This window comes from Tenrec ecaudatus, chromosome 15 (genome assembly GCF_050624435.1).
Source record: "Tenrec ecaudatus isolate mTenEca1 chromosome 15, mTenEca1.hap1, whole genome shotgun sequence".
NCBI classification, from domain to species: domain Eukaryota; kingdom Metazoa; phylum Chordata; class Mammalia; order Afrosoricida; family Tenrecidae; genus Tenrec; species Tenrec ecaudatus.
Window position 1 is genome coordinate 97974353 of NC_134544.1, and position 72089 is coordinate 98046441.

The 72089-nt window shown below is 40.2% G+C and overlaps 1 protein-coding gene and 1 pseudogene across 1 annotated transcript; one reads left to right on the forward strand and one right to left on the reverse strand.

The window, feature by feature from the left end:
* Nucleotides 1-16754: 16754 nt before the first annotated feature.
* LOC142427627 (uncharacterized) lies at nucleotides 16755-17657 on the reverse strand. Its single transcript, XM_075532811.1, has one exon. It carries the CDS (start codon nucleotides 17655-17657, stop codon nucleotides 16755-16757), a length of 903 nt encoding a protein of 300 aa, XP_075388926.1.
* Nucleotides 17658-35757: 18100 nt separating this feature from the next.
* Nucleotides 35758-37895, forward strand: LOC142427628 (small ribosomal subunit protein RACK1-like; annotated as a pseudogene).
* The last annotated feature ends 34194 nt before the right edge of the window (nucleotides 37896-72089 follow it).

Consider the following 72089-nt stretch of genomic DNA (forward strand, 5'->3'; position numbering starts at 1 on the left):
TTATTCTGGATTTATTGTGGCCACTCCTATGACTGGTGAAAAAACGTCTTTAGTTATTCAACACATGTTACGTTGTTTTGCTATAATTTGTGTACCTAAATGCTTAAAGACAGATAATGGATCTGCTTATATTAGTAAAGCATTTACTCAATTTTGTGTCACTTTTTGAATTAAACACATAACTGGAATCTCTTCTAATCCTCAAGGAACCTGCTAATGGGACTATTAAGCGACATTTAAAAAAAATGAAAAAGGGGGAGATATGCCCTTCCACTCCTTGCAATTTAATTAATCATACTTTATTTATTTAAAAATTTTTAAATTTGGATATACACAGTCAGTCTGCTGCTGACTGCCTTTGGAAAAAGATTCCTAAACATAAAGACAAAGCATATGTAAAATGGAAAGATCTACTTAATGGAAAATAGCAAAAGCCAGCTCCCTCCTGATTTGGGGGCGAGGGCATGTTTGTGTTTTTCCCACAGGATGCTGATGGAGCAAGGTGACTGCCAGAGAATTTGGTGCAGTTTGGAAACCATGCAGATGGTAATTTGCCTCCAAGTACTTTGAGGACTTCACACAGTGAGCAGTATTCCGCTTAAGTTCCTGATCCACCACTCTTACATCCTGCTATCTGGGAGGTCTGGAAATCATAGTGTGGATTAATGACTCCCTCCCTCCCTGTACAAGGTGAAGGAAATGTAATCTCATCCACTCCGCAGTCTTTTTCTTCTTGTGGACTAGAGACTCAAAAGAATAATAAAACCATATTGTGGAGATCGTGTCCTCATGGACAAGCCCATACCATATAACATCACAAAAGAGAGATATATCATCGATTGGTCCAGCAAACAGGACAATACTCAAAAAAATACTGACGAATGGAAAATAGAGACTACTTTGGAAATGTGAAGCTTATGGACACTTCCTTCAGACTGTAAGGAAATGTTAATCATCACGATCTATAGTAATATTCCCTGCCAAAAGTTTATTAAAAAGGGGGGAGGGGAGAAAGATGTTGAAGGTCATTAAGACTCAGCCTTAAAACGGATGAAAATTCTCATGACTTGTGTCAGTATTTGCTGATTTCTTCTGTAATTTAAAGTTTTGAACAGATTGTCAAGAACAAGAAAGTATGCAAGGTCTGGAAAAAGAGGTGTTTTAATTTTCTCAAGGATGTCTAACTTGGCAGAAGACAGAGTTGCTATGTGTATCAAATGTGCTTGCTTAACAATAAGATAATTAACCCTGGGTTGTTTCTGCATGAATATAAGGAATATGTTATTATTATTATTAATTTTTGGAAGTTTTTTGCATTTTACTACCTTGTCTGCAATATCTTCAAATAATGCTAGCATGAGTTACAGCATAAGTTCATCTGAACAGCCTTGAGTTGAATCGAGTTCATGGAGTTACCCCCCTCCGCAAAGTCTGAAGGACTGGAAGTACAGACGCAGTCCTGCTTTGCTCATTTTTAATAATATAGAAGGGAGATATGTAGGAAGCATTTGGCTGATCAAGGTGTTTACTAATGGGTGACTATTTAGTTCCCTGCATCTCTGCAGACAAAAGCATTGTGAAATGACTGTTATTTGTGACTTTGCTGCTAAAAGCATTGAGGGATAACTCAGTTATTTACGATCTCTTTGAGACTCTCTTGAATCTTGCATATCTGTGTGATTGTCTTTGAACCTAGTGCTTTTATTCTAAGGTTAAGAAACTGTGACTAGTTAAGTAACATTTGCATAGATAAGAGTTTAGGAATGTTTAAGTTCTTTGATGTTTGTTTTGTAACCAATTCCCTTGTGTAAGAAGAGTATAAAAACCAAGCTTCAAATATACACGAGACTCCATTCCATCAGAGTGGAGTTCTCCTGATCCCATACTTTGTATATATCTCTTTCTTTTCCTTTCATCCGCACGCCTCATTTCGGACCCAGCTTTATGCGGGATAGCTGGTCTAATCCCCACACTCCTTGAGCCTGTCTTACATATTTACTGGCTGAGAGTACCTGTCTTAAGATAGGTCCCCCTGCCCAGGTTCCAGGGTCTCTTACCTTTAGGACACAGAAAACATCCAAGCATGGATGATCCACTGTCTTTCCACACAGCACAGCCTGATCTGAGATCGATATACCCCAATTTCAGCACCTTGAATTATCTGCCTCACCTGGGTCCTGAGAGCTGGGAAATAAAGCAGTTAAATCACAGTTACCTGTAACTCCTTCAGCATGATTAGTAAATCAACATAATGTAGCCATCCTTGGTTTAGTCCACCTGGAAGCAGATTAGACTCTAAGTCGATTGCTCTAAGTTGCTGCAGGGAGACATTGTTAGCTAAGGCTTGGGAGCCCCAGCAGCATCTTTACACACACACACACACACACACACACACACACACACACACACACACACAGATTTTTCCCACTTGAATTCTGACATATTTCCCACATGAAAAATGAGAGACATTCTCTAAAGGTATCATGACATGTGTATCCCACACATCTCCTGACAATTGTTTATCCATGTCTCCAGACAAATGTTTCCCACATGTCTCCTGAGTGATATTTACCACATATTTTCTGACAGATATTTCATACATAGATGCTGACAGGTGTTTTTCCCAGATAAATTCTGAGATACATTTCTCATGTGAAGCATGACAGATGCTTTCTAAATAAATCACCACATGTATATCCCATATATATTCTGACAGGTGTTTTCCACATATCCCCAGACAGATCTTTCCCACATTTATACTGTGAGATGTTTTCCACATGTATTATGACACCATTTCCCCACATATCTCCTTCCATGTTTCCTACATGTATTCTGACAGATGTTTCCCATGTGTATTCTGACAGAATAGTCTCACATATCTTCCAAGAGATGTTTTGCACATGTCTCCTGACTGATATTTACTGCGTGTTTCCTGACAGATGTTTCCCAGATTAATTCCGAGAGATATTTCCCACATGAATCGTGGCAGATGATTTCTGTCGGTTTTGCCACATGTGTGTGCCTCATATATCCTGGCATTTGTTTTCCACATATCTGCTCAAAGGTGTTTTCCACATATTTCCTGACATATTTTTCACATGTATCCTGACAGATGCTCCCCACGCTTCTTCACAGAGATTTCCTAAATATTTCCAGACATATGTTTCCCACATATCTCCTGACTGATATATACCACACATATCCTGAGAGATATTTCCTCCATGTATACTGACTCATTTCCCACATAAATTTTGACATATTTGACATATATTTCCCACATCAATGATAACTGTTTCCCACATATCTCCTGTCATATGTTTCCCACAGGTCTCCTGACTGATGTGTATATGTTTTCTGCATCTGTACTGAGACAGTATTCCAACATGAATTTGGAGAGATACTTTCCACATGAAACATGACAGATGCTTTGTAAAGGTATGGTGACATGTGTATTCCACATATCTCCTGACAGGGGTTTCCCACATATCTTCTGGCAAATGTTTCCCACATTGATCCTAAAAGATGTTTCCCACATGTATCCTGGCAGGATCTTCTCACATGTCTCCCGCTAGATATGTCCCACATCTCCTGACTAACATTTTACCCCATGATTCGACGGATGTTTCTCATATGTCTACTGACTGATATTTACCACGTGTCCTGACTGGTTTCCTTCTTGCATACTAACTGATGTTTCCCATATAAATTCTGGCGGATTTTTCCCACATAAAAAATGAAGGATGTTTCTAAAGGTATTACACATGCATGTCTCACATATCTCCTGACAGATGTGCTCCCAAGTCTCCTGAACCGATATTTCCCACATTTCTCCTGGCTGATATTTACCCTTTTTTCCTGACAGATGTTTCCTGTATGTATCCTAACAGATGTTTCCCACAGGAATTCCAATAGATATATCCCACAGGAAACATGGCAGATGCTTTCTAAAATATTACATGTGTCCCACACATCCTTCGACAGGCATTTCCCACATATTTCCTGACAGACATTTCCCACATTTTTTCCTAACACGTTTCCCACACATTCCTGAGAGTTGTGGTATGTGTGGGAAATGTGTCCTGAAATATGTATTATCCTATGCATCCTGATACACATTTCCTACTTTTCTCCACAGATTTTTCTCCCTACATTTCCTAGCTGGTCTCAGCAGTCTCAAGGGCAGAGTGTGACTTGGAGTGAGGTAAGGCATATACAGAGAGAGGTTCAGGCTGTTTAGAGGTGCAGTTTATGGTCCTATATATGGGGATCTGGTTGGTTTGCAGAAAAGAGACAAACAGTTGTGCCTCTAGTTCTGTGCTACAGTTGGACTTTCTTTGCAGAATTTGTCACTGTGATCCTACTTTGGATACAGAGATTGACTATAGGGGTGTCTTTAGGCACACACTGTTCAAGAAATACAGATTGACATGGAATCAGCTATACCTTGCAGGTCGGTGAGCCTGCACTGTCTGTCGTGGTCATGATCCAGCTACCTCTGAGGCCGCAAAGACTTTCAGGGTGGACCGTTGTGCTGTTCCCAGTCCGCACAGTCCCTGAGGGTTGTGGCGCTAACCCCTTTTGTTGACTGTACTGCCAGGACCTGATGCAGAGTTGGAGGAATTTGTGGTGCCCACCACTCATGCATGTCCTCAAAGAGCTTGTCACAGTTCCTCTGAATGGATACCATCTTCATAAATATGCATGCAATCTAGTGGTAGAAATTAAGTAAACAACTAAAAGTCATTGAGGAAATAGGGAGGCATGTACAAACTCAAGCTTTTATTAAAAGATACTCATGCTAGTCCAGACATTCGACCTAGACTGGCAAGACTTGCAAGACATGGTGTCAGCTTCTGCCAGGTGTACATTTACACATTTCTGACTTGAGTTTTATAGATGATGAATTGTTTGCTTCTCTGTTATGGAGATGAAGTATTTGCATCATTAGAAATGAATAAAAAGTCAAGTATAACTCAATAATCCCTTTTCTGTCAACATCCATTATGAGCCTAGAAAAATCAATACAGCAAATTGTCATGGGTGTCTGATTCTGCGGCCCAGGCCTGGATCTGTAAATCATTCTGGGGCCATGTTCAGTGACAATGGATGATTTATTTACTATCTCTGTGCTTTAATGTGCCCTGTGATCAGGGAAAAATGCTAATACTTAGGTTGTCTTGAATATAAATCAACTACCATATGAACTATTCTAGTTACTGATGCTAAGAATAACCATGCTTTTTCTCTCATGTACTGGGATTAAGTCTATCTCTATAGAAGTTGTTCAGCTGGGTTGTAAGTCCCTACATTTACACAAGACAGATGCTCTTCGAGTGTATGTTCTTGTCCTCAAGAGCTGCTCGAGTTGCAGAAGATAGACAAATATGCAGGGCGTTCTGGTTCTGGGCTGTTATCATTTTTTCTTGCTTTTGATGGATGTTTCCCACACCCTCCAGTCGGTGGGCCACCTTCCAGGTTTCAGGGCCCATCTTCCACCCTGTGTGGAACCTTGAAGAGTGGTTCCTGGCACTTCCCCTAATCATGCTGCACTGACATGCTGCTCCTCTTTGCTCCTCTGATATCCATGGCTGCTCCACATAAAGGTTCACTCTCTCAGAGGTACGAATCAGCATCAGAAGAATGCTAGCTGTTAGAGTTGCCAATTTCTGTGAACACCCGCAAACAGCTTTCAGTTCCTGGTAAGTAATGGCTCTGCTCAGCCCAACCCCACACCCCATCCACACACACACTGCCTTGTTCTGGAAGAGCCTAGGGTTCCTGTCCACCACCTACAGCCTTCAGGGCTGTTCTGACTCTGTCCCACCAACACTGCTCTCTTCTCTGGAATTAGTTTTATTTGGTTGTGTTTTTTTAATTCTTTTTTGAAACAATATATACAAGCAGAAAAGTGCACATATATGAGTGTATTGCTCAATGTATTATCACTAACTGTACATAGAACCCATTCAGGTCCCCAACCATTCCTGACTCTGAACAGCATAAATTTGCTTTTTTGTTCTCTTTCTGTACTTTGTAGAAATAGAATTTTAAAATAGATTAAGTAAACTTCATGTAGCTTTTACCAGATATGTAAAATAGGCACAGATTTTGAAAGATACAAAGATCATTGCTTACATGTATCACACTCAGCTCTAAAAAAGGAAAAACAAAAAGGTTGTGATCGAGTATGAAAATAGGGTTGCATTGCAGATTGTCCTTTGTGTTGATTCAGTGGGGCTGGCCATTGCCCAAGTGCCCTGTCCGTCCTGGCTTTTGAATCTGCTCCTGGAGACCACCTGGGTCCCTGAAGCTTAGAAGTCCGACGGGCTTGGCTTTCTTCTAGAAGGCCTCAGACTGTGTGCTTGGCAGCAGCCCTCCTAAGGTTTTCCTTTCATGGTGAAGCCCAGACGGAGTCCCTCACACTCTTTAATGACCCAGGGGCCAGTCCTCACAGAGACTGGGTGGGTTCTGCATGTTTGTGAGACCAAGGGAGAAGCCCCAGCTCTACTCAAGCTTCAGAGCCTGAGCCTGAGCCCATCTGCCAGCCAGCATGACCCATAAACTTCTCCTGACCTATGAACTATTGGGGCAGGGTGAGCACAGCTGCAAAGTGCCCACCTCCAATGATTAGTGTCCTTCCATGGCTGGTCCCAGTCAGTGACCTGCTGTGCCTAAGGCACCATTGAAGATAGACAACAAGGTGGAGGAGCAAGTCCATTCTATCAGAGGCAACTCTTCTGCAAACCCTATGAACTCAGGTAGACTGTACTGCTCCTACTTTAGAACATGTAATTACCATCTTGCCCCAGAATGACTTGCCTTAGCACCTGAGTTCATGTCCCTCATGGTCAGAGGGGGCATGCATAGTTGCAGTGGTCATGGAACCAGTGACTCCATGAGAGTTTCTCAGAGGGGATCCATCTTCGCAAGCTGGTAGAGGCCTCCCAAGATGACTGAGGTTTTGTCACAGGTAAGCTCTGTCTCAGTTCTCCACAGGGTCTACACAGCCTACACGTGTGAGCAAGTGGTCCCCAAACAACATAGTGTGAGTTGTCACTACTCTGACTTCACAGAGTAGACAAGTCATTGCTTTGTGGTCTTGTCAACCCACAGGGCACATCGGTTGTTCCTTGCCTGGTATATGGTGATTTCAGAGCAAGGTCTAGTGAAGTTCTGTGCCTGGGAGGGGCTGGGAAGGGACTCAGTGATAACAGAGCAGGCTGGTACCCACAAGTGAGAAAGCAGGCTTCCTTTTCCCCCTAGATCGCAGGAAATCAGGTATCATGAGGGAAATGGATGCGATGAAGAGCAAGAAGAGTCAGTTTTTGTAACATATATTTTCTGTTATCTCGTTGTTTAACTTCTCGGTTTCTTTTGTGTGTGAGGTGCTTAGAATCTCAATTTCTACCTTTGTTTTCAAGATTTACCCCCAAATCTCTTATATGATCCTAAACATCATTCTTCTGTATTCGCTTTGGGGTAATTCAGTGGGTGATTTTTTTGTGTGAATTCCATTGGTTGGGGTAATCTTCAGTTGATGGCTTTTGGTTATCTTGATTTTTTTTTAATTAAAAGATTATTTTATTGGGGGCTGTTACAGCTCTTATAATAATCTAACATCAATTGCATCAAGCATATTTGTACATGTTGCCAACATTATTTTCTAAGCATTTACTTTCTAGTTGAGCCCTTGCTATCAGCCCCTTTTTCCCTCCCTCCCCCTACCATATGACCCCTTGATAAATTATAAATTATTTTCTTATCTTACACTGGCCTCTGTCTCTCTTCTTCCATGGTTTCTGTTGTTTGTCCCCTTGGTATGTGGATTTGTGTGGTTATGTGTCAATCATTGCAATCGGTTTCCCTTTCCTCCCCTTTTCCCCAACTTCCCCCCTGTCCTCCTGGGATCGCTACTTACATTTCTGTTCCTGGAATTTGTGTCCTAAGCTCTTACCTGTAACTTTGCACATCCTCTGGTCTAGCCCACAGTGCAAGGAAGGACTGGGGTAATGATAGTGGGGAGGAAGTCACACGGAACCCGAGAACTAGTATATTTCATGGGTGCTAAACTGCACCCTGCCTGCCTCATCCCTTTCTTGTGACCCTTCTGTGAAGGGATGTCCCACTGTCTGCACGCGGGTTTGGGGTCTCTGCTCTGACCCCCCTCATTCAACAATGTTTGTTTGTGATCTAAGCTTGAAGTTATCTTGATTTTTTTTAATGATTAATGCTTTTGGTTGTTGCTTGTTTGGCATAGTGCTCCAGTAGTGGATGATGTGCAGTGTTCTGGGTTGTGTAGAGGGAAATGGGTTGACTCTTTGGGTTAGAGGAGAAAGATCAGGTAATAGTTGAAAATTATATTGTGTGGAGATGATGAAGAACTGATAGGTTTGGGTGGATGGCAAGAATAGATTTGAAATGTTCAAATAGAGTACTTGAGCTATACAAAAAGTAAGGTTTATATGACAGTATTAATCACAAGTGGTTTTCTGGTTAGGAATGATTTTTGATAAATTGGAAAAGGGAATTTTAAGAGGTGTGCTAGTACTTGTTCGTCTGTGTTAAAGTGTCTGACTGAGAATGGGGAGCGAGTCTTGAGGTAGTGGTGTATGGAGGATATGAAAAGTATATCTTGTAATCTACCAGAATGATTTATCGACTCACTATATCATATATAGAGAGCCAAGCAGATCCATGTTACTGGGTTTACAACAAAGACTTCTTGTTTTGTTGACAATCTGGTTCCCTGCTTTAAAGGACTATCATATGGAAAATAGTAAATATGAGAATTCTGTGCCCTGCCATGCTTTTCCTCCTTAATCAGGGGTCCCAGGGAGGAAATAGGCCATAGGAATGGAAGTGTGATTGTTGGGGGCCATGGGGGGTTAATCAGGGGGAGGTCATGAGGTAAATCAACTAAGCTGACGACTGGAAACCACTGAGGTTGATTGCTATACTGCATTTCATGTTCTCTGGGGTCTGGGAGGCTTTTATAAAAATGATTTTTAAGTCAAAATAGTATTGAAGCACCCAGAGTTCATTTCAAGCATCTGATTTCCCAAGGCTCAGTTCCACCTACCTGTTAAATTCTGCTTGAAATTGGTCGAGTTCACTAGGAGTTTCTATATACAAGCCGTGTTTTCCCCTGAGTTGTAAGTATTAGAGAGCCATGTTGAGTGGAGAATTTCTTTAATAAAATAAGAATTCATATTTATTTTACACACGTCTCTTAACTAAGACACATGAACTTCTTAACCTGATACATTTTTAATGAGAAAAAAATGATCATATGTCAGTAACCCACACACATACATATCAAAAAGTATACCAAGTGTTTGTTCACTAGTGTCAGGGGAAGTCAGCCCCTAACACATCATTACGGGTCCGGTAGGTGCAATTGTACAGAGATAATAAGTAAAGATCATAGTAAAGTTATAGAGAGCATGAGAGATAGAAGTGAAGTATTGAAGTAAATGGAGTCAATTATTCATGGTAGCATGCTCATCTCAGCTCCTCTCGATGGTCCTCGTGGAGGGAGATAGTCCTTTTTTAATGCTAGCCCAGGCTTCTTATATTCTCTGGGGACATGCAAGCCCCCTAATTTCAGATGAGTACATAAATCGCAGGGAGGGGTTATGCCATAGGTAATGAGAAGGGGTGGTCTAGGGTCATACATGCAATACATGTCACAGAGTCAGTTTGGCCTGTTCACTGACTCAGTTGATAGATATCATTATTGGTAGGGTGAGAACGCTTGGTCACAGGCCTCAAGGAGGAATAGTTTATTGTCCCCAGTAGCAGGGAGTCAGGCCTGCCATATAGTCTGGTTGATTAACTGCCCTAGAGACCTACCCTGTAGTCTGGTGACTAACTGCCCTGGGGAGGATATCTGTAAGTGTTTGACCTCTCCTCACACACTAGAACAGTAAAAAGACAAAGACAATTGCAATGTTGGGAATCTCCCTTACAAGAAAGATAGGTGATTTGTCTGTCAGGAGAAAGGATCCAAATATTTTACAGGTTTAGGATGGAGAAATTCCAATAGATGATGTGGTACCTCTCTCTTTTACGAATATAATGCATGTATCCAAGAACTAAGTAGAAGTGATGATAAAAAAAATTGGGGACAAGTTGAGACCTAAGAAATTCAAAATAAAATAAAGCCAGGATCTTGAATGGAGCATCAAGACTCTCCTGATTGGATCAGAAACTTTGAGCCCCATTATACACTAAGGGACAATTACCACTGAAACATGGCCATATATAGATTACCCTAGTGCCAAGAACGTAAAACTTACTTCAGATATGTTAGGATACTGAAATATACATGGCTGATTATCTCTGACTCAGGTAAGCATGCCCAACTCTTATTCCCTAACAGCAGTAGTGTGTTAGACATGATATCGGGAACTGTGCTTTATAGTAGGATTTACATCCATTGTATAGTGCATGAGAATAATTACTTCCTGAGGAAAAAAAAACAAGACAGAAAAGTTCTTATGTGCCTGATTTCAGACCAGGCTGGCAGTGGTATCCTTGATGGACCACAGCACATTGAACTTTGTTCTATGTAAGCTGGCTATAGACAACTTTACCACCTCAATATGTATGAAGTTCCCTGTGCAGTGATTTACTAACTGAATTCCCTCTCCTGTATCACATAAAATGCAAGTGGTTTGTGTTTTTCTAGAAAGAAGCCTCTGCTATTTTAGAAGGAACTACATTGAAATATCACTGATGGGAGCACAGATTGCCACAGGCCCTTAAACGCAAGCTGACACATCGTTATGTAATAAATACATGTACCACATGGCAGCCATATACCTCTTAAGGATTAATGCATGAAAAAGATTGTATGTTCAGAAAATAAGTGATATTGACTTTCTAATAACATCTTTATTGAAAATGTTAGAAAATAATGGATCAATCATTTCAAAATTCCAATATATTGATGAGATACAAAAATAAAATGCCTATATAATTAAAAAGAAAATAAGTCAGAAAATTTATGTTGTTGTATTCTTGATGTTCAGTTAACCTTTATATAAAACTCTTATACATGAGTTTCTGTGGATCTGTTTATCTCAAGTACCCAGACTAACACATTATGGTACCTTAGGAGTGAGGTACCAGAGAAACAAATCGAGAGTAAATGTTTGTTCAAATGTTTGCTTACTCACATCTAACCAATCAAAGCCATCTTATAACGTGGATGGCTCCAATTCGCAGAAGCACCCGTAATGATTCACTTATGCCAGCAGCTGAACTGGTAAGGATGTGTCTGTGGCTGCCCTCCATCTCTCCCCTCTGGTCTCTGTGTTAATTCACATCCTGCAACCACCACCCACACGGACTCCGCACCCCTCCTCCTCCTCCTGGCTAACACGTCACGGAGGGGGGTTGCATTACCATGAAAGTTCTTTGTCAAAGTCTTGTTTTTTAATCCTATTAGAAATGGATACTCTTGAACCAAAACACTGGTCATATGAGGTTGGTTTCAAAATGAAGGTTGTGTCAAGAGCAGAAGAGAGCAATAACAGTAGGGAATTCTGTGTTGACGAAAAGCAAGTGAGGGAGTGGCGGAAAATGAAGGCTGACTTGGAACAGATTCCAAAAGCTAAAAAAGCTCGTAGTGGATTAATGTCTTTTTAAGGGGCTTTAGAGAGTGAATTGCATAAATGGGTTATGGAGTGTCGTTAAAATGGTTACTGTGTAACACGCATGTTAATCCGCATACGTGCTTCACAAATGGCTAAGGATGACAAACATGAAGCACCAGGCATTGAAAAATTTACTGCATCAGCAGGATAGTGTACCCACTTCCTGAATAGGTTTGGCCTAAGTTTGAGACAAAGCACAAAGATTTACCAGAAATTGCCACAAGACGCTGAAGAAAAAATTACTGTATGTCATTCCAGTCATTGATTATAAAACAAAGAAGGATTTATAATTATGACCTGGCAGATATTGAGAATATGGATGAAACTGCCATGACTTTTGATCTTCCAATCAACAGAACTATGGCAAGTTAAGGAGAAAAAAACATTTTTCTCAAAACCGCAGGAAATGAAAAAAACAAAAAAAACCACTTTACCCTTGTTCTATCACGTTTGGCTAATAGAACTAAGCTGCATCCTGTCATTATTTTTAAAAGACCTTGCCTAAAAAGATCAATTTCCCACCAAAAATTTCTGTGCATGCACATGTTAAAGGCTGGATGGATGAAGATGGGAAAAAAATGGCTGGAAGAAATTTGGAACCAATGATCAGGAGCAGACTTAAAGAAAAAGCCATCGTCACTTGTCTGGGATATTTTCAGAGCCCTCCTACCGGATGACATAAAAAAAATTGGCAAAATCTAGTAAAGTTACTTTAGCCGTGATTCCAGGTGGGCTTACATCTGTACTGCAGCCTCTGGATGTATCTTTGAATAAGCCTTTTAAAGACCATGTGTGAAGGATGTGGCATGAATGGGTGTCATTTGGTCAAGCCCAATTAACAAAAGGAGGAAATCCAATGAATCCTAACAGAGTTAACAACAAAGTGGGTTCGAGATGCATGGGAAGACATTCCAGAAGACATGGTGCAACGTGCCTTCCAGAAATGTAGTAATAGTAATGCTTTGAATGGCAGTGAAGACTGTGCTTTGTATGAAAATGACAGCAGTAGTGATGATGGCGATCTCAGTGAGGACAGCATCTATGATGACCTCACACCAGCTGAAGCTCTGCATTGGGATACAGATGATGATGAGGAATCCAGTTTTGAAGGATTTTAACTCTACATTTTAGCTTGGTTGCTGATTGAGCTAAGGGAATAGTACTCATTGTTGATACCTTATTGTTTTTGTTGAACCTGTTTTCCACTTATTGTGCTGGTTTACTAATGTTAAATGACTTTTCCTTTTGTTTTTTTTATTTAAAGTAAATATTTAAATACATTACCCCCGATGTCTCCATTTTTAGTAATTTTATTTTCATTTGTTTTGATTATTGAAACTCACCAAGTTTCTGCATTTTCTTCTTCTTTTTTAAGCCTTTTATTAGGGACTCATACAACTCTTAAACCAATCCATACATATACATACATCAATTGTATAAAGCATATCTGTACATTCTTTGTCCTATTCATTTTCAAAGCATTTGCTCTCCACTTAAGCCCTTTGCATCAGGTCCTTTTATTCCCCCTCCCTCCCTGCTCCCCCCTTCCTCATGAGCCCTTGATAATTTATAAATTGTTATTTTGTCATATCTTGCCCTATCTGGCATCTCCCTTCACCCCCTTTTCTGTTGTCCATTCCCCAGTGAGGTCACGTGTAGATCTTTGTAATCTATTCCCCCTTTCCAACCCACTCACCCTCTACCCTCCCAGTATCGCCCCTCACCCATGGTCCCGAAGGTATTATCCATCCTGGATTCACTGTGCCTCCAGCCCCTATCTGCTCCAGTGTACAACCTCTGCTCTATCCAGACTTGCAAGGTAGAATTCAGATGATAGTGGGGGCGGGAGAGGAGTGCAGGGGAGGAAGGAAGCATTTAGGCACTGGAGGAAAGCTGTATTCTTCATCAGTGCTACGCTGCACCCTGACTGACTCATCTCGTCCTCTAGACATCTCTGTGGGAGGATCTCCAGTGGCCGACAAATTGGCTTTGGGTCTCCACTCTGCACTTCCCCCTTCATTTGCTATGGTAAGATGTTATTTTTTTTTCTGATGATGCCTTATACCAGATCCCTTCGACACCTTGTGATTGCACAGGCTGGTGTGCTTCTTCCATGTAGGCTTTGTTGCTTCTGAGCTAGATGGCCACTTGTTCACCTTCAAGTCTTTAAGACCCCAGACACTATCTCTTTCGATAGCCGGGCACCATCTGCTTTCTTTGCCACATTTGCTTATGCACCCGTTTGTCCTCAGCGATCGTATCATGGAAGTGTGCACCCAATGATATGAATTGTTTGTTCTTTGATGCCTGATAACCGATCCCTTCGGAACCATGTGCTCACACAGGCTGATGTGTTCTTCCATGTGGGCTTTGTTGCTTCTGAACTAGATGGCCGCTTGTTTATCATCAAGCCTTTAAGATCCCAGACACTATCTCTTTTGATAGCCAGGCACCATCAGCTTTCTTCACCACATTTGCTTGTTCACCCGCTTTGGCTTCAGTGGTTGTCAGGAGGATGAGCATCATAGAATACCAATTTAATAGAAAAAAGTATTCATGCATCGAGGGAGTGCTTGAGTAGAGGCCCAAGGTCCTTCCGCCACCTTAATACTAAACCTATAAATATAGGCACATAGATCTATTTCCCCATCCTCCTATATATTTGCATGTACATGTCTTTGTCTAGACCTCTATAAATGCCCTTTCCCCCCTAGCTCTTTCCTCTATTTCCCTTGACTGTCCTCCTACTCCACTATCATGCTCCTTCCCCACCTGGGTTACAGATATACCTCTTCGTTACCTTACCCTTGATCATTCCCTACCAGGCCTGCCACTCCCACCTCACCAGCAATTTAGATACCATGTTGTTCCCTTGTTGCTGGGTTTGTTATCACCACTTCCTTATCCCCCACCTCCCCCTATCCCAAGTCCCCCCGGAACTGTCGGTCCCATTATTTTTCCCCCAGATAGTTCATCCAGCCTGTCTTATTTAGACAGATCTGTGGAGATAATAACATGCACAAAAACAAGACAGAGGAAAACAAAGCAATAGTATACAACAAAACAACAACAAACTACTGACAAAGAACAAAACACATCAAGAAAGAAGAGCTTGTAGTTAGTTCAAGGATCATTTGTTGGCTTTAGGAGTGTTTTCCAGTCCAGTCTGTTGAGGCAGCATGCCCTGGCCCCAAAGTCCACTTTCAGCATTCCCTGGGGACCTTGCTGCTCCATTCCCTTGCTGTTCCGCTGCACTCCCCCAGTGCTTTGCCTCAGTGTGGTGGGATCAGATCGGACGCAATTCCCACGCTGTGTCTCCAGTGCTGTCCCCTGTAGCGCCATGGGTCAGTGAGGGGCATCGTGTCTCATAGTGGGGCCAGCCTTGTTGTCCTCTCTGTGGACTGGCTGCTCCAATCAGGAACATCTTCCTCACAGTCTGGTGGGCCAGGCTATTCTCCAGTCTCTCCTCCTCCCCGTTCATCTGCTGCCATGTGCTCTGATGAGATATGTCCCTCTCTGGGTGCTGCAGAATCAATGTCATCCTTTGAAACAAATTCTTCTGGGGGAAGGGGCATTTTCTTTCTTCTTGAGCCCTTGGTATCAGCTCTTTGCTTTTCTCCCCTCCCTCTTCCATGCTCCCTCCCTCAGGAACCCTTGATAACTTATAGAGGCTATCAACAACTTGTGATCACACAGACTGATGTGCTTCTTCCATGTGAACTTTGTTGCTTATCAGCCAGATGCTTTATCATTTGATAGCCTGGCAACAACATCTTTGCTCATATTTGCTTATGCACCCACTTTGTCCTCAGCAATTGTGTTGGGAAAGTGAACATTGTGGAATGCCTGGTTAATAGAATAAAGTGTTCTTACATTGAGGGAGTTCTTGAGTACAGGCCCAATGTCCATCTGCTTCCTTAACACTAAACCTATACATATATGCACCTAGAGCAATTTCCCCATCATTCTATATACATTTACACATATACATATCTGTTTTTAGATCTCTACAATTGCCCTTTGCCTTCTAGTTTTTCCCCTATTTCCTTTTATCCCACTATCATGTTCAGCCTTCATTTGGGTTTCAGTAATTCCTCCCAGTTACATTGGCCTTGATCAAGCCCTACCAGGCCTCTTATACCCTCCTTGCCATTGAATTTGGATCAATTGTTATTCCCTTGTCCCTGGGATTTTAACACCCACTTCCTTTACCCTGCCTCCCCTTCTCCCATGTTCCCTAGAACAATCAGTCCCATTGTTTTCTCCTCCCCATTGTTTATACCACCTACCTTATTTAGATAGGCCTGCAGAGATAATATGCACAAAAAACAAGACAGTGAAAACAAAGCAACAAAAGAAAACAAAATCATAAAAACAGAGAAAAGCCTGTAAATAATTCAAAGTCCATTTGTTGATCTTTAGGAATTTTTTCTGGTGGAGTCTCATGGGGTGTCAAACCCTGGCCCCAAAGGCACTTTTCGTATTCCCTGGTCACTTTGTTGTTCTGTTCCCCTTGCTGTTCTGTTGTAGGCCCTTAGTGTTCCATCTCAGTGTGGTGGGGTCAGATCAGATGTAATTCCCACATGGTCTCCAGTGTTGTCCCCTGAAGCTGTATGGGTCAGTGAGGGGAGTCAGTCAGGGATGTCATATCTTGTAGTGGTGCTGGCCCTATAGTTCTCTCTGTGCTTTGGCTTCTCTGAAGAGCAATATTGTCCTCAGGACACTGTGAATTCTTATATTTTGTGTGAGGCTAGCAGACTGAGTCCGTTTTCTCACATTCCTTACATTGATAAGGCCATTTTCCACTGTGAATTCTCATATGTTCAGTGAGGATACAGTAAAAGTTCCCTCATTTTCCTTATATTCATAAGGTCTCTCTCCACTTAAGTCTCATATATTCACTGAGGCAAGTAGAGAGAGTAAAAGTTTTCTTAGATTCCTAAAGCCTCTCTCCACTGAGCATTCCACTATGTTGACTGAAGCTAAACAGAATGCTGGAAAGGTTTCTTACATTCCTTACATTGATAAGGCCCCTCTCCACAGTGAAGTTTCATGATTTTTGAGGGTAGTAGATTGAGAAGAGTCTCTTTTGCATTACTTACATTGATAAGGCCTCTCTCCACTGTGAATTCTCATATGTTTACTGAGGGAGGCTGATTGAGAAAAAGTTCTTTTACATTCCTTACATTCATACGGCTTCTCTCCACTGTGAGTTCTTACATGTTGATTGAGGCTAGTCATTTGAGTAAAGGTTTTCTTACATTCCTTACATTCATAAGGTCTCTGTCCATTGTGAATTCGCATATGTACATTGAGGTCAGTAGATTGAGTAAAAGCTTTGTTACATTGCTTACATTCATAAGGCCTCACTCCATTGTGAATTCTCTTATGTTGAGTGAGTTGTGAGGATCGAGTAAACGTTTTTTCACATTCCTTACATTCATAAGGCCTCTCTCCACTGTGAGTTCTCATATGTTCATTTAGCCTGCTCATTTGAGTAAAAGTTTTCTCACATTCCTTACATGCATAAGGCCTCTCTCCACTGTGAATTATCTTATGTTTATTGAGGGAGGCTGATTGAGTAAAAGTTCTTTTACATTCCTTGCATTCATAAGGTTTTTCTCCACTGTGAGTTCTCAGATGTTGATTGAGGCTAGTCTTTTGAGTAAAAGTTTTCTTACATTGTTTACATTCATAAGGCCTCACTCCATTGTGAATTCTCTTATGTTGAGTGAGTTGTGAGGATCGAGTAAACGTTTTCTCACATTCCTTGCATTCATAAGGCCTCTCTCCACTGTGAATTCTCTTATGTACACTGAGGGTAGTAGAATGAGTAAAAGCTCTGTTACATTGCTTACATTCATAAGGCCTGTCTCCACTGTGAACTCTCATATGTTGAATGAGGTGTGAGGATTTAGTAAAAGTTTTCTCACATTCCTTGCATTCATAAGGCCTCTCTCCACTTTGAGTTCTCATATGTTGATTGTGGCTAGTCATTTCAGTAAGTTTTCTCACATATCCTTACATTCATCAGGCCACTCTCCTTTGTGAATTCTCTTATGTTGAATGAGGCATATGTAGTTGAGAAAAAGCCTTACCACACTGCTTATATTCATAACACTGGAAACTCCATGAAGAGTGTTTTCCTTATATCTTCCCCTAGATTTTACTGGAAAATATCTTCTGTTGAAAACAAAAAGTTAAAAAGACATTTTTTACCATTTCATTATTAACATGGATACTAAACATTCAATTTTCTCCCTCAATTGTCTAGTAAACCATTATTTAAATATCTGGGTGTGATACAACAATAATGGTCACAGGGTTAATGAAATATATAGTGATTCTATATATGAACATAAGAGAAACATATTTCAAATATTCATAATATAATTCACAAGTACATAGTGGCAGTATGGCTAACATATTAGTGATAGACACAAATTCAAACACACACAAACATATATAGATATGAAACAAAGAAAGTATAACCAAAGTCATACATACAGGGTATATATTTTTATCTACATACATATATATGTATAATTACGAACATACTTAGAAATTACACACATGTAAATATAGATAGAAATATAAACTGCATTCTATTCAGTAACCCCATAAGATAGACTATAAATATGATTTTTATAAGAATAGCCAGCATCATATGTATGATAGGGTGTTGCTGATATGCTAGAGGCACTCTCCATTCCGTTACAGGCCAGATGGTTAATACAATGCACCACCAGGATCATGTTCCTCTGTCTACATGTTCATAATATATAAACATATATAATACATTAATCTACAAATACATAAGAGGGGCATCAAAATGTGGAAAATTTTCATTTGCCATGATCTTTTCTATGCTCCCAGCATATGTTTCAAAATTGCCTTTGATTGAGTTGATTTTGACTCATATCTACTTTATAGGACCATACATAAATGGCCCTATAATTTTCTGAAACTATAGCTTCTTGTGGACGAAGGCCTTATTTTTCTCCCCAGGAAAATGTTGGTTTACCAGGCCAATGATTAAGCACTACACACAATGAATTAGGTGTTGGCCTCCTAAATGATGGTGCTGTTGAAACAAAGCTGCTATCCAGACATAAGAGGAGGTGATCTACTTCCATTAAGTTTAACATCCTCAAAAAATCTTATGCAAAATTCCACCATGTACTATGCTGTCACTATGATTTCAAATGCACAAACGAGCAGTGGGTGAAGATGTGCAGACGATGCATTGCTGGTGCACAGATAGTTGTGGTATATATCATACATAACAACTGATTTTATGTATAATATATAAACATAACTATATGTAAAATATTATTAGATGATAAGACAATTTTGGCTCATAGTGACTTACATGGAAAATTGAAGGAGATCACCAAAATATTTCTCCCCCATACTCAATGGAAATTCTGATGGCTATTTTGTGTTATTAGCTGAGAACATAATCATCTGTACCACATGGATTTAATTTCTGAATATTTGCTCATCTTTCCTTATAATACTGGTAGTAATTGAAATATTGGTTGGGTAGATTCCAGAATAACAACATGCAAGATTTGACAGTGTGGCAAATAGACAAAGTAATGGTAGACTGCAATATGTAGATATTTGTGATCATGGGAAGCCTGTGATATAATTGTTCTGGAGAGAAAATTAACTTAATTGGCATATCTAACCAGGTATTCCTAAGCCATTGTTGTATATATTTGGTAAGTAAGGAATTAATTTGAAATGATGAAGTTCTTTTTACCTACAATAGCTATGTTTGTGAGGTTTTCAACAATCACATCTCTGTAGAGACACTTCTGAGAAACATCCAGCATTGTCCATTCTTCTGTGGTAAAATCCAAAGTAACATCCACATCAGTCACTGAGTCCTAAAAGAGCCCACATAATCTCTTTAATCTGAATCCTAAGCAATCAAATACATGTTAAAAGAAAGATGAGGCTTATAATATTGAGGGATGTTCATTTCATTGTGATTTTGACACATAGTATGAGTTCCATAGCACTATTAGGCTTTACTCATTGTTATCATTCTCTAACCATATACATTTACTTCTCAAAAGATTTCATCTCATCTCATGGACATATCAATATGAAGAACCTTCAATATTTTTGTAACAAACTTCCACTAATTACCTTTAGTTCCACTTTATCCCACTCACTTTGTGAAGTCTCCTCAAGTTTATAACATAATAAGCCCATCACTTCCCACTTGGACTGTCCGATTCTGTTCTAATCCTAACTTAAGATTTTATAATAGCTCAGAAATTCTCTACTATAAACAACATATTCCATATCATGTCCTTGCTCTCTTTATATCTCTCCCTTTCTGTGGTATTATTGTGTGTTTATGAAGGGAGGGGAAACACCTTCCACAGGAAAAATGAAATATATTTCTTTATAGACTAAGCAAACATAGAAATATTAACAATCAAGAAATACACCAAGACTGGCATCTTGTTTATTTGCTATTTCTAGGCATGAGCTTGTGAAGCATGCTTCACCAGGAGCTTGGAAGGGTAGGAAGACAAAATAAATGTGATGGAAAGAGGTTATGCTGCAATAAAGTAGGGAGGCATTATCCTGAATGGCTACATAGTTATCACTGGTATTGCTTTTTTGCAAGCCCGTGAGTTTCTGAAGGCAGGGAGTTGTGAGGTGGCAGTTACTTGACAGTGGTGTAGGTTGGTGCCCCTATAGAACTAATCTGCAAGTTAGGCTTGTAGAAAAACACACAATTCTCAACTTTCTCCATGCTTAGTCATCGTGCATATGTGGAATATAAGGTGCACCATTCCCCTAGGTCTTAAATCCAGGTTTCAGTTTCAGAGGTTTTAGGCAGGCTGATTGAAAAGTAAGGTTGAATACCAGGTGGCTCTTTGATCAACATTTTTAATCTAAGTTTTAATTCCTTCCAGAAAAAAGGTTAGTTTATGCAAAAAAAAGTTAGGTTATATAAAAAAACAAAACAAATGGTGAATCAATAGATACATTAAATTTGATAAATTTGTTGGAAAATGCCTCTTTAGAGTGTTGGGAAGCAAAGATATTACTTTGAGGACTGAGTTTACCTGACCTAAACATGCTATTGTCAATGGTTTCATATGCATGTGAAAGATGGACGCCGAATAAGGAAGGATGAAGAAGAATCAATAAGTTTGAATTGCAGTGCTGGTCAAGAATATCCCAAGTACCATGGACATCGAAAAGGACAAACAATTCTGTTCTGGCAGATGTAATGTCAGAGTGCTACTTAGAGGTAAGGATGGTGAGGGTTAATATATAATTTGGAAATGTTATCAGAAGAGAACTGTACCTGGAGAAGAAGAATATGTTTGGTAAAATAGAGGGGCAGTGAAAAAAGTAATCCCTCTACTAAATGGATTAACAAACTGCAACAATGGGTTCATCTTAAATTGAGAGGATGGCACAAGAGGACCGTGTTTTTTTCTGTCATGCACTGGGTCCCTGGGAGTTGGAATTGACTCAATGATAGCTAACATAACAACAGACTGAGAAACCTCTAATGATCACACTAGACATACACAAAGACATGCTAATGTGTTAGTTATATTTACAAGTTATTATTTCTCTAATTTATAAAAGGGACGGGTTTCTTTTGTTAAAAATTAGAACAAACAAAGTGACTACAAAATCAATGAGGAATTCCTAAACTTCATTAAACCATTCCTCTGGAGGTTAGCTGAAGGAAATTGTCTAAGGTCCACCCAGCATGACACAAGGCAGAACATTTTCACAAACTTGGGCTTTATTGTGATGGCAACACACACTTAGGTGTGACTGGCTATTTGTCTGTCAAATGGAGTGTAAATTATTTAATCCTCTATACTGAGGTGTCAGCTGGAAAATCAGAAGGTCCAACAGAGCTATGGATCCATAGTAATCACTGTTTCAGGCTGTTTAGAAGGTCAATAATTGTGGGAAATTAACACTTTGGGAAATATGACTAGGACTATATTCCCTAATTTATAACAGAGGGTATCTGGAAAGCTAGTATTCCACGGTAGGAAAGCCACCACTTTGGTAAGTTAATGCCCAAGTACATTATCCTGCATTAAACATCATTCCTTAAAGTGAGCACATGTTTGATTCTATCTCCCTATACAAGTGGACATTCCTTTGCTATCTTCTCCTGCTGTGGCACCCATCCCCCTCTTTCCTTCTGCCCTGAAGCAGGTATTAGGTTTTCTCACCTGTGAGCTTAGAGACCTTATTGTGGTTGCCACCCACCTTGTGATGGATGTAACTACTGAGTATTCATATATTATGGCTACCTATAAATATCCCAAGATAGTAAAGACTCTCTCTCTCCTATCTCTTCTCCCAACTCCATGTGGACCAGCAAGAGAAGCTGAGGTGAGCATGCTACCACAAAATGTGTCCGACTCCTTTATTTTATTCTCTCTCTTATCTTCTCTAACTTTACTATGATCTTTATATATTATATCCGTACAATTGTACCTGTAGACGCCTCGGTTATTAGAGGCTGGTTTCCATTGACAGTTATTCAGTTGAGTCAAAAGAAAATTTCGTGAGAAACTTGTAGCCTAACTGTAAGATAAATGAAAACTGAAGATCTGGTAGCTAACGACAAAAGTTTTCAGATATGTTGAATAAATCCTTTAAAAAATCATTTCATTGGGGGCGCTTGCATATATCATAACATAGCTTAATCACATCAAGCAGTATTGTACAATTGCTACCACAGTCAATTTCAAAATATTTTCTTTATTCTTGAATTCCTTGATATCACACCCCTTATTAAACACCTTTTTACTGTTTTGTTGTTTAAGTTCGAGTTATTGGGTTGAAACAACATTAGTTTGGAAAGAACACTTACTAACTTTCTATGAGACCAGAAATAAACTGATACCAATGTCAGATAAAGCTATTTCAAGAAAATTGTAGACTAATAGTCATTGAGTCATTCATTCTTGATACAATATTCAATTGTATCAATATTGGTAATGGATCTGCATGAAAAAGTTCTTTAAAAACTGGAATCTGAGTCAGACATATTACTAAGTATCATATACACTTGAGAATAATCTGACCCGAAAATCAGCCAAGGCACCAAATTTTACCACAAAAACTGCATTAAAAATGTGCTGAGAAAACTGGACCTATACACGAGTCTATACGGTATATATCATGATTAATCAAAAACAAAAAATTAGCATTCAAATATACCAATTGATAGGGGGAAAACTATTCAATTAAAGAGACAGAATATATACTAAACAAAGCATGACTTTTCAAATTAAAAGGAAAAAACACAAATCTAACATGAAACAGGTCTTACACATATGCTAATATACTCATAACAAAACAAACTTTGAAAAATGTCATATGTAGCAGAAAGAGATAAAAATATCATCCAACCTCAGAAACAGGACAAATATACATGTTCATTTTCAACACTCATATTTAAATTTATACTGTATATTCTAGCTAGGCCAATCAGAAAAATAATCATTAAAAAAAAAAGAAAAACGACTTTGAAGGGGAAGAAATAAAAATTCCCTATACATCATAAATTAATGTGTACATATGTAATACATTAATTAGTAAAAATAGAGGTATTGGCCTATGTACATGTATTTATATGGCAATACACTGGGGTCGTGGATGGACTTTGGACCACTGTTGGAGCCCTCCCTCAACACAAGAACACTTTGTTTTAACAACTTGGCATTCTGTGATGCTCATCATTCCAACATGATTGCTGCAGGAAAAAAAATGGGTGCACAAGCAAATGTGAAGAAAGCTGATGGTGACCAACTAGTTAAAAAAGCAGAGAAGCAACAAGCCCACATGGAAGAATCACACCAGCCTGTGTGATCCTGAGGTGTCAGTGGGATCAGCTAAGTGGTATCAGAAGACCCAAAACAAACAAACAAAACATAGAGATCCAAAACGCATCTGTAGACAATGGGACATCCCATCACAGAAGCGTCACAAAGAAGGGATGAGTCAACCAGGGTGCAGTATAGCTCCAATGAAACACATTATTCCTGTAGTTCCTTGAGATTTCCTCACCCTCCACTATCATGGCCCCAGTCTTGCCTTTCACTTTGAGCTACACAGGACCATGTACACTGGTACACATAAGAGCTTACCACATGTATACCAATGATAAAACCCTTTAAACTGGCCATAACACCTGCCTCTTAACTCATGATATTTATCTCCCAAATCTATCCCTTGCCTCCTGTTCTTGAACTGGGAACAGTGATTAATCCCAGGACCTAGATTCTGATCTTAAGTATAGACGCTGACTCTAGCACTCTAAATCCCTGGAAAGAACCCCAAACCAAACCCATCAACAAACTCATGTTGTGAATTATGCTTGTGGAGGTGTCTCCTCTCTCACGTTTTACCTAAATGAAGTGAACTGCTGTAGGTAGACAAGCAAACCCAGGAATCAGACATATATCGTCTCTTCTCAGTTAACTTTTATATCATTTGCATATGGTTCATTACCCTTGGCAAAATAAAGTAGTATATAAATGTTTAAATATGACAATATCATGACCAAGGGTTCTCAAAGCTCTCGTGTGGACCTGTTTTACTGTGTCCTGCCCTCAAGGAGCCTTCTCTGCTATTAGACATATGCAGGGATGTGTTCCCATATAAGCAAGGTGCCCAAGGGATCAATTATACTATGTTACTAATTTGTAGATCACAACTGTATTCTCCCTGGAAAATGTGGTGAAGCTCATATTAAAGAAAACAAGTTCATTACCGGTTATTCTATCATCCATCGAAACCCTCCATCCCTTTATTCCCAGGTGATCCTATTCTCACAAGATGGAAGAGGTAGCAAATTAAAGGTGCTTACATTGGAAACATTGTCTCCATTTTTCAAAACGAACAATTTACCTTTTACTCAGACCTAGGAAAAAGGGTCACAGGAATACTTTGTACATCCCCTCTCAGTTTGAGCTGGCAACCCTAATATTTGTGTCCATGGCTCTAGATTCCTGTGAGCCAGGAACTTAACCTCACAAGACATCCTGCACAAGTGGGTGCTGTATCTTCACCCCCAAATGGAAAGATGTCAATCCCACATACACCCTGTGTGTCCAGAGCCAACAAGTCCCTCTCTCCCAGCACATTGGGGCTCTCTACTCAGAGAAAAGAGAAGTCCTGAAAAAGTTACTCATGATAAAAACAGCGGGTCAATCCCTCTCTCACCTAATGGGCTAAATGCTGGGGAGACATCCTGGGTGCATGGATATCTAAATATATCCTGAAATGCAAGGGAGACCAAATGTGGACAAATCAGCAACTAAGTTGTCATTAGTGGGAGTTTCATTATCTCTACTTTTGGCACAGGACTGAATGCCTTTGAGCTTCCAGAGGCAAAAGGCAGGGTTCCTGTCTGAGCCTGTCTTACATACATACTGGCTGAGGATACCTCCCCTGAGATAAGTCCCCCTGCCCATGTTCCAGGCCCGCTTACCTTCCAGGAAGCACATAACATCCAAACAAGGTTGATCCACTACACTTCTTTTTGAGATCCTGCCTCCAGGTCTACCTGGGTCCTGAGAGTAAGCTGGGAAATCAAGAAGAAAAGGCTATAGACAAATGAAATGGCAATCACTTGTAATTACTTCAGCATGATTAATAATAAATCAGTAGGATTTATCTTCCTTGAACCTTGCTTATTGGAATAGCCATCCTTGGGTGAGTCCAGCTGAAAGCAGAGTGGACCTCATATAGATTGCTTTAGGTTGCTGCAGAGAGGCCTTCTTAGGTAACACAAGGCAGTCCTACAACACCTTTGCTCACACATACACTCACACACGCAGGAAAACACTCATTAAACTGATAAAAAACAAGGACTTAACCAGAGAGAATCAGGAAGCTACGTGAGAGTAAGAGACCATGGATAATATTTAACATCAAATAAGGGTACACCTACCACCCACAGCCTAACACCGTGTTCTGAATATTTGCTCCATTAGAAAATGTAATCTTTGATGAGCTTCTTTCTGTTTATATACATTATCAGACTAATTTTGTATGTTAGTAAATTAATTCTTTGTCTAACTTTATTCTTCCTTGATCGACCATGATTGTCCCTTAAGTTTTATATATGGCTTCTCTCTCTTCAGGCTTGGACAGCTTAAAATTATTCATGTTCTAAATTTATGAGTACTGAGAGAGAATTATAACATGTGGCAGAGCATAATAACCAATGAAAACCAATTAACTAATTATAAAGTTGTACTGGCTTAATTATGTCTTTTTAGTGTGCTGCTTATTTGAGGATATTTTAATTAAGGGGATTCACAACTAATAGTAGGTTATTTTGTATTCACAATGTCAACAGTGTCTAGGGGTCCTCCAAGATTTCTTTCTGGGAAAATGGATATGATTATTCATAAGGTATAAGTAAGTAACATGTAAATATTGTGGGGTTTTTCACTAAGAAAGCCCAGAGCAATATACTTTATCAATAAAACACATATTTTAAGCCTTATAGTTTCCACATTAAACAAGAATTCCTTTCCAAATTAGAAAACATTTTAGTTGTATAAGTATTATTGGCATGTTCAAAGAAATTTTTAAGTCAATATATACCCAATATGTAATACCAAGTTTAAAAATTTTTAAGAAGATTGATGCCAGGACAATTCTTAAAATTTACATTTAAACTGGAATTAAGGTAATCCGTGGGTAATTTTTTAATCCTCCCATTATTTGGCTGTAATCTATGAGTATATTTTAGCACCTATAATAAATACAGTATTACAATGAGTGAGTAAAATGATGTACAATTTATGAAAACATTTCTAGCCTTCTAAAGGCAGCAGCTTTAACCATGTTTAACCACCACAATGACTCCCTTTGATGACCCACTATCAAGTTTGGAAATCCCATTGAATACCCTATGAGACAGTACACGTTTACTGTGCCAACATGGTTAATGAACACATGTGGGATTAAGTGAAGGGTGGAAAGATAAATGGCTCGGCAAGCCTCGCCTTTCTTGTCTCTTGCCTTTTGATCATCGGACCAGTGTGTGGCTGCCTTGCTTGCTCTGTGCCTCAATTTGCAAGCTACACAACCTGTGGGACACCTAACCCATAGACTGTGTCACTTTAATTTGAGGTTCCCTCAAGACCTGTATTGCCACACTATTGGAATTTATATCTCTTGAGCTGGGGACTACCAGACCCTGTCATCTGGCTGACTGTTGGTGACCTACCTGCCTTGTTGTTTGCTGTCTGTGGCCAGGTAACCTGGACTGCTATACAGAGGACTACCCAGCGGCCTTAAAAACTTGAAGAACTGCCAGTGTTTCACAGCTGTCTCACCAGAGTGAGTTGCACTGTGCCATTTATACTGCTTTATAGATTAATTAACAGTTTGTTTCTTATGGTTTCTATATCTACATAAATACATATATAAAATTATTAGTGTTCTGGTTTTGTTTCTCTAGAAAACCCTGTCTAACATACCCTATTTAGGAAAACATGTCTGCATGTGTTCTTATGGTCAATAACTTTGTACTAAGTGTGTATGCTTGCCTCAGTGAGATTTAAGTGCATGCACTTAATTGGGGAAATGTTTGTAAGAGAAAGTGCAGAGAATACCATGGAGGCTGGAGGATCACTCAGCTAAGACGCCAATCTTACCCTGAGAAAAGGAAGAAAAAATGAGAGGTAGGAAAAACTTTCTTAAATGTCAGTGTAACCCAACAGATGTCCAGTAAGTTGACCAGGTTACCTCAAAACGAAATCACCCATTAGAGAACCGCCTCCTTTATCATAGACAAATTCCTATGCTTCGTTTATATACTAGTCTTGAATTGCGCTTTGGCTAGTCCTGAGAACTCCAGTTCTCCGCACAAACATGCTGATGCAATTTAGAAGCAATGTTTCTTCATTGTCTCATTATGCTCATTGTGGTTGGAGTAGAATTACATTATTAGGTTTTATCATGTTGTTGTATTTTTATATATGAAAATGTGTTCATGTTTTCTAGTAAGATACATAGATATATAGGATGGTTTTCCTTCTGGATTAGGTTGAAAGAAATGTTTCCTCATTAGTGACATTCTTATGTGTATTAGTTACAAATGTTCCCAAACAATATCCTGCTCCTGTTTCCTGGGGGCTTTCATTTCATTTCCTGAAGACTGGCTCACAGAAGGCTCAATCTCTGTAGTGGGTGCTCAGGATCAAATATGCACAGGAACCAGACTCTGAGGCAGGTACAGATGAGTTGCCAGGGTGGGTTTCCTGTTGTGCTCACGGAATTCTCAATCTCTTATTTTCCCCTAGGGAACATCTCTTTATTATTATTTTCCATGTCCTGAGACCTATGAATTCAATTTTCTCACTTCTTATAAATTAAAATAATCCTGTGTGAACTGTTTGCCTTCAGAGGTCCTCACTTCAGTCAGAGCCGATATTCATTTAAGAGAAAGTATAGAAACCCATGACCAGAAAAGAAAGCGTTACCTGCTGGTCTGAAGGGAGTGGTCTCATTTCATTAAGAAACAAACCCTAGACAAATGTTTGCCCTTAGAGAAATGCTCAACTTGCCATGCAGAGGCTGCCTGTGAGAGAAGTTACCTTGTATAATGTTATCAATCCTGTAATTAGGGAAGAACTTTTTTCTCTGCTTATAAGCGATCTAGGCCACATGCAGTAGGCTAACCAGATTTTGCCATTCAGTGTGTTTTTTAAATACAGCTTTCTCCAGAGGTCCCATCAAAAAGACGGATTTTGAGGACCTCACTGTGTGAACTGGACTTTGCCTTCAACACACCTGATGCAGGAGAAAAGACCCTGAAACACTCCTTTGGACTTTAACCAGAAGCAGCCAAGCTTGAGAGGAAGCAGAGGATTACTATCCTCAGGTCCTGAACTTTGGATCACTGGGCATTGGTTCAAATCTCTATTGCTTTGATTTTACACAATGATAAACAACTTGGAACTTCCTTTTACTGGCCGTGTTCACGTTTCCTTTGCTGTCTATGATGTCTCAGTTCAGAAAATGGTTTTGCCTTTTCCTGTATGTCACATCCATATTGTTTTCAACAGTGTTCTGCCAATGAAATTTGGAATCTTTATAAGTGTACTTTTAGAAGTGGGGGGAGTGGGGAAAATGAGCAGCAGATATTAAGGGCTCAAGTAGAAGGAAAATATTTTGAGAATTATGATGGCAACAAATGTACATATGTTTTTGACACAATGGATGGATGTATGGATTGTGATAAGAATTGTACGAGCCCCCAATAAAATGATTAAAAATATAAGTGTACTTTTAGTGTAAAAGTCTACAGGAATTCAGATTCTACATCATTGGCCAAGTTGTTATTGTTCTTACAAATACCAAATTTACCATATAAATTCTTACATTATTTTCAAGCTGATAATGCTGCCTCTATAGTGGACCATAAATGTATACGTATACCTTAGATACATGCAAGTATCTTGAAATCACATTTGATCAAAGCCCTCACCTAAGAACAATTTGTTCTTCTCATGTGACTCTGCTCAATACTCAATCCCTCATTCATGGATCACTGCAATGTAAGTAAATGGCAATGTGTGGCGAACAGATTAGATGGTGGCCAGTTATCAGAAAGAATAGTGTCTAAGGTCTTAAAGCCTTGTCCAATGACAAACATCCCTCTAAGTTAGCGGTTCTCAACATGTGGTTCGTGACCCCTTTGGGGGGTCGAACGACCCTTTCACAGGGGTCGCCTGATTCATAACACTAACAAAATGTCAATTATGAAGTAGCAATGAAAATAATTTTATGGTTGGGGAGTCATCACAACATAGATGCTTCAGCGAGCATTGGACACATGGGTTTCAGTTGGACTGGGATGGGATGTTCTCTTAATAAAATTTTACTTTGTGATGTATAGCTCTTTCTTATGCATCTGAGCATCTATACTTTCATATTACTAGACAACCCAGCCTAACACCGTTTCCCACCACACTGGTGTCAAGTGAGGGAGAAAAGGTGTATCTGACATACTGCTCTTGGAGAAAGGCACATCACAAGGAGTCTGGAAAGATAATCAACACTTCCCTGACAGCGAGCCAATGTTATATTCCTGTAGGAATGTGGATTTTTTGGTGGGTGTGAATCTTATTTACAATAAAAGTTTCATGTTAAACTTGTAAAAAAGAGTGTTTACAAGGCACAAGGCACACATATCCTCTCTGAACTAAAGAAGGTCAACACATTTAAAACATGTAAGGAAACTTAGTAGACTTGTAGTCACACTTGATATAAAAAGTTAGTGTGATACTAAGAGCTTTATATTCACGGGGAAGGCATGACATGCATGCCCCTGAGAGAAAATTCCACTTGATTATTTAAGAAAGTATTCCCATTACTGAGCCCAAAATATTGGAGTAGCACTGATGAGAATGACTTATTTCTGTTTAATAAAAATATTCATACCTACTGAGGCCAGATTGTTAAAAATTTGCATCATCACATGACTATAGAGTTTCCTCTAAGAAAGGACGAGCAATGCCCATTCTTCCAAGAAGTCCACAACCACCTCTCAAACATCCAGTGTCCTATAACATCCCATATATTCTGGTTCAGCAAGGTTCCATGCACTCCAATAGGAAAGCAGGGAAGATGGCCATCCTGGGAAATTGAGACTTCACATGGGGATTAGACACATGGGTCTGTATTCTACTAAGGATTTCCATCAGGGGTTAGCTCATCCCTTCACTCACTAGACTCACTCACTAATTACACGCTATCTCAAGTACTGCATTCTTCTAGCACAATAAGCTTATCTCTGCAGTTTGTCTGGGACAAACTGCAATCTCGCTCCTTTCTATATTTATGGTTCAGAATAGAGAACAGTCAGAACACATAACATAAGCCAGACAAATGATCAAAACTAAAACCCCGATTCCACATTCGAATCATCTCTTTCATTGGAGGGGAGAAATTCACCTCCTAGCACAGGACCAACCAGAATATTTATCAAAATATGAAACAGTGAAAGCAAGGTAACAACGAGGCTGCTGTGCTTCTTCCATGTGGGCGTTGTTGCTTCTGAACTAGATGGCTGCTTGTTTATCTTCAAGCCTTTAAAACCCCAAATGCTATATCTTTTGATAGCCGGGCACAATCAGTTTTCTTCACCACGTTTGCTTATGCACACATTTGTATTCAGTGATCATATCAGGAAGGTGGGCACCCATTTATATGATATTTTTTTCTTTGATGTCTGATACCTGGTCCCGTCTACACCTTGTGACCACAAAGGCTGGTGTGCTTCTTCCATGTGGGCTTTGATGCTTCTGAGGTGTTGAAGGGATCAGGTATCAGGCATCATCAGAACAAAAAATCATATCATTGTAAATGAGGGTGAGTGCAGACTGGAGACCCAAAGCCCATTGGTAAGCAACTGTACACCCCCTTACTGAAGGGTAGCAGGGAGGAGACGAGCCAGTAAGGGTGCAGGGTAGCAACGATGAAACATAGAACTTTCCTCTAGTTCTTAAAGTGCTTCCTCCTCCCACTATCATGATCCCAATTCTACCCTACAAATCTGGCTAGACCAGAGTATGTACATTGGTACAGATAGCAACTAGAAACACAAGGAATCCCAGACAGATGACCCCTTCAGGACCAGTGGTGAGAGTGGTGATACCTAGAGGTAGAGGAAAGGTGTAGAAAGGGGGAAACGATTACAACGATCTACACATAACCTCCTCCCTGGGGGATGGACAACAGAAAAGTGGGTGAAGGGAGAAGTTAGACAGTGTAAGATATGACAAAATAATAATAATTTTTGAATCATGGAGGGTTTATGAGGGAGGGGAGAGTGGGAAGGGTAGGGGGAAATGAGGAGCTGATATTGGGTCTCAAGGGGAAAGCAAATGTTTTGAGAATGATGATGGCAACAAATGTACAGATGTGCTTGACACAATGGATATATGTATGGATTATGATAAGAGTTGTATGAGCCCCCAATAAAATGATTAAAACAATAACAACAACAACTAGGAAACACTGCAGAATTTCTCTTTTTCCTTTTAGCTTCTCATTAGCCATTGGAGAACTTCTGGTATGAACTAACAAAGTAGCAACTCAAGGCCCTGGATTCATGATATCCTCTTGAAGAATTCTAGGTGACTAAAAGGTGACACATTACCTCATGAAAGAGATGATTAATTGAGGGAATTATGAAAATTTCTGTAGTGTTTCTGTTACACACCTACATTTCAGTCACTGTATGGTTGCACTCGAGTATTTTGTAGCTTCATGGAGACAGGCCATGGTATTGAAAAGAGAAACAGCAAAGTGAAAGATAGGTAACAATAGAATACAGATATCATCAAAAGTTTTCCACTCTGAGACACAAAGCTACTGTAATGCAATTATTATAGACCGCTCCCTTCAAAAAGTACCTGGATGCTCACATGAATACACACTAAGGTTACATACTGAAAAAAAAAAAGCAGGGAATGAAAGTATCACAATAGCATGCCCTTCTGTTTTCTGATTGAGAAACTGTAGTTAGATTCCAGTTTTCTTATAAGTTGACTGAACTTAAATGCATAGTACTGTTAAACTGTGCAAGGATCCTAGGACTTATACACCAGGCTTTGAGATGGTCCACTCCAAGATTTTTTCACATTTGCAGACATGGAAGGCAATTAGTTGAACATGATGTGGGACTCTCAGTTGTGGGACTGAACTCTATGGCTTGTCATACATTTATTCCCACATTTTTTCAGGACAGAAAGGTCCCTGGAGAAGGATATCATGCTTAGTAAGGGAGAGAGAGGCAAAGAAGAGAAAGGCCTTTGACAAAATGGATTCGCACAGGGGCTGTAACAATGGGTTCACACATGGGAACATTTGTGAGGATGGTGCAGGATAGGGCAGTGTTCCTTCTGTTATATAAAAGGTTTTATGAGCTAGAATGGACATGATGACACCTAACAACAACATAGAAAAGGCTGTACTCTGATGCTAACAGTTCACAGCATAGCCAACTGAATATATCATACAGTGACACGAGCTGCCATGGTCACTCTACAATTCTGCTGTGACAGTGTAATGTAGATATAGATCCAATAAATCTTTCAAGAATTTCGTACACAGCAATGCATCAGGTGACATATTTTAAAGTCTCCACAAGTCTAAATTCCATTCCTTTACGATGAAAAAAAATCCCAAATGTAGTGCTGTCAATTCTAACTCATTTTGACCATGTAACAATGAGTGAAACTGCTCATTAGTGTTTCCAAGAATGAAGATCTGCATGGGTGCAAACAGCCTCATCATCCTCCTTTGATGTGGCTGGTATGCTTGAACCACAGAGGGTATGGTCAGCAACCAATCAATTAAACCAATGAATCAATAGGGTCTCTTCCACACAACAGTTCATGATAAAACATTGCACTTATTCAGCCACTACAAATTTGAAGCAATTTCCAAAAAAGATTTTGCCACACTAGCTTTTAGTCCTCTTGTCTCTTTTAAGCAGATGTTGCTTCCAATTGAAACAGGTGAAGAAAGTCACCAACATTAATCACAATTTCAGTATTGCTCAAATGGTAACTTGTTGAACTGGGTCAGCATGCAGGCCCATGTGTCTACAATTAAATTCCTGGCAACTACATTTCTGTTCATATGCCTATAGTTGGTTATTCTGTCAGTCATAAATTACGATTACAGAGATGATCTAGAGGTCTTCTGTGTAGTACAAAGAGGAAACAAAGAAAACAGCCTATTCAATTCAGACAACTAGAACTCATTTCCCTGGAAAATCCATGAATCTCAGATAATACTGCTTACCTCAGGCCCATTTATCTGGCTCTTGCATTATTAGGTTGATTGAGGTAATATTAACACCCAGGCAAAACAGACACAGCATTGAACACATCAAAACAAAACAAGACCAATCTGTTCTGAGAGGGCACACCATTCCAGAACCAATGGAGTTCTACCCTGGACACATGAGGTGACTATGAGTTGAAAATGACTCCACAGCAATGAACAAGAACAAAACCAGAATGTTAAATGGTTATCAATTGTATGAGAAATGCAACAGAGATGGAGCTTAAGCAGTAACACATGCATATTTATATTAGGGAGCTTGTGTACGGATTAACACAACGATCATTCACTTTAAGACACACTAGACCATGAACCCTGGCTTGATTAAAAAAAATTCTAACAACATAGAAGGGTTCTGTGATGCGTTTAAAAATGCACATTTAAAAAAAGAGAACCTGATGCGAAGGGCTTAAGTGGAGAGCAAATGCTTCAAAAATGATTAGGGCAAAGAATGTACAGATGTGCTTTATACAGTTGCTGTATGTATATGTATGGATTGTGATAAGAGTTGTATGAGCCCCTAATAAAATGTTTAAAAGAAAGATTATAGTAAACAACAACAACAACAACAAAAACACATTTAGGTTTCAGTTGCTCAGACTTCCATTCTCAACATAAGGGCAAAATAAAGCTCCATTGTCACTCACCAAATGAAAAGCTCATTAGCAATTAGTTTACATGAAAATTCCCACACTGGAAAAATAAATGGATCATGAAGAAGCACTAGCAACAAAGTAAACCAAAAAGGGAATAGTTACAAGAAATGCAAATGAGGACTTTCAAGTTTATGATCAATATGTGAAGAGCCCAAAGCCACCATTCCAGTCCCAAAGGAAAATGCTGACCATATTGAATTCAGAGTACTGAGATCACAGTGCATGGTTTTGTTCTGTTGTACATTAAAAAAATAATCAGTCACTGAGCCAATTCTGGCATATAGCATCCCATATACACTGTAGAACAGCCCCTGTTTGTTTCTGAAACAGAAGCTCCTTAAGGGAGTAGGAAGCCTCATCTTTCTACTGCAGAGCAGTTAGGGGTTTGGATTTCTGAACCTGTGGTTAGCAACCAAATGCATAACACACTACATCACCATGGGTGCATAGTATTGCTATGAATTGGAGAAAACTAGATGGCAGCTAACAATAAGAAAGGCTTTCTTTTCAATGACTCTAGTTAATTGGTCTACTTAGCACCCAGAATAAACAACTGTCCTAAAAATGAGGGGAGGCACACATAGGTATTCTCTCACCTGATTTCTACTGTGTTATCATGCTGTGTATCTGCCTATAGGATCCTTTTGTCTAGTGGTGGTTTTCATCTTGTGCCATTAGTCGTCTAATTAATTGAATTCATTGAAAACAGTGATTTGAAGGATGTGATGGAATTAACTAAGGGAATAGCCAAAAAGAGTTTGTTCCAGGAGGGGACAATATCTGACCACAGGGGATCAGGAAAGAGTATATTTCATGTTTTAAGGATAGTCAAATCTCAGGATGATCAGATAAATATTAATAAGGATGAATGGTGTCAGAAAGGTATGATTGAGACTTCAATGAAGAAATGAATACAAAAAGACTGAAGTCAATAAAAAGGTAGCATGTTCCAAAGCAACTGTCCTCCACAAACTGATTAGTTTCCAAAACTGTCACACACAAAAATTTCTTGCACTTCACAAGAGTCCACAAAAATGTGGATTTAATTGCATTTAGCCTAAATAACAATAAATGGTAAAGAATAAGGCCTGGATTGGTCCACACATAACTCCCTGCCATCACGTCTAGTACAACTCACGGCATAGCTATCAGAGTAGAGCTTCCTATAGGAGTCCCAAGCCAGTGTATCTTTACTGGAGCAGGCAGACTCATCTTCTCCTGCACATTTGCAGCTCAATGTGTAACCCACTGGACAAAAGGGCTCCTTTGTTCATATATTATACACATTACCCAATCAAGTATCAATACAGGAACACATGAAAGGCCAACAGAGAAAGATAAGCAGCCCTAGAAAAGGCCTACCAATTTGTAAGGGAAGCTAATTCATGACACATCAGGCTCTGACAGCAAGTACTCACACTTTAAGGTGTGGGTCCCTAAATGGAAGTTCCTGAGTAGTACCAACTCACCAACAGCTGAGTGCTCAGTTACCAAACAAAAGATTGGAGGATGAAGACAACACAGAAGTACCTTAGAAGAACGATATGGCAACCAACTCCAACTATACCTTACAGCGTATAGTTTTACTCTGGAACCACATACAGTCACCATATGGAATTAAGTGGTAGGCAAAATGACTGATATTTATCAAATTATTATCTAATTTGGAGAGTCTATTCCTATGCAAAAATAAACTCCAAATAGATTAACATAATTATGATCATGTAAAACTATACTATTTTGGAAATTAAAAAATAATGACAGCAGGACAGAGAAAAACTAAGATGAAAACATAAGAGGATAGACTGAAAAATTCATCTGTATTAACATTCAAAACAATTTACCAGAAGGCAACAAAAAAGAGTAAGATATGCAATGGATGCATGTATATGATTGTGATAAGAGTCGTACAAGCCCCAAATAAGACAATTTAAAAATAAAAAAGAAGATACAAATATCCTGAGGCAATTTTACAAAGTTTATAAATCTGCTGTAAGTTGTCAGAGAAAAATAAACTAAGTGTGCAAAAATATGAGAAGTCTTCTCGGTAGTAGTTTTAAGAGATTTGAAGTACAAAATCAAACTAAGAAATCACTGTAGACGTGGATCACAAGCCCTCAAAGTACTTCATCAGATAAGCAAATGGAATAACTATACATGCACATTTTGGGCAGGAAAATATATTAAATACTTCGGCTCTTTTAGTAAATTTTAACTTGGATATGTTCAACTCAACAATTTCCTCTCACCAGAAAGTGCTTTCCAGAGAGCAACAGAAGTTCAGAAAGGGAATGACGAGAATAAGGGCAGTAACATTCACAAGAGTAAAATTACATTTGAACCACTTGAATCCTTAAAGCGCTACAATAGGTAGGTATAGCCTGGGCCAATCACACATTGGAAACTTGTGTATGAGTCAACACTGATAGACCAAAGACAAAACAACCAACATGTGAAAAACTCAAAAGCATTCTGAAGAAAATAAATCAATGAGAACCCAGACACAGTTTATCATGGAATATACAGAAAGCTCAAAAGAGGCAAAACTAAACTGCACAGTTTATGGATTAAGACATGGGTGTCAGTTATGAATATTTCTTGGACATAAAATAGTCTCACGGGATAGCTAGATTACTTGTCTTAATATCATCCAAGCTTTTTTTTCCACGCTGAACAGCAGCAGGAGCTGGTGTCGGAGCTATCCGGTGCCATCCATGTCACTGCTGCGACCCCCGCACCCGCTGCCACCCTGACTGAGCAAATGACCCTTCGTGGCACCCTCAAGGGCCACAACGGCTGGGTAACGCAGATCGCTACCACGCCACAGTTCCCCGCCATGATTCTGTCTGCTTCGCGAGATAAGACCATCATCATGTAGAAGCTCACGAGGGATGAGAGCAACTACGGCATTCCCCAACGTGCTCTGCGTGGTCATCTCTTCTGATGGCCAGTTTGCGCTCTCAGGCTCCTGGGATGGAACACTACGTCTCTGGGATCTTACAACGGGCACCACCACACGCCGCCATGTTGGCCATACCAAGGACGTGCTGAGTGCGGCCCTCTCCTCTGACAACCGGCAGATTGTCTCAGGCTCCCGAGATAAGACCATCAAGCTGTGGAATACTCTGGGCGTTTGCAAGTGCACCGTATAGGACGAGAGCCACTCTGAATGGGTGTCCCGTGTGCGCTTTTCGCCCAACAGCAGTAACCCCATCATCGTCTCCTGTGGCTGGGACAAGTTGGTCAAGGTGTGGAACTTGGCTAATTGCAAACTGAAAACGAACCACATCGGCCACACAGGCTACCTGAACACTGTGACAGTCTCTCCGGATGGATCCCTCTGTGCTTCTGGAGGCAAGGATGGCCAGGCCATGCTGTGGGATCTCAATGAAGGCAAGCACCTTTATACCCTCGATGGAGGAGACATTATCAATGCCCTGTGCTTCAGTCCCAACCGCTACTGGCTCTGTGCTGCCACTGACCCCAGCATCAAGATCTGGGACTTGGAGGGCAAGATCATTGTTGATGAGCTGAAGCAAGAAGTGATCAGCACCAGCAGCAAGGCCAAACCACCCCAGTGCACCTCTCTGACCTGGTCTGCTGATGGCCAGACTCTGTTTGCAGGTTACACAGATAACCTCGTGCGAGTATGGCAGGTGACCATCGGCACCCGGTAGAAATGTCTGGCACAGCTTTTTTGAAATTCAAAGACTGGCTTTCTGAAATATATATATATATATATATATATATATATATATATATATATATATATATATATATATATATATATATGTCAATCATCCAAAAGTGTAATATTCTACATTCTACTTTGGAGAGTCATGTCTGGGATCTTATCAGCTGTGAGTGGCCATCTGAGATAAATTATTGGTCTTTACTCAACTGGCATTAAAGTGAAAGATAGAAGTCAAAGATTCAATGAAGAATCTAGTCTACATTATCGAGTCTGGTTTTATCTACCCTGAAACCAGAACTAGATGGGATTGTGCAGGTTACCATGACAGATCATTCTAATTAAGTTCTGGACAGAATGGGAGTAAAATGTCCAATAGTATCTCAAATTCCTGAAAAAGAAAAACAAGTAAACAAACCAACAAACAATGAGTTGAGACACTTTTTAAAAAAATCATTTAAGACACTCTTTAAACCTTGAACCCAAACTAGCCTCTGCAGTCACCTTTTAGCTAAATAATGGATTGGCTCATAAGAGAGTAATTTAAGAGTGCCTGTGAGTACTTTCCTCCACTAAAAAAGTTAATTCTATGAGACCAAAGGACAATTATTTTTAAGTAGATGTGAGGATGAAAGGGAGCAGGGAAACTAGATTAACTAAAAGAGAACAATAAGAACAGAAATGCTGAGAATGTTTTACAAATGATGAAGAGTGTAGCCAATGTCACTGAACAATTTGTGTAGAAAATGTTGAGTGACAAAACACACTGCTGTCTAAATTATGACTGAAAAACCAAAATAAATAGTCAAATGGTAAAAACAAACAAGCAAACAAAAACCTCAGAATGTGTGGTAGTTATAGAATCTGTTATCAATTTGAGAAGATTAATGGTGAAGGGGTGGAGTCTAGCCCATCAATCAGGTCAATGAGGCCTCTGTGTGGGCATGGCCTTCTCCTGATTCTGGGAGCCCTGGTATTCCTCCTTTAAGGTGGAAACACTCTCTCACTGCTCACTCCCTGGGAGACATTGCAGCTGAGAAGACTCATGGAACTAAGCTAGTGCCCAGAGCTGGAGAATCACGTGGAGACCCCTTGTCAGCACTGAGATGCTTACAGTGCCACGGGATCGACAAGACTTCCTACCCATTGGCCTATGATCTTTCTGCATTCGGTGTCATTCCATGTGTTTTGTGAGTCTGAAGAAGACTTTATAAATTGGAATTGGGCAATATGGACTAATGTCAGACATATGGACTTGATCTGGACTGGGGCTGGGACTGTTTTCTCAATATTCAATTGCTTTTGTATATAAACCTTTCTTATACACATGAATGTCTATGAATTTGTTTCTCTAGTCCACCAGCACTAACACAGATTGAAACATATTATAAGAGCAATAATAATAATAATAATGTACTGCAATAAAAACTTCTCAAAGGCATATAATCATAATCTCCAAGCAGGTAAGAAATGTGATCACAGTAGAACACTGGAAGGACAAAAAAACCCTAATGGTTTCTATGTATTAGCAGGGATTTCATTTCCTATAAATGAAGAATGGATAGTTTATGGACCTCTTGTTTATCACATAGTTGACAATAAAAGTGCTAAAAATAGTATAATATAAAAGAAATAATATAACACCTGAAAACTCCCAATTTTCATAAAACTTTATTTCAGAGGGTTTTTATAGCTAAATTTTGATTAACTCATCTTGGAATTTACATTTTTATTCACTAGATTATCCCTGATGGAAACTGTGGTGAGCTGCTAACTGCAAGGTCAGTAATTCTACCTTGTCCTTCAGGGTCACTATAAGCTGGAATCCACTGGTGGAGTGGGTGTGTCTGGGCACTTAAAGCTGGGTTTGCTAATCTATGGAGCTGGAACTGAGCACCTTTGGGTTGAGGCTCAGAGCAAAGTGGCAAATGTGTTGTGCCTTTATCAGTTCCAAAGAACGCTGTTGCATGCCCAGATGACACAAACATGCAGGCATGTTACACAGGAGATTCACATGTCTGCTCACTTGTGCATCCCTGTTGCAGGAAGAGATGTTCTACCTCCACGAAGAGCGCTAGCCTTGGACACACACGGGCAATTTTCACCCTAGCTCTCAACAGCTGCTGAGTAGGAATCAACTAGACGACAGTGAGTTGATTTCCAGCCTTCATGCTCAGCCCAACCTCATACATCCTTAATTTTTCCATTTAATATGATAGTTTCTACACAGCCCGCAACCTGAGTGAAAAATACAAGGAGCTTACTGGTAGCCAATCCTTTATGCCATGAATGCACAAAAGGCCTTCAAAAAGGTCATGACCCTTCCATGATAAAGGTTATGGAATTTATCCATGAACTTTTTGAATTCACTGCATATCTGTTCCTAATATTTTATGCTAAACAGAATAATGTAATAAATCTTTGGGATGCCTTTTGATCTTCCATGAAAACTCAGAGTATTAAGCATTTTACATATAGCATCTCACTTCAAGATCTATTAAAGTTGATATTAATTTCATTCTCAAGTTACTATAGAGTCCAGTTAGGTTACAGTATATCTGTACAATTCACATAGAAACTTGTGAGAGCTGGAAATTAACAGAAGGACTTTATTTTTCTGAGTCTTGAAACTTGACAGATTTAAGTGTGTAGTTTCTCATGTTAGTTAAAAAACTCAGCCTTGGAACTGATCACAACGATTTACATGTAACCTCCTCCCAGGGGGACAGACAACACTAAAGTGGGTGAAGGGAGACACTGGTAAGTGTAACACATGAAAAAATAATGATAATGTACAAATCATTAATGGTTCATGAGGGGAGGAGGGTAAAAAATGAAGAGCTGATACCAAGGCCTCAAGTAGAAAAAAATATTTTGAAAACAATAATGTCATCATATGTACAAATGTTCTTGACACAATGAATGTATGTATGAATTGTGGTAAGAGCTGTACAAGCCCTCAATAAAATTATTTTGAAAAGAAAGAAAAAGCAACCACAGTACTGACTTTTCAAAGTGTGTGGACAAGCAAGCATGTGTGCCTTGTTTAGTTTTTTATGTCCCTGAGCATTACAAATGGTTAACATGGATAGGTGTTCATGGAAAGATTGGACGTTTGTTTCTACTCAGTCTCCAGGGAAGAAAGACTGGGTGATGCACTTTGAGAAACCTGTCACTGAAACCCCTCTGCAACATCCCGGTGCAATGACACACATGGAGCCTCCAGGAGTTGGTGTGGATTTGATGGCATCTGCTTGGTTTGCTTCATTTCGAGAGATAGAGAATTCTGGCTTCATTTGCTACCTTCAAGCTGGCACTTCAAGGCAACCAGCAGCTCTGTAAGAGGAAACGAGACTGTCTACTCCGGTATAGATTTTGAATCTCAGACACCTATAGTGGAACACTGTGAGTCAGAATTGACTTTGTGGCAGTGAGTTAGTTTTGGGGCTCAGAAACAATGAAGGGTTCTACAAACAGCTTGCACTGCACTGTTCAACTGAGGATTGACGGGTTAAACAGTCTGCATTACTGTGGAAGAAGACAGGACTGGAGATCTGCTTCCACAAATGTGACACTCTGGAAACACTATGGAACTTTTCTGCTTTATAACACATGAATTTTCCACAAGATGGAATTAGCTCCAAGGTACCAAACCAAAGGGAAAATTAAACATGATAGCATATTCAAGTCTATGTATGCACATTGGCATTATGTTGAAAATATAATTAAATAACTAAAACAATACTCATTAAGAATCACCATGTCTATAATAAGAAACATGTAAGCCTGGTGAGAACTTGGCATATCTAAATTAGTCAGTGAAGAAGTCCTACTGATCCAGTGGTTAAATGATTAGCAGCTACATGAAATGAAAGCAGTTTTGGCCCATGAGATGGCAATCTGGTCACAGTGAATAAAATAAGCTTCTTATCAAGACCACTTGGCTAAAAGGCTACAACATTCAAGCATTACCATGCAGTGGGGCACATAGAAAATGGTAGCTTATTTTAAATACGATCATATCTACTGTATATGAGTTATATGTCTGGATCTTGCCTTCTATTAGGAATAGTTATGACACAATTTTTTAAAATGAGGAGCTATTAGTAGGACACAGTTCTTGCACAGTAAATTCAAACAAATTGAAGGTGAAACAGTTAACATATGAAACCAATCAAAAGGATAAAAAGTATTTACCTACTTTGAATTTGGTTCCAAGAAACTGTTATATCCGGGCCTCGAGACCAATGAGGGCCACATCGAAAAGCATCAAATGAAAAGCTTTACTGGAGGCAGCTGCCAAGAAACAGGCAACAGCTAGCTCTCAATACATCTGGGCCCCAAGCACCACTCGGATTCTGGTTTATAAAGCAACACACCCTGAGTGGGTGGGAACACTTTCGGCTCCAATCACAGCTGTACACACTGACTAGGGGGATGGACCAGCTAGGGAACTTCCTGCTGGTATCCAATATGGGCATGGGCAGCAGCCCACCAAAATTTTGAATCTGGTGGGTCTGGGGACCAATGCAGAAATAGCAAGCTTAAGCAATAAAAAAATAGAGAGGAGAGTGTCAGCAAGTTAGCAAATGAGACTTAATGTCCTTCAGTCAAAGTATGCAGCTGTTAGGATGTGGATGTATGGCCCACCACTGATGATTTCAAACTCAGTCTTGTGAGGAGAAGGGGTTGGGGGAATTGAGGACCAACTCAATTAAGCATAAGTTGGAAAATATAGAAGCTAAATTTAGCAAATTAACAAAAAAGTGCTGACCTTGAGAGCATATACTATCAAAATATACCAATTCTGACTCATAGTGACCCTATAGGACAGAGAAGTACTACCCTGTGGATTTTCAAAACCAAGACACTGAAGCCTATTATTTCTCCAGATTAATACAAAAAAGGACCTAAACTAAATAATTTCTGGATTCTGCAAATCAAAAGATGTAAAAGGAAAGCAAAATTCCCTGTTGATAAAATGAGTGGACACTAAATCTGGGCCAGCATTGCTCTAAGAGTCAAAAGGGATGATAAAGGGGGTGGTGGAAAGCATTGATAGAGATGAGCCATTCACACAACTAATCTCTGAGTGGAGGTTTATTAGGGGAAACATCCCCACGTGGGGCTCTTCACAATCCAAGTGGAAAGGTATAGCATCACAGAGACCAATCTCAGGAGCTGTAGTAGAGAGTAAAGTCTTAGCACTCCAGTGAGGAAAGGGATATAGATGGCTGTGCAGCTTAAGCCTCCACTGAATTCTTTCTGATCCTTAAGCAAGCATATAGATTAAATTTTCCCAGGAGCAGAGGAACTTGGAAAGTTGATACCTTTCACCAATCTCCAGCCAGTCCAGGGGGTCCTAGAGTCAGGAGCCATGGCTTATCAGTTGAGCCCTGACTGCCTGGGTCAGATGGCCCTGGAGCAATCTTGTAAAATCCTCTATCTGGCAACGAAGGTGGCTCAGTTATGGTCCTGTCCCTGCTTTTGTAGTCCCATTTATAACAATACTGTACTGAAGTTCCACCAATCATAAACTTGCGACAGTTTCCTCTGCTGCTGTAATAGTTAGCGTAAGTAAAGCCATTTATACTAAGCAAACATTCTGCCCCAGTCCTAAAATGCAACCACAGGCCTTACAGCATTCTAAAAAAAAAAAAAAATAGCCCCTTGTTCTTAAAATCAGCAAAAAACTATCCTGGACCAAGAAATTGTGCAACTGCAAAGTCTGCTTCTGTACCAGCTTGATCAGCTGCGCTGCTTAACAGCAAGTTCTGCTTCTGTACAGCTCAGCAGATTAATGAAACCTTATAAAAACCCAAGTCTGTAAGCAGGAGGGAACCATCCAGCCAAGCTTTTTATTTTTTTTTTCCCCCTTTCAGGCTGCTGGTCCTTGCGCTGATTCTTCTTCTTTTTTGTTTATAAACTTTTCTATTTCTTTCAATCTCACATCTCAGTTGTTCTGGTCCAGCTCATGTACAACACTGCAATCTTACTTAATTAGATTCTCGACTTGAATGTTTCCCTAAACTGTGCTAACGATCTCCTTCATCCAGTGACAGGTCTGTGTCTTTGTATTCTCTTTGTCTCTTTTAAAACTTAATAAATGTTCTTCTTAAATTATATTTGAGATTGGAGTTCCTTTTACTGTCTAAAACGGAGCAGAAGCTAGTTTCCAAAAGCAGAAATGGTTAAGAAGGATCATGCAGCAAGATCTGTTACAGAGTAAAAAGGAGACCCCATTTTAAATACAGTTTAAAGAGAACATTTATTAAATCTTATGAGACAAATATAGCACAAAGACACAAACAGATCATCTGAATAAGGGAAGCCACCAAAAGGAGGAGGAAATGGCTTCCCAGGTTCACAATTGAGATGGGAGCTAAAGAGGGATTGGGGGAGGGGCAGGGCAAAGGAAACTCACAAAAGCATGGCTGGTGGCCAATGAATGCATCACAATGACAGACATTCCATCCTTAGATTGAGGGTTTACAATGGGTCCAGGGCCTCCTGACTAATGCAGTCAGGGCAAGACTGTAGCACATGGCTGCTGTTTAGGAGACTCCCAGTACTTTCTACAGTTTGGTGACCTCCATCAAGGGCACACACACGCAGACAAACCTCCAAGAAAGACTGCTTCTCCCTGGGCTGCCTGTGTAGAGGTGAAGGTAATCCACACTCCAAAGCCTGAGGGCAATTACCTACTACCTTTGTTCCTCGGCAGAAACCATTCAATGGAGGCTTACTCTTTGAGGGGACTGCAATCTAAGTGAGGACTTAATCTGTGCCGAGATTTGGGGCTGTCACTGCTATTTGGGGTTGTCACTGCTATTGTCACCCTTTTGCAAAACAAGGTGCTGAGAAGTTAAACTCTAATACAGACCTCAGTCACCAAGGGGGTGACCTGATGCCTGCAAGGCTGCCCTGTCCTTTCAGTAAAGGCCACTCTAAGGTCCCCATGCTCTCATGCCCGCGACCTGACACTGAAGGGACCGGGCCCTGGCAAGAACCCACCCCCAATGACGCCTTTCTGGAGTGAGAGGTGAGGGTGCAGGAGGATCTCTGAGCAAGAAATTCAGCCAGAATATTCCCGGGCCCGAAGGCAGAGGCCTGTAGCCAGCTCAGAAAGGGTTTAACTGGAAATGTCCCAGGGGGTCGTGGCGATCTGGAACAATGGAACACCAGGTGCGGGATCTATAACATCCGCAGGAACCCAGACACAGCTGGGGACGCCAGGCCTGCGGGCGATTCCGCGCCTGGGATCAGCACAGAAACAAAAACTCACTCACCCGTAGGAAGTCGTGGGATGCTCACTCGGATCCTTCTCACTCAGAAGTGAGTTCTGCAGGAAATTGCATCACTTGGGGAGGGGGGTCGGGTGGTGTCTATGCGAAGGGGTGGGGCCTGGAGATAATGAGGGAGACGTGGAGGGAGGGGCCTAGAGGTGAGGCTCAGGGCCTGGAGTGGCAATGGATTCATTCTTAATCTTTTTAGGCTGGAAACCCTGCTGACACCTGTTCTCTTTGGATGGCTCTGTTTGCATTTGAAACACATTTGCATTTGAATCGCAACAACACACAAGCCCAGACAGAAAGAAGAACTGAAAGAAAAATGGTGGAAAACAAAAAAAGAAAAGTGGTGGGTGGAAGGCATGCTATCCAAGTGGAATTTCCCCAATTGACAAGCCAGCTGCTAGGGCCACAGAGACGCACACTTGACAGCATCTGATGCCATCTGCTCCACTTGACCATCTCTCTCCTGGTTTTCACCTGAATGCCTCTCAAACTCAGACACTGATTTCAGGTTCTGCTCCCAGTGCTGCAGCACTGAGACTCAAGTCTCCTCAGGTGAGCATCAATATGGGGAATTCCTGAAAATGCCACAGTTGTCCAGTTGTCATCTCCTCTTCTTCTCTTCCCCTGCTCTCTCCCTCTCCTCACTGCTAAAGATTTATTTCCCCACAATCTGTGGGTTCTGTATTACTCTTTTTATAAGGTGTCCAGGTTTTAACATTGGTAAAGCAGAACATCATTGACAGGGGCGGGGGGTGGGAGGGGGGGAGCGGGTGTTCTTGATTAAAAATTTGGTCTATATGGAGCAACAATAATTTGCATGGAACACAAAATAGTCTTGTATTATATCTACAAATATAATACATTAAAAATTATGTATAATATTTTATTCTTTGGCATATTTCTCATTTGAGTGAATTTTTTAGTAGATTGCTGCTGTTGTTTAAAAGGTCATGAAATTTTTCACATGAATTCGTTAAATTATATTTCACACATAAAATGGTTTCAATGTCTCAACACTTAATTGCGATTTTTCTGATGTCCACACTTTATTTACTGTAGAAAAAAACGCATTCAGTCACAGCATTAGTTCCTGGTAACGACAGCGTCCGCATATTCCACAATTTTTAGTGCATTATTGTATGGAACATGGTTTGTTTCAAATTGATAAAATATTTCTAACCATTTGTTCTCTTTTGTGATTTTTGCTGATGCCCATATTTAATCTTTTCCTTATCAATTTATTTTTAAAGTAATGATACCTATTTTAAAAGATCATTTTTTGAAATATTACTATATGGGAAATTTTGAGTAATATGATCGAAATCGAATGATTTTTGCACATCATTCCAATTAAGTTGTTGTTTTAATGTAGCCCAATGAAAATGTTCAATATCACTGAAATGTACCATCCAGTCTTCTACGTAATCTATCCAGTTACTATAGAACTTTTTAACGTGATTCATTATATCTGCACGATTTATTGCACCTTGTTCTTCTAGCTGGCTTATACTATTATGGATAATGAATGGGAGAAAATTATTTTCTAACTGCTCTTGATATTGAAATGTTAAATTATTAACTTCATTTGCTACTTCGATTACTGAAATTTTGTCACCCTCAGTAAGTTTTATAGCATTTTGAAAAAGAGCTGCTTGATTGTGTTCCAACTGTAGGCAAATTTTTGAAGATTCTTTTTCAGAAAACTCTTCTAAAATTCTAGGACATTTATCCTATGATAGAAAGTAGGACTTCAAAGGATCGTATATTTTCAAAATTCTTTTGACAGCTGGCAAAAGAGCTAACCAGTGTGTTTTACTGTATCCAAGTATTTTCTGATATTCGACTTCCACAGTTTCACAAAATTCTTTAAGTGTTTCAACGCACACAGTGTATATATAGAGATAAGAATATATTTTAATAACAATATTTTCCACATCTATGGGCAACAAATCAGCAGCTGTTTGAATGGCGTTATGTATTATGTGCACTACACAACCAACACCAATATTTTGATTAAGGTTTTTGTTTAATTTATAAAAAATATTATTTGTTCCTCTTCTTACTTTTCCTCCAAAATTTGTGTTTGTGTTGTCTGCACAAAATTGAATTATTTTATGTTTTAAATTGTTTTTTTTTCCAAAATATTAATAATGGAACTGAAAATTATTTCAGAAGTTTCACCAGGCACAGAAACGAAATCTAAAATTTTAATTTATTCCAGTTTCCGAATCAAAAAATCTAATAATTGTTGGAAATAACTTTATATCCTTATTAGATGCATCAGAATATATGGATATAAAATTATTTTCTATATTTTTGTTTAATTCTGAAAATGCATATGGGGAAAGCACATTACACACAGTTGCCTCGGATTTTGTTCTAGCACAGGCAAATTTTTGTTGAACAACTTTTTGGAATGATTGTGATTAATAGCATGAAAAGACATAAGTCCTTCTGCTAATGCTAATTTCTTTTCTTCATCTCCATAAGTTATTTTCCGAAAAAAGAATTTCCTGTATTTTGAAGGAAGATGCAGCAGTATTTAAATATCTTTTATGTTTCTGTGTCTCCAAGTGCTTTGAAATATCATTCTTCCTGCCGTGCGAAATAGAAAACTCACCATTACATTTCTCACATTTTACCAGGTAATCGCTTTTGTTTTTTTTAATAAAAGGAAATTCACTTCTTAGATCATCATTGTAGTTGCATCCTCTTTTCTTACTCATTATGTTAAAAATATAAAAAATAATTTAAAATTATATTATATATTATTATATACATATTGCTTAAAAACATATTTTGGCAGGAGAGACCTGAGTTTCCACATCATTCAATGCGATGCTGGCAGAAGCCCCAGCCATTCCACTTGACCCTCTTAGAATTTCAAACTGCCTTTGGGACTTGCAGGGATGTGATGTGTTTGGCTAGGCTGGAACATAGGTGGCCATTATTATTCACAGCTATATTAGGGAAAACAAAAAACAAAAAATATTCTATCTTATTTATTCAACAACTGTCTCCAGGACAACTAGGAGAGGTGGGGGAGAAACCAGACTGGGGTGATTCTGTCACTGTTTTCTTGTTGTTTCTTTAAGTTGACAGTAGTGAAATGGGTGTTCCCTAATAAGTCCATAGATCAAAACAGGTCCCTTTTAACAAGTGAACTTTGAAAAAGTAACATGATCTTCGTCCAATAAACAGTCACATAGATGAGTCTTGAATTACCCTTCAGCCTAAAACAGTAACTTAAGAGCCTCAGACATAGGTTTTTCTAGATTATTCCTTGAAGGTCTGTTGCCAGATTTGGAGAGTTGTTCTTAATCCTAATTTTCTTGGTAAGTGGTTTGTTTTTTCTCGCACAATTATAATCTGATTGTTCCATCTTTGCTGATTGGGTGCTGAGAACAGAAGGAATAATCCTTGTCTTCCTCTCCTTCCCCTCTAGCACCCAAAGGAACTTTACATAGACAGATGTTTGCACAACTTTCTGATGCAGTGTTTTGGCACTCAGCAGACAAGCGAGACTGAAGAAGCGCTCAGAAGTAGGCACATGTTACGTGCCCGGAGGAAAGGAAGAAGGGCACGAGTCCCCATGCTTAGACCTGTGCACAGCAGGAAGCAGATATGACAAGCACAGAAGCTAAGGGGTTGGGAAGTTAAAAGAGTTGAGAGTTTGGCAGAAGGCTGACCCCATAACTATGGTCAATGGACGCATACAGCAGGGATGGGGCCTTCTACGAAACAAAGAGCAATGCTTCCCTATTGGGGACATTTAATGAAAGGCCTGATGAGTAACTTCATAAATATCAGCCATTGAAAATGCTTGGGGGAACACAAAGAAAGAAAGAAAACGCTTGGGAACACAGTACTCCTTTGACAACACATGGGGTGCCAGAAGTCAGATGTGGCTTTTGTGGTGGTGGGTTTTTTGTTGTAGATGGGTGTTTTTCCTGCTTGTTGTTTGGATTTAGGGGTAATCGGAGTGTATAGTTCTTACACTCAGTGCTGTGAGGTTAGAGGTTTGAATTCACCCAGAGGTGTCTAGGAAGAAAGGCCTGGTGGTTTACTTCTGGATAAAAGAATCTGGCCGTCAGAACCCACCTGGAGCACAGTTCTACTGTGACCCACATGGGGGCACCACGAGTCAGAGTCGACTGGACAGCAACTAGTTTTCTGGTGGTTTCTCTGTTTATTGCAAAAGTATAACTTTTCTCATATTTACATGAATGGCCCAGGATGCTAGTTTCTTCCCATGGAACTCTGTTTCCCTGAATTCAACACACATTGTGTATAGTATTTAACTTAAAATTCATCAGGAGGAGCCTGCTGCTCTACCGATACCTAAAGTCCCATCTGCAGGGACCATAATCTTTAGTGCCTCCCAGAACCACAAGACCAACGACAAGATGGCCAAACACAAGATGGGCGCTGCCTATTGTTCTTTGAGCACGGATGGCAACTAAGTGTGTATTTTAAATGCTGCTCTACCTTTAAAAAAAGAAACTTAGCATCACCTATAGGACTGGTTTCAAGATGACCATATTTTTCACATGTCACATGTCAAAGCACATAATATGTATGTGCATATAGCGTGCATAGCACATATAGGAAACTAATGGGATTGCATTGTTTGCCAAAAAAATAATTTAAAATTACATTATAAACATATTGCTTAAAAACACAGCAAGTAGGTACATAATTACATGAACATATTTTGTTAGGTTATAAATTAAATTAATTTGATTGCTGTAAAGTAACTATATTTTAAAATTATTTAAATTTTAATCCTATATTTCTTTCTAAATAATAACAATACTAACTTGTATTATTTTTTCTCTGAATTTGCTGTAACGTAAGTCGTGTCACTTTCAAGGCTGGCGCTAGACTTTTTGCCGCCACTATAAAATATAAATAACACGGGTACTTTCTGCTAAATTCAAGAAAATGTATGTATTTATTGAAATAAATAAATTACCTAAATTATATGCATATCTAATTTGTTGACATCACGACAGTTACAAAATGTTTTCATCGTTGCCAATGGCAAAAATGCCATTGTTCATTAAGTCCAAACAATGGTGGTCGAATTCTAACAACTGATCAGCAATGCGAACTTTGATAAGCAGTTCTTGATAATCAGTTCTCAACAATTATTTGTTATTATTAAAGTTTAACATTATAAAATTAACAAAAATAATATAAAACTCATATCCTGGCGAAATAGCCACATGGCAGCCAAAAACCGTATATTCCCTTCCCGTTCTCCCGCTGTTCCCTAGCTTGTTGTGCATTCTTTTCAAAAATCAGGACTTTTAAAAAATGCCACAGGACGCCAGGCACATTGTTAGAAATCGGGACTGTCCCACCAAAAGCAGAACATCTGGTCACCTTACAAATAGCTATGCCATGATCTGCATCCACCAGGCTCTGGGGAAGCATCTGCAGTGGGTCTCAAGAATTAGTACTGGGGTGGTGGTATATAATACAAAGACTCTGTGAAGGGTCAATTCACTATCTCCAAAGACGACTCCTAGAACATATTGTATCTGTGTATGAACAGGATGAAATTCGAGGACATGCCTTTGTGTTACTGTGCTACCATCACAGTGAGGAGATTCAGATTCAACGGGGATACAAGCCTCCCCTGCAGGGAGAAAACAGGCCCCCACAGGGGCACTCCAGACCCACAGAGCACAGGTCTCAGGTCCAGGAGCAGGTGCAGATGGAGGGAGGTTCAGGACTGCTTTCCTGTTGTGGTATTGGTGTTCTTCTCCATGTCTTGGTTTCCCTCAGAGAATCTCTCTAATATTACCATGACTATCCCTGATACATTTAAAAAGTTGTATTATAAGAAGAAAACATTCTGTAGAAAAATAAGTCTGTTTGGTAATGGGAGGAAAATTACTCAGCATGTGGTTCTAAGGATCAGGCTCCAGAAGAAATTCAGGGAAACTTGGAGGTTCTGTTCTAATGAGATTTAGAGAAGATGGAGTGAGTGGGTGCTGCCAGAGGTTAGCTTTTGAATTGGATCAGAAAGACCGGTTTTTCAAACTCTCCAAATGATGCCTGAAGAGAAAGACGGTGCTGTGCTGCTGAAAGGACAGACTGAGAGCAGAGACTTCCATAGAATTCCCCCATTGTGACATTGAGTTATAGGTTAGAGTTATGTAGGTGGCTAGGTAGGGAACAAACCACATTAAAGCAGAATGTGGCTCCCCTATGGCTCTCATCTTCAGTGGGAAGGGTGCAGGTCAGACTCAGCACTGGTCCGAACTCTCTTTGTGTCTTAATCTGTTTTCTGTCTCTCTTGTTCATCAAGATGACATGATTCATGAATGTTTATGCTTCCCAATGCAAGTCTGTTCACATTCTCAATATGCCATTTTCATGGATAAAGATGCTCAATACTAAGGAAATGTCATAACTAACGCTATCTTTAAATACAATGCTGTCCTGATCCAAATGGCATCATAATCCTTTAAAGAAATGAAAAATGATTACTCCATATGGAGAGTCCCAAAATAATCAAGGGACCCTCCCCCCCCCAAAAAAAAAAGAACAAAGAGAGACCCTCACACAAACCAACCTCAAAACTATTGCACAACCACAGCAGTCAAAACAGTCTGGCACTCGTACAATGATAGGTATGTTGACCAATGGAACAGAATAGAAGACTAATAAACAACCCATCCACATACAGGCAACTCATCCTCAACAAAGGCCCAAGGGACTTTATAATGGAGAGCGACCTTCTCTTCAACAATGGGGCCGGCACAATTGGGTCGCCACCCTCAGAAAAATGAAAGACAACTGAAAGCTCAGCTCATGTACAAAATCAAACACAAAGTGATCATCACAGACCTAAATATAAATCCCAGATCTATAAAGACCATCTGTAAGGAAATAGGCATACAAATAAGTGCCCCATTGCAAAGAAAGTACACACAAAGAAGACAACATGGATGAGTGACCTTCTAAAAATCAGATTTATGTGCATCAAAAGAGTAAAAGAGAAGCCAAGCAACAAATAAAAACAAGCAAATGAAGAACTGTTGTAATTTTAAGCTGCAATGTTGTCTGCCTATTGAGTGTATGACAATAGACAATTGCAGCAAATATGATTGCATTTTCCTTGGACATATTTTCTATCATTTCCATCTTTCAGAATTTTGAGAGACACAGCGCACCTTGATTACGTGACTGACCAAGCCCAACCCCAGGAGATGGGGGACTGCAAAGCAAACCCAGAACATCTGCACTAGATCTCAATGTGTTCTGCTTCAGAGTGCAGGGAGCACTCAGGAGCTCATTGGGAACATGTGTACCAACCCTGTTAGGAAAGTGATGTGCAGATGGATACTGTCATGAGGTTGACACTTAAGACCTCTAGCAACCACTGCTATGAAATTATGAGATGATCATGGTAGTCATACTCAGAAATGGAGGTGACCTGAACTCGTGTGCAACAACATCACGGTCTCAAGCTTAAGTCGGTCAGACAAGCACCAAGAGCAGACAGTGAGATGGGGGTTTGGTGAAATGAACAGGATCAAGTGATGCTCTGCCAGTGTGCATGTGAAAAGTGAACCAACTCAATGATCTCCAAACGAAAAATGCGAGTGTCCTGTGCTTGAACCCCTGGATTTAGTGAAATCGATGTGTCTTCATTTTAAAGCAATGGCGCATTCCCTTCACCAAATTCGGGCCAAAGAAGTCCACATGACCAACACCTTGTGCTTGGATTTCCCCATTGTAAAAATATATATTCATTTGGAAATATATAGATTCTAATTCACCAGGAAATGAGTGGTGTCAGTCTTAAAACTGGGGAAAATGTTTTAACTTTGTTAGGAGGAAGGAAACAGAATGGGGTTTGAGCTTTAAAACTGTATGTTTAGAAATAGTGTCACAGCTTCTATAGTCAATAATATGAACAATTTTTCCAAAATTAGATAATCTTTGAGTTTAGGGAATAAATTTAAGGTGAGACCCATGAGCACTTGTGATGGGGCTGTGCCCAGAGCACAAATGGAGAGGCTGTTCTGGTTGGAGATGCTCACATTTCAATTGAAGCAGAGCCTTCTGGGTAAGGAACATTTACAAGCGTGTCTGCACTCACTCTCTGAATGTTGAGGGTCAGCCGCATGGATGGACCTAATTTTAATGGAGAGTGCCTGTTGGGTCTCAAGAAAATGTCTTTTCATTCAAGATGTAAAATATTGTTCTTGGCTCTTATTTGTATTCTGATCCTGTTTTTAAATGGTTGTTTTCCACTTACTGCTCTCCTGAATCTTTGTACTTGAAAATCATGGCTCTGATTTTGCTGATTTTGCATTCTTGTGGATATTCCAGCAAACAAAGGCAGTGTCTTTATTCAGAATCTTGCATGTTTAGAGGCTACAGAGTTAAAATACTGTCTTGTCTGGGCCCAACTTTTCTAGGTGGCACGTTCTTCCCTGAGACCCTACGACACGAATCTCTTTACTTGCCCTGAGGTTGACCTCAGTCGTCAGGCTCTGGGATGGAGTGTGTGTATTGCTTATAAGAGCAGTGGGGTTGGTGATGATCATGGCCCAAGGTCAGAAAAATCCTGGCTGAAGAAGATTAGTAGGGGACAATGCCGACTGGAAACATTCTGCAGAGGCTTCTGGTCATATTGCATACATAAAATGCAAAGCTAAGAATGGAGCGTGTCCTTTGGACCCAGTGCCTGGTATACCCTTTCCTGACCCTCAGAATTTGGACTGAACAGAACCCACCACCACATAATTCATTTCCTCAAACTTTCATGAATTTCTGTTGGACATTGCAGTGATTCGCAGAACCCAGAAGCATGAGGGGATCTCCTCAAGGGAGGAGGGAGTGGGAATCGGAACTGAATGGCTTCATAGAAGAGTTGGACCTTTGAGGAAGTATCAACCCTAACTCCTTGGGACTAATCTGTAAGTTCATGCTTCTCAAAGATGTTGCTTCCACACAAGGAAAACTACCAAGTGCTATGAGGAGGTTACTTGGGTGTAAAAGAATAATATAAGAGATTTTGGAAAGTGTGAGGTTTGAAGATATCTTGGGGTCCAATTTCCAATTTTTGGTTTCAACAAACTATATCCTGCCCACTCTCTAGGGCATAGAACACATAAGAGCCCAAGGCAGGGAAGGAGCAATGAGGGGCTGGAAGGAGAGAACAATGGGCTCAGAAATCCTTGGCTTTCCATTTACCTTTCCTACACACCTCTTGGGGAAAATCTTCTCTCACTATAGACTAACATGCTTTTGATTTCAAACAAAGGGTTACACTAGCATGGCTCCGAAGGAAGAGGGGAGTCTGTTCTCTATCAATTTCTATGTATAAGGCCAAGGGTCCCTCACACGCAAATTATTCTCAGGCAACCGCACAATTTCACCTTTAGGCTGGGAAAGCTATCAGTTCTCTTTAGACAGGGCTGTAGGTCTCTTGGGAATCAGAGCTGTGGTCTAAAGATGCTATTTCTGTGTGTTCTCCTGTGCCTGGTGATAGTTCCCCAAGATGAAATTCAGATATGCGACCTGGGTCTATTGGGATGGTTATGACTTCAGGTGACTGACAAGGACAATATTATTTTGTTTGCAGGTGTCCTGTCCCAGGTGCAGCTTCAGAAGTCTGGTCCTGGACTGGAAGCCCTCCCAGAAGCCGTCGCTTCCCTGCACTATCTCTGGTTTCTCCATCATAAGCATTGGTAGCTGCTGGAACTGGATCCACCAGCCCTCAGGGAAGGGGCTGCAGTGGATGGGATTGATATGCTCTGAGGGTAGTACAGATTATAACCCGTCCTTCCAAAGCTGACTCTCCATCACCGGAGACACATCGAAGAAACAGTTCTCCCTGCAGCTGAGCTCCATGACTACTGAGGACGCAGTCGTGTTATTACTGCACCAGGGAAACACAGTGAGAAGTCAGTGTGAGGCCAGAAACAAACCTCCCCTGCAAGGGAGACACTGGGCAGCAGGGAGCGTGCAGAACCCACTGAGCACACACACCCAGCCCTAGACAGGCACAGATGGATGGCAGGGAGGATTTCCTGTTAGAATGAGGGCCTTTTCTCCTTACTCTCAACATCCCCAGAGAAAAATTTGTCTTTTTCTTTTTTCTCTTTCTCTAAATGTTCTCCTTGCGGCAAGATTGGAAGGAAGAACTAGCATTCTCTGTTTGCAGTACCAATAATAAAAGTGACGCTGACCTTCATTTTCATCCTATAAACCTCAGTTTCCTTTGTGAGAAAGAGATCATCATTCTCACACTCTCTGTGACTCAAAATCTGTTGACAAGGAAATGCAGGCATGTACAGATTCATGAAGGCAATGCATGATTTTAAATGCCCTGAGCTCATGGCTCTTACAGTGCATGGTCTGGTCTCTGGAGGTGTCTGTCTGCATTATTCCCTGTGCACTGTGGGTAGTGGTTGACTCATGTTCTCTATGTCTGAGAAAATAATTGTGGAGACATATGGATCTAAATTTGTGATGTGTCCTTAGTGATGCTTGGTACCCCTTGTCTCCCTGTATGCAGAAACGGTGTTCCAGGCATAGAGAGCCCCATGACATTGGGAACAGGTGAACTGGAATGACCTGCTTAGTGGGCAGAGTCATTAGTAAGATCATTCATTGGAATCACAATGAAATGAATACTCATTGGAAGGGCAACTTGATTCCAAAAGATAGCAAATGAGTTTCAAGAGGAGGAAATTGCAAACTAATATCTCAGAATGTTCTTTATTCTCAATTGATAGTAGTGAGACTTCTCACATATTTTGAACAGGTCATTAGGGGAACCATTTCCTAGAGAAGGACATCCTGTTTGGCAGAGTATCACCAAAATAGAGGAAAACACTCAGTTAGATGCACAGACAGTGGCTGCAAACATGGTCTCAGACTTAAGAGCAAATGAGGATGGTTCAGGACTTGGCAGGTTAGCTGTTCTCTTGTGCACAGAACCATTGTGAGTCAAATTGACTCAAAAGCACCCCGCAAATCTTTTATGGAGTGAGGTGCAGAAAATTGAGATTAATGTTGGTCAGTCACATGTAATTACCAAAATTATCATAAATTATACCATTTAAAAACTGTTAAAATTATTTAACATTTTAAATACAATAAATATACCATTTCTTAGTTATAGTTATATGCCTTGCAAATAATTAGGAAAGCAAAGTGCAATAAATAAGAAATACATACTGTAAAGAAATAAATGTTATATAACAGTCCACTCTCCCTGGTGGCATAGAGGATTTCACATGGGATGCTAAGTGCAAGGTCAGCAGATAAAACCCACCAGCCATTCCGAGGGAGACAGATGAGGCTCTCCAGAGTTTTACAAGGATTGAGAATTATATAATCCAAAGGAGGGAATAGTGTCAGAGCTTACACTGTGAGATTCTGGCATGCAGAAGGCTGTGGATGACAGAGGAAGCTCAAACGCATTTGCAGGATCTTCACAGGGAATACACCTCCAGTGATTTCCCTCTAACCATGACTGAGGGATGGAACAAGCTGGTGGTCAGAGAGAGAGGGTATTGGAGGGATGACTATAGTAGGGCAAAATGACACATCTGACTTGGATGGTTAGAAGCTTGTCATTTGATCTCCCCTTTAATATACTTTGTGATTAATCTGGGTTTTAATATTTTCTAGTTTTGTTTGCTATATTTAGGGTTTATTTCTGCTGTGTTTAGTCATTGTTGGTAGCATTTTTGACACTCTTGATATCTTTTTCTATGTTTTTCAATTTATGTAGTGCAGGATGGGTGAATCTACAGAGACAATAAGTAGAATAAGGGTTCCTGAGGACTTCAGCAAGAGAGATGGGGAGAAGAGGGAAGTTAATAGAAAGGAGTTCAAAAAGGAAGAACATGTTTTCTAATGGATTGTTGTAGTGATTGTAAATACTGCTTCCACGATTGAACTATAGAATGGTGTGATGTCTGAATTAGATATTTTTGTTTTGTTTTATTAAAAAAATTTTTTCTTTAATTGGTTTACAAAGACGCTACAGACTACATCGAAACTAATCTTTGTACAAAAAGGCCAAAAAAGAGAGAGAGAGAGAGAGAGAGAGAGAGGAGGAGCCCCAAAATACCCAGAGACAAAGGTGGGAATGGGACGGGAACAAGAAAGGAAGATGAGAGAGCAAGATGAAACGGAAAGACAAGAGAGTAGCTTCGTACATAACAACAGCAAAGAAAAGACAGAAAAGCGAGTAAGATGAGTGAGCATTTTAAAGTGGATTAGATCTTAATAAAAGGATTTTTAAAAAGAAATAAAATGTTAAAAGATATTAGTCGCAGGACAAATGTAAAACATTTTTATTTTGAATACTGTTAAAAATTATTTTACTAAAATAACACTGCAACTAAATGATAAATCTAACATTGATATAATGTTATCTAATATATATCATTTAAATTTTTTTCCCAATTTCTCAGTTAAAAAAATTTTACAGTGCCTAAAACCCTAAGGAGTTCTGCTCTGCTCTAGATGGTCACTCTGAGTCAGAATTCACTTGGTGCCTGTGGGGTACAGTTATTGACCTTCCAATAGCTAGTTTGTTTTCTGTTTATTCTGTATTTTGTTGAAACATATTTAATACTATTGTCAGGAATTGTTCTTTTTTTTTCCCATTATCTTGGTTTCCATAGAATTTCCCACATTGTGTTTTGAGGTTAATGATGCATCTTTTTCTGTGGCATCATTTATGGTTTTCCTTTTAAATATATTTTTTCTAGTGTGCTTCAATTAATGAGGTAGCTTGACAAACATAACCATATTCTTCCTTCCATTTGTATTGTCCCCTTCTTTTGTAGTGTAAGGACATCTTAACAGTATATTTCTGTTAAAACAATGTCCTAGGTCACCAGCAAAAGTCCAGCTTACACACAGGCATTGTGTACAGCAGTAGTTTTCTCACACGGGGAAGAGACAGAGTCGGCTCATCATCAGGAGTGGGCACCGTCTCCATAGACAGCAGTCTCACTCTGCGGCCAGTGCAGGGATGGAGGTTTGCAAGACTGCCTTGTTTGTGCTGCAGTTGAAGAACAGTGCTCCCTCCTCACCAGCAGAGATAACAAAATAGGGTTATGCTATGAGGTGGAATCTACTGGAAGGCAGTGAGCTGATTTTGTTATTGTTGTTGTTTTGTATATTCCATGTAATGTGTATAATAATCACTTTGGGGAAAGTTAGCCTGTGTTCAGAAGAAAGTAGATGATGTATGTTATAGGATGCCAGTGACTAAAGAGTGTTTTTGGATCCAGAAGCTTTGGGAAAGGCAGACAGACAGCAAGGTCACGTTCCAGTAGCCAGACTGACACATTTGGACCTAAGCACACCTCAGTCTATGATGAACTCTGGGGAAGGACAGCAAACTGCACTTGGACTGCCTGCTTCCTCAATTTCCAATTACTATTTGCGTTTATCTAAGATGCATTTTGTCATTGTGGGTAATATTCTTGAATTTTTGTTGTTTCTCTGTTTTACATTAGATGAAAGCAGGAATAGATGCACATATAAAGATAGCAAAGAGAATAAGGGATTCTGGGGCCTACAGTGGGGGGCGGGATAAAAGGGAGCTGATGCTAAGGATTTCAAGAAGGAAGAGGGTGTTTTGAAACTGATTTTGGCAGCAAATATACAAATACTGCTTGATGCACTTGAACCATGAATTGATATGATTATTAGCTCCAAATAAAAAGGTTTTGGGGGTAAAAATGAGAAAAATAAAACATTAAAGACTTTTCCATTGCTAATAACATTTTAAATTCAAATTTCTGCTTATATCATAATCTCTTTACTGGTTCAATATTTTAGCTAGTTTTTTGAAGTGTTGTAAAAAGCAAGGCTTTCCATCAGTTTCTGATTGTGTGGAAAATTATCTTTCACTTTTTAACTTATTTTTCTCATGGTACATGTATAAGCAACAAAATAATATTTTCAACATTCTTCTCCTGCATAATTCAGTGGCATTAGATTATCATTTTGTTCAAAAATTGATAACTGCTGTAAAATTTCCTATCACACACATCACAGAAACCCATGAAAAAGAATTCTGACTCAACAATTTCCTCCTTAACATAGAATAAATAGATGGACATGTCTGATCAGAGCACATGGGAGCAAATAAAGGGGGAGGAAAAGAGAGTGGAGCACATCCTGGCCCACCGAGCCTTATGGATATTCCAGCTCAGAGCAGCCAATCCACAGAGAAGAACATATGGCTGGCCCCACTATGAAACAGGACATCCCTCACTGACTCCTAGCCCTACAGGGGACAACACTGGAGACATAGTGTGGGAATTCAAGGCCAAACACAAAAGGCATGCAACAGAACACCAAGGGTAACAGAGCAACAAAGTCCCCAGGGAATACCAAAACTAGACTTTGGGGCCAGGGTGTGGCACCCCATCAGACTCCATGGGAAAACACTTCTAAATGCCAACAACGAGTCCTTGAACTAACTACAGGCTCTTCTTTTTTCTTGTTGTTGTTTTGTTTTCTTTTGTTGCTTTGTTTTCCCTGTCTTGTTTTGTGCATATTGTTATCTCTACAGGTTTGTCTAAATAAAATAGGTTAGATAAACAATCTGCAGGAGAAAACAACAGGACCCACAGTTCCGGGGGATATGCGAGAGGGTGAGATGGGTGGCGGTGGGGGGTAAAGGAAGTGCTGTTAACAAACCCAGGGACAAGGGAACAACAAGTGATCCAAATCGGTGGTGAGGAGGGTGTAGAAGGCCTGGTAGGGTGTGATCAATGGTAATGTAACCGAGAGGAATTACTGAAAACCAAATGAAAGCTGAGCATGATAGTGGGACAAGAGGAAATTAAAGGAAATAGAGCAAAGAACTAGGAGGCAAATGGGCATTTATAGAGGTCTAAAGAAAGGCATGTGCATATGTAAGTATATTTATATGTGAGGATAGGGAAATACATGTATGTGCATATATATATATATATATATATATATATATATATATATATATATATATATATATATATATATATATATATAGTATTAAGGGAGCAAATGGACATTGGGCCTCCACACAAGTACTCCCTCAATGCAAGAATACTTTATTCTATTAAACTGGAATTCCATGATGCTCAGCTTCCCAACACAATCACTGAAGACAAAGTGGTTGTATAAGCAAATAGGATGAAGAAAGCTGATGGATACAGGCTTTCGAAAAATCTAGCATCTAGGGTCTTAAAGACTTGAAGGTAAACAAACAGTCATCTAGCTGAGAAGCAACAAAGCCCACATGGAAGAAGCACAATAGCCTGTGAGATCACGAGGTGTCGAAGAAATCAGGAATCAGGCATCGAAGAACAAAAATCATACCATTGTGTGCTCACCTACCTGATACGATTGCTGAAGACAAACGGGTGTATAAGTAAAACTGGTGAAGAAAGCTGATGGTCCCTGGCTATCAAAAGATATAGCCTGTGGAATCTTAAAAGCTTGAAGGTAAACAAGCGGCCATCTAGCTCAGAAGCAATAAGCCCACATGGAAGAAACACATCAGCCTGTGAGATCACGAGGTGTCAAAGACATCAGGTACCAGGCATGAAAGAACCAAAAAATCATATCATTGTGAATGAGAGGAAGTGCAGACTGGGGACACAAAGCCTATCTGTAGGCAAATGGGCATCCCCTTACAGAAGGGTCCGGGAGAGGAGAGGAGTCAGTCAGGATACAATGTAGCAATGATGAAACATACAACTCTCCTCTAGTTCCTAAGTGCTTTCTACCCCTACCCCACTATCATGATGATCCCAATTCTACCTTACAAATATGGCTAGCCCAGAGGATGTACACTGGTACAGACAGGAACTCAAAACACAGGGAACCCAGGACGGATGATCCCTTCAGGACCAGTTGTGTGAGTGGGAATACAGGGAGGGTGGAGGAAAGGTAGGGTGGAAAGGAGGAACCCATTACAAGGATCTACATATAAGCTCCTCACTGGGGGATGACCAACAGAAAAGTGGGTGAAGGGAGACATTGGACAGTGTAAGTTATGACAAAATAATAACAATTTATAAATTATCAAGGAGGAGAAGCAGGGAGGGAGGGGAAAAGTGAGGAGCTGATATCAAGGGCTCAAGTAGAAAGCAAATGTTTTGAGAATGATGATGGCAACAAATGTACAAATATGCTTGACACAAAGTATGCACGTATGAATTGTGATAAGAGTTGTATAAGCCCCTAATAAAATGTATTTTTTTTTAAAAAACATGGAATAAATAACCCTACTACTTTCTTGCTTCAATTATTTTGAAAAGAAGTGTACTTTAAGGCCTTTTCTCTTCCTGTGGAAAGAATGAAGCCTAAACTCGTGTGTTCGTCTGGGGACTTTAGAGAAACAAATCTACAGCAACTCACGCATAAGAGAGCTTTATCTAAAGGTTAAATGTACATCAAGAAAACATCCCAACCCAGCGCTGCCCAAACCCACAAGTCCAACCTTAACCCATATGTCCAATACCAGTCCACAAAGTCCTCTTCTATCTCACAAAACAGATGCACTGATGCTAACTGCAGGAGGAAAACCAACTCAGTGAATGTGTAAACATCTCATCGCTGGCCGGGGTCTCCAAATGGGAGCTCCAACACCCAGGGCTGCATTGGGGTAGGTCCATGTGGCTTCTCCTCAGGGATGTCTTGCAGGAAGTGAGCCTTGCCAGCTAAAGCAGGGGACTGGCTACGGCAGCTGCACCCTGGTCTGACCATCAGAAAGCAAGAGACTCAAGAACTAGAAAGGCGAGGCTCACTGAGCCATTTATCCCTCCGCCCTTCAAATTAACACCACATGTGTTTATAGGCCAGGTTGGCACAATAAACTAACTACCTCAACTCTGTTCAATAACTTCATTGTCTTTCAGGCAGATTTCTTTCTTAATCAGTATTTTATTGTGGAATATATTTCAATATAATATCCATATAAATATCTATATCTATAGATCATACTTACTCCTGCTGTAACCAATTCAGATTGTTTGCAAGATGTAGCACTCTCTACCTCCAAAGCTGTTCACAGTGCAGGAGAGTGAGTGTAAGTCCAGAAAGAAAACTAACCTCAGGGAGAAAGCTGACCTGGAGGGGTGCTAAGGACCCACCAGTTCTGGACCAAATGAAGAAAGAAGTGAGGACAGGAGCCTGGGTAAGGACTTCAGTGTCTGGTCAGCTAGAACTGCTGTGTTGACCGCTATGGTAGCTCTACTGCCTCAAACATGGTGAGGATAGAGATTGTCTTTAATTTCAGTAGATGAGAATACACATAAAGTTACATTGAACATGAAATCTGCACAGATGTTCATATGATTGATAGAGTGAAGACTTCAGAGAGAGGACTGTGTTCTCCCAAGGACATCTCGAGCACTGCTTTTCTAGTCTGAGTCCCAGAGCTACGGGCTCCATTCAGCCCTTTCCACCTTTACATACAAGTGCACCTCTCAGTCACATGCAAATACCAGTCCCATGAAACCACAGCATGCATGTACTTAAATTCGTATTCCTTCTCACCCTGGAGAGCACTCTCTGGGTGTCACGAATCTTATCCACATGAACATGAATTGTGTGTGGGTTTTCCTCTTTCTGGTGGCAACTCCTGGAGGTGAGTGCTTCAGGGAGTCATACATGAAGTCTGGGGACGCATCATCTGAGCACATGACTCTCTGTGTTTCTCTTTATCCCCAGGTGTCCTGGCCCAGGTGCAGCTACAGGAGTCAGGCCCTAGACTGGTGAAGCCCTCACAGACCATGTCTCTCACCTGTGCTGTCTCTGGATTCTCTTTAACCAGCTATCATGCAGCTTGGGTCCGCCAGGCTCCAGGAATGGGACTGGAGTGGTTTGGTGTAATAGATACTGATGGGGGCACAAAGTATAATCCAGTTCTCCAATCCCGAGTCAGCATCACCAGGGACACCTCCAAGGGTGAAGCTTATTTAAAACTGAGCTCCGTGCATCCTGAGGACACAGCCCTGTATTACTGTGCCAGAGACACAGTAATGGGAAGTCAATGTGAGCCCAGACAAACCTTAGTACATCAGGCCATGGGTTCAGCAGATGTGAAAGAGACAAGTCAGTGATATTTTCCTCTCAAAAGCTGTGGTTTCCTCACCTTGTCAGCACCTCTCTAGGGACCACCAAGCACAGACTCTAGGGAACCTTCATGTATCTGAACTTGCCTTCTTTTCATTGGAATGGACTTTGTCTATTTCACCATTTATCAAAAGGAAGACTTAAAAAGTAATAGGCATATATGAAATCTCAGTTTACAATTCAGGGTACTAACCAGTGTTGTTCCTTGTCAAAGTTAGAAATATTTTTTAAAAACACACCCAAATTCACTGCCATTGAGTTGATTACAATTTATAGTGACGCCTCTATGGGTTTCTGAGATTATAACTGGTTATGGGAGTAGAAAGCCCTGTCTTTCTTCTTTGGAGTGGGAACTGGCATGCAGATCTGAGCCCAACACAAACCACTATGCCACCAACCTCATTATAATATGAATGCAGGAAAAAATTTTCATGTTAGCTCCAAATCTTGTCCAAGCCATCAGATGAATGTTCAATGTTTTCATTCTAGTGAATACTCACCAGTGTACATTTATGTAATAATTTTAACTTAGAATGACCTAAATAATATTGAACTTGTTGAATTGCTAGGTACCGTTGAGCCGGCTTCAACTCGCAGAGATCCCATGTGCAACAGGATGAAATGCTGCCCCAAAGTGCACTATCCTCACAGTCATTCCTCCGTTTGGACTCATCATTGCAGCCTTTGCGACAATGCATCTCCTGGAAAGACTCTCTCTTTTTCATTGACAGTCTACTTTACCAAGCACAGGACCATTCTCCAGTTGTGGTGCTCCTAGTGACATGCTCAAATAAGGGAGATAACGTCTTACTTGAATGCTTGGTCCCGGTACACACTAGTCTTCAAATAGACGCTGCTTTTTAAATGTTTAAAGAGGTCTTGGGCAGCAGATTTGCCCAGGGAAATGCATCACTTGTCTATGACTTCTATGAATATTGATTGGAGATCCAAGTGAGATGAAATCCTTGACAACTCAATCATATCTCCATTTTTCATGGCAATTTGTATTGGTCCCGTAGTGAGGATTTTGGTTTTCTTTCATTGAGTTGTAATCTGTAGTTAAGACACCAGTCCCTGGTCTTAATCAGTAAGTGTTTCAAGTCATACTACCTTATGGCATGTGGTATTATGTTATCTGTGTACTACAGGGTATTAATAAGGTTTGCTCCAATCTTATTTCTGTGCTCTTCCATGTTTAGGACTTCTTAGATTATTTTCTCAGCATATCATGATGCACAGAGAAACTACTGAAATTTTTGCTGATGCCACATTACTGTCATGCACAATTAGCGTGCATTTAAGAAACAAATGAGAAATCACACCACAGATTACACTGAACATACATGCTAAGAATGACTGAAAGAGTTGAAAATTCTTCTAGGAAAACACACTCAAACACTCAGTAACCACCTATTCGAAATAAAGATCTCACAACAAACAAACAACACCCCTGCAATAAAAACAACCAAACAATCAAAAAACAGAGAAGAATAAAAACCCTCTTTTGAGTTTCAGACATTTTAGAGGGAGCAAGCTTGTTCAAGTAGTCCGAGAAAGTGTCCATTTCTAGGTGGTCCAACAAAAGTCCATGCTGTACGATCCCTCACCCAACACTCTTTTCTTCAGGACTGAAAGAGAGAGAGGTGAGCTCTGTCCTCCATCCACACCTGCTGTGGAGGACAGTGGAACCACTTCCTCTCCCATTCCCTGAGAGGGAGTTACCTCAGGAAGAGGGCAAAGCTGGCTGAAAGCAGCATGAGAAAGGCTGTGATTAGTTCAATCCCTGCATCTCTGTTGTTGTTTGGGGTCATTCAGTCTGTTTCCCCTCATGGAGACCCTATGTACAACTGAAGAAATGCTGCCTGTGTGTGCACCATCCTCTCAATTGTTCTTATATTTTATTCCAGTGGTGCAGCCTCGATGTCAATCCATCTTGTTAAGGGGCTTCTTTTTCACTGACCTCCTACTGTAACAAGAATGGTGTCCTTTTTTTTCCCTTTAAACATTTTATTAAGGACTCATACAACTCTTATCACAATCCATGCATGAATCAATTGTGTAAAGCACATTTGTACATTCTTTGCCCTCATCATTTTCAAAGCATTTGCTCTCCACTTAAGCCCTTTGCATCAGATTCTTTTTTCCCCCTCCATCCCTGCTAAACCCTCCCTCATGAGACCTTGATAATTAATAAATTATTATTTTTTGTCACATCTTGCCCTGTCTGAGGTCTCCCTTCACCCCCTTTTCTGTTGTTCGTCCCCCAGGGAGGAAGTCACACGTAGATCCTTATAATCAGTTCCCTCTTTCCAACCCATTCACCCTCTACCCTCCGAGTATCACCCCTCACACCCCAGGTCCTGAAGGTATCATCCACCCTGGATTCCCTGTGCCTCCAGCTCCTATCTGCACTAGTGTACATCCTCTGTTCTATCCAAACTTGCAAGGTAGAATTCAGATCATGATAGTTGAGCGGGGGAGGAAGCATTTAGGAACTGGAGGAAAGCTGTATTCTTCATCGGTGCTACATCGCACCCTGACTGATTTCATCTCCTTCCCTAGACCCCTCTGCAAGGGGATCTCCAGTGGCCAATAAATGGGCTTTGGGTCTCCACTCTGCACTTCCCCCTTCATTCACTATGGTAAGATATTTTTTCTCTCTGATGATGCCTTATACCTGATCCCTTCGACACCCCGTGATCGCACAGGCTGGTGTACTTCTTCCATGTGGGCTTTGTTGCTTCTGAGCTAGATAGCCGCTTGTTTACCTTCAAGCCTTTAAGACCCCAGACACTATCTCTTTTGATAGCCGGGCACCATCAGCTTTCTTTGCCACATTTGCTTATGCACCCGTTTGTCCTCAGCAATCGTATCACGGAGGTGTGCACCCAATGATATGATTTTTTGTTCTTTGATACCTGATAACTGATCCCTTCGGAACCACGTGATCACACAGGCTGGGATCTTTTGATAGCTGGGATCCATCAGCTTTCTTCACCACATTTGCTTGTTCACCCGTTTTGGCTTCAGCGGTTGTGCCGGGAAGGTGAGCATCATAGAAGGCCAATTTAATAGAAGAAAGTATTCATGTATTGAGGGAGTGCTTGAGTAGAGGCCCAAGGTCCTTCCGCCACCTTAATACTAAACCTATAAATATAGTCACATAAAATGATGCCCTTCTTGAAGGACTGGTTTCTTCTGCAACATGTCCAAAATATGGGACATGAAGTCTCACCAACCTCGCCTCTGAGGTGCATTCTGGCTGTATTACTTCTAAGATAGCCCTGGAGTGTGTTAATGGGTAGGCCACGCAGTAGTTCCCCTTTAAGGAGGGAAGATTTCCATTGACCTGGAGCCTTGTTGCGACATTCATTTGGGGTGAAGATAAAAGCTCCAGTCCCTCCACTGGGAAAGAGATGGATACTAGGTGGGCAGTTTGAATGTCTCAGGCATTCTTTTCTTCCTTCTTTCAAGACAATTTTTTAGAAGGCACCATTTTTGTCATTCACTTCCACCCCTGGCAACTACAGAAGCCCACCTGAGACTGAAGGGGATTAGGGACCACCCTTAGTTTGTCAATCCTTTCTCTGAATAAGTTTGAACATGCAATAGCTACAACACTTGAACTTTCCATAGCTACAACTAGTGCAAAGGGAATACTACCAAGTCCATTTCCATATGACCAGCAAGAAGAGACAGTCATAGACACAGGAGATTTTCCAGATTAGAGCTCCTCATGAGGGAGCTCAGAAGAATGATATTCAGCTGTTTTAATCAAATATGGGAATGTTTTAAAAAGAAAGGTACATAAAACGAAAACAAAAAGGGCTACCGAAAAAAATTTTTAAATATCAAACAAAACCGATAAAATTTAGGAATAATTCAACAACTCCAAAAACAAATCCAAGAGAGAAACACTAAGATAGTTGAAATAAAGAACTCTGAAAGATAAAAGTAGTAAAATAGAAACAATGGAAACCTGAATCAATGAGCTTAGACAAATCTCTCGACACTAAATTAAAAGAAATATCTATTTTTTAAAACCCTAATAAAATATAAGAATTTTGTGGGACATTATTAAATGGAACCATTTATATTGATGAACACCTTTGAAGAGAATGGAGAATAAAAGGACACAAAGGATATATAGTACAGGAAAATGATTTTTTTAAAAGAAAATAAATCTGTTTGAGAACTCAGGAGCATGTACTATTTTCAATGGCCCCATAAAGCCCACAACAGACCTGGGAAATGAGAATCTAAGAAATACTAAAAAGGATCATCAATGAATAAAAAGTATGAGTAACGTTCCATGCTTGTGAGAATGACAATGACCTATCTGTCTTGAAGGAAGTATAGCCAGAATTCTCTTTAGAAGCCAGAATGGGGAGGTGTCCTGCCAGATACTTTGCATATGTAATCAGGAGGGCCAGTCCCTGGAGAAGCGTGTTGTGCTTTCTTGCTAGGACTCCTGAAACAGGGGTTCAGGTAGAAAGAAAACAAACAGCCCTCCACCATATTGATTCACATGATCTCTGTAAGAATGGGTTCAAACAGAATGGTTGTGGGAATGCCATAGATCAGGATGTATTCTGTATTGTAAGAATGAGCGAAATCCAACTGGCCATCATCTAACAAGAACAACACCAATGAGTTAATATATTTTTGTCTGCGTTTGCTGGCAACTGAGTGTATTCTTTGGTGAAGTACCTATTCATGTCCTTTGTCCATTTTGAGTCTCAAAACTGTACCACATGTTCGGTCCCGACTGATGTTTAGTGAGATGTTAGGATAAAAAAAGAGGAGTGAACTCCCCAGAGAATGTGCTGAGAAATGTGAAAATAGGGTAGACTAAATGTCCATATCAGTCAGGGTTTCTAATGAAATAACATTTTATTTTCTCTATGCTCACTGTGGACCAACAGTTTCTCTTATCCTCAGGTTAAAGCTCTTGATTTCTCAATGAATGAAGACCAATCCCAGGGAAGAGGGGGGCATTAGACTGGACACTTCTCTACTTCTCCCATCCTATCCCCACGGCCTCACACATCAGGTCTCTTATCCAATTTCCAGGTTAAATCTGAAAACTGAAGGAAAAATCATATGGTGGGCAGAGTTCTCTAGACTTAACAGACCTTGTCCATAAGTCTTGTTTTTATTTTGCACATTCTGCAGTCTGGAGGTTACTTCTCTCCGGTAGTGTCAAGAGATTCTAAAAATGGGCTGACATTAAAGAGATTTCCATTATTTGCCATTATTGATTGTTTTTCCCTTCTTAGGTGTCCTGTGACAGGTACAGCATTAGAATTTGAGCCCGGGAGTGATAGCTCTCCTTAAGGTTGGCAATCTTAGTGACTCTATACTTCCAGAGCTGGATCTGCCAAAAGAGGCAGGCAAGGCTGGAACAGCTGTTAACAGTATGTTTTTGTAGCAGACAACAATCTTCCTTCCATATCAAAGGAGTTGACTCTCAAGCTCCAAAAAAAAGTCCAGACAGCAGTTCTCCTGCAGCTGACTGAATGAGCACTGAGGGAGCAGCTGTCTATTACTGCATGAGACTGACAGTCAGAGGACCCAGTGCCATCCCATCCACAAACTGCACTGCAATAATGGGTTGTACAAAGCAGAGTATCAGGCTACTCCGGCAAGGGCAATAGCGGAGTCACGGGAGCCAGGAGGTTCCTCTTCAGTTCTAGGGCTTCTTTCCCTCTAAGGTATTTTCTCAATTGATATACTCCACCTTAGTATTTATGACTACATCCAATATAGTTTATAATATTCATTCATTTATACATTATATGCATATTCAGAATTACATGAGTTCTGGTGGCATAGTGATTACTTACTTGGCTGAAAAACAGAAGGTCAGGAGTTTGAAACCACCAGCTGCTCCACAGGAAAAAACCTGGGCTTTCTGCTCCCATATAGAGTTACACTTTCAGAAATACTCAGGGGTAGTTCTCCCCTGTCCTGCAGGGTCGCTATGAGTCTGCATTGATTCGATGGGCGTGAGTGAGTGTGAGTGAAGCACACATTGAGATGTATGACTGATAGCTATGACATGTATTTAATGATTTTTACATCTTGCAGGGCTGTATTGGGCTGAATGAAAATGAAAGCACAACATTGTAACCTGTGGGATTCAACCAAAGAGAACTTAGTGGGGAATTCATAGCCACACACATCTGTATCATATAGAAATACAGCTCTCAAATTAATTACCTCAGTTTCCATTTCATGAGACTAGAAGAAAGGAATAGTATGCCCCAGCACAGGTAGCAGGGGGAAATAAATAAGCATAGGGACTGAAGTAAATGAGATGGAAGGGACACAACTAGTAAGCTGATTAAATGAAAACGGCCTCTGTGAGCAGACGAAGTAAGGAAAAAAACACACACTTTTCCTGATCATGACAACAGAGGGAGGACCCGAACCTCCACATCGGAAACTAGACAGCAGATGCCATGTCGCATATTTATGGATAACTTCATGCCCACAGTATAAAAATATCACTTCAATGGAGAAATTCCTTGGAAGGCAGAGGGGGATATGTTCTCATGAGAGAAACAAATAATAGAATCGTCCACTATCATCACACAGATCCACATCTTAAAGGGGACGAGAGGATGCATTGTGAGCTCTCTTATCACAAAGTTGTTATGTATGTAATATAAAGTTTATAAACTGAAAACTACTTTTAAAAATATTGATAATATAAAACTAAAGGAATGCTTGATAAACAACCTGTTGAAAAGCTTTGTTTTCTCTTGAGAGTGCTGGTACTTCTCTGAGTCTGAGGGAGAACTCTTGCCCATATTCTCTTCTCATCTCCTTCTAATTATCAGAGGACATGCAAATGCAGCTCTCTGGCTGCTGAGAAACCGGCCATAGGCCCTGATGTGGGAGAGCTCAGAGCACAGTCCCAGTCTCTGGGTTCTCTGCTGTTTCCATTTTGCACCCAGGAGCTAGTGCAAAGGACACATAATGAATTTTGTACCAATCTTGGCTTTCATTTTGACCATTTTACATGGTAATCATTGTCGACCCTGCTGTGTATGTGTGTAATTGTGAGTACCTTAGTATATATGTGTGTGACGGCTGATCACGGTGCCTCTGTGTTTGCAGGTATCCAGTATGGGGTGCAGCTGGTGGAGTCTGGGGTGATCTGAGAAAGCCTGGGGGTCTCTGAGACTCCCCTGTTGGGCTTCTGGATTCACCTTCAGTAGCTATGAAATGATCTGGATCTGCCAGGCTCCAGGAAAGGGCCTACAGTGGATCTCAGGTATTAATACTGGTGGTAGTGCATACTATACAGACTCCGTAAAGGGGAGATTCACCATCTCCAGAGACAACTCCAGGAAGACGCTCTATCTTCAAATGGACAGCCTGAAAGCCGAGGACATGGCCATGTACTACTGTGCAAGACACAGCGAGGGGGAAGTCAGTGAGAGCCCAGACACAAATCTCCCCGGCAGGGAGGAGAATGGTCTGCAGGGGGCGCTCAGGACCCACAGAGCACAGGACTCAGACCCAAGAGCAGGTGCAGCTGACGCTTCAAGTCTGCTTTCCTGTGGAGATCTGCTGATTCTTATAAATCTGTTTCCCTAAAGAATCTCTCTCTTATTGAAAAAAAAAATCCGTGCCTATGCCTTTTAGCTGTGATTTCAAAAGTTATAATGTAACAGGAAAATATATTCTGTTCTACAGCAACAATTGGCCTGTTTACCCTAAGGAGAGAAAATGACTGTGTCAGGGGTCTCTGCATCACAGTTCCCATGTCTCTCACATAAATACTTCCCAGTGAGACTCACAGTCAACTGGAGCCTGGGCAAAGGTAACTATAAATAATAGGTGTTTGAATATTGGCTGAAAATGTAACACTATATTCTTCCCTCATACTTTCTGAGGTATTCTGACAACCATTTAATTAAAATCTAGGCAGTCAGTCTATTTTTATTTGGTTGTTTCTTCAGATTACACTGTTTGGTTTGATTTGGTTGTTTTTCCTAGCAATGGTAGCCTAGTATTTTTTTTTGTATTTTCTGGAAACCCATCTGCAAATAAATAAATTCACTAATTGTATTTCATTCTGTGGATGCTAGTATTTTCTGTCTATCCTCCAGAACATTCAGCCCAGGATGGTCAAGACAGATAAGAACTTATCTGCAAATTCTGGACTCAGAGAGCTCACCTGCTCAGTCCCACAGAATGTCAGCCCACTACTTCTGGTTTCACCCAGAGGGCTCACATTTGTCCTCTAGTCAGCTTACCCTGCTTATGCTTTAGGATGACATGTACTCTTTCCACACTAGAATGACTGAAAAGACATCGGAGTGTAGTTGTTGAAGAAAAGTTCTTCCTTTTTGGTGACTCACAAAAGCCATTCCTATTTATAGCACACATTGAATTGGAAACACTTTCGGCTGAATTCACTGAGATTGCTAGAGTTAGCTGATGTTCAAACTTCTGAGTATCTAATGATGTTACCATAATCTAATGCATAAAAGAAAATGAGTATCTGACCATTTACATGTCCTTGGATTTATTATGAGTGGCTTATAAATATATACCAGTAAGTCACTGAAAACAGAGGAACACAGCCTTTATTCCTAGTCATTCTCAATCCTACAGCCACAGCTACCTCCTCAGCCACAATCCTCATCACTTTCTGTGGGCTGAAAACACTGGTACTGGTGAATGGAGAAGTCATGGACAGGACTGAGTTCTCTGAGGAAACAGCCAACATTCTCATCCCAGA

What these genes read in the sequence shown, in the direction of transcription:
- LOC142427627 (XM_075532811.1), bottom strand. Translation starts at nt 17,657, where the DNA reads ATGACTAGCCACAATCAACATATGAGAACTCAAAGTGGAGAGAGGCCT.